This window comes from Caenorhabditis remanei, chromosome I (genome assembly GCF_010183535.1).
Source record: "Caenorhabditis remanei strain PX506 chromosome I, whole genome shotgun sequence".
NCBI classification, from domain to species: domain Eukaryota; kingdom Metazoa; phylum Nematoda; class Chromadorea; order Rhabditida; family Rhabditidae; genus Caenorhabditis; species Caenorhabditis remanei.
Window position 1 is genome coordinate 15,105,428 of NC_071328.1, and position 71,609 is coordinate 15,177,036.

The 71,609-nt window shown below is 38.6% G+C and overlaps 9 protein-coding genes across 9 annotated transcripts in view; 5 read left to right on the plus strand and 4 right to left on the minus strand.

Moving 5' to 3' along the window:
- GCK72_003241 (uncharacterized protein) overlaps positions 1-1,057 on the minus strand; it is a gene marked incomplete at both ends in the record, with an annotated part of 2,295 nt that extends 1,238 nt beyond the window's left edge. The window contains one exon of the mRNA XM_003091299.2: positions 665-1,057. Within this exon, the coding sequence (XP_003091347.2) occupies positions 665-1,057 (393 nt within the window). The remainder of the gene's footprint in view (positions 1-664) is intronic.
- An 8,439-nt stretch (positions 1,058-9,496) lies between these two features.
- Positions 9,497-21,174, minus strand: GCK72_003242 (uncharacterized protein; the record flags this gene model as incomplete). Its single annotated transcript, XM_053723909.1, has 9 exons — positions 9,497-10,088; positions 10,969-11,164; positions 11,840-11,977; positions 13,561-13,776; positions 17,659-17,819; positions 19,406-19,572; positions 19,757-19,858; positions 20,776-21,042; positions 21,100-21,174. 9 exons carry the CDS (start codon positions 21,172-21,174, stop codon positions 9,497-9,499), a joined length of 1,914 nt encoding a protein of 637 aa, XP_053592554.1.
- Positions 21,175-21,771: 597 nt separating this feature from the next.
- On the plus strand, positions 21,772-30,125 carry GCK72_003243 (uncharacterized protein; the record flags this gene model as incomplete). Its single annotated transcript, XM_053723910.1, has 8 exons — positions 21,772-21,830; positions 22,821-22,934; positions 24,484-24,692; positions 26,919-27,012; positions 27,196-27,285; positions 28,039-28,111; positions 28,305-28,431; positions 30,028-30,125. The coding sequence occupies 8 exons, from the start codon at positions 21,772-21,774 to the stop codon at positions 30,123-30,125; spliced, it is 864 nt and encodes a 287-aa protein (XP_053592555.1).
- Positions 30,126-33,236: 3,111 nt separating this feature from the next.
- GCK72_003244 (uncharacterized protein) lies at positions 33,237-40,093 on the plus strand (the record flags this gene model as incomplete). The annotated part of the gene is made up of 7 exons (XM_053723911.1): positions 33,237-33,297; positions 35,280-35,463; positions 37,212-37,305; positions 38,850-39,092; positions 39,579-39,741; positions 39,794-40,010; positions 40,060-40,093. 7 exons carry the CDS (start codon positions 33,237-33,239, stop codon positions 40,091-40,093), a joined length of 996 nt encoding a protein of 331 aa, XP_053592556.1.
- A 790-nt stretch (positions 40,094-40,883) lies between these two features.
- GCK72_003245 (uncharacterized protein) lies at positions 40,884-41,168 on the plus strand (the record flags this gene model as incomplete). The annotated part of the gene is made up of 1 exon (XM_053723912.1): positions 40,884-41,168. The coding sequence occupies one exon, from the start codon at positions 40,884-40,886 to the stop codon at positions 41,166-41,168; it is 285 nt and encodes a 94-aa protein (XP_053592557.1).
- Positions 41,169-43,719: 2,551 nt separating this feature from the next.
- Positions 43,720-45,404, minus strand: GCK72_003246 (uncharacterized protein; the record flags this gene model as incomplete). Its single annotated transcript, XM_053723913.1, has 3 exons — positions 43,720-43,804; positions 43,848-44,285; positions 45,370-45,404. The coding sequence occupies 3 exons, from the start codon at positions 45,402-45,404 to the stop codon at positions 43,720-43,722; spliced, it is 558 nt and encodes a 185-aa protein (XP_053592558.1).
- Positions 45,405-50,806: 5,402 nt separating this feature from the next.
- GCK72_003247 (uncharacterized protein) lies at positions 50,807-51,520 on the minus strand (the record flags this gene model as incomplete). Its single annotated transcript, XM_053723914.1, has 2 exons — positions 50,807-50,987; positions 51,033-51,520. 2 exons carry the CDS (start codon positions 51,518-51,520, stop codon positions 50,807-50,809), a joined length of 669 nt encoding a protein of 222 aa, XP_053592559.1.
- An 887-nt stretch (positions 51,521-52,407) lies between these two features.
- GCK72_003248 (uncharacterized protein) lies at positions 52,408-53,121 on the plus strand (the record flags this gene model as incomplete). The annotated part of the gene is made up of 2 exons (XM_053723915.1): positions 52,408-52,895; positions 52,941-53,121. The coding sequence occupies 2 exons, from the start codon at positions 52,408-52,410 to the stop codon at positions 53,119-53,121; spliced, it is 669 nt and encodes a 222-aa protein (XP_053592560.1).
- Positions 53,122-58,523: 5,402 nt separating this feature from the next.
- Positions 58,524-60,208, plus strand: GCK72_003249 (uncharacterized protein; the record flags this gene model as incomplete). Its single annotated transcript, XM_053723916.1, has 3 exons — positions 58,524-58,558; positions 59,643-60,080; positions 60,124-60,208. The coding sequence occupies 3 exons, from the start codon at positions 58,524-58,526 to the stop codon at positions 60,206-60,208; spliced, it is 558 nt and encodes a 185-aa protein (XP_053592561.1).
- Positions 60,209-71,609: the final 11,401 nt, after the last annotated feature.

The window sequence follows — 71,609 nt, forward strand, 5'->3', positions numbered from 1 at the left end:
TCATTTTCTTAACAATTTTCTGATAGCACCGCCCACTTTTCAGTTATGCATGTGCCTTTAAGATCGTATCCTTGGTAGCAATAGGCGTCAATCTTTAAAGGCGCATATCGCAATAGTGGGCGGAGCTAGAAAAAAAATTGTCTACTACAAAAATAAAGCTCTAGTCTTGATCTACAAGATAAAATAAACAAAAAACAGAAAAACTAAAAAATTCAGAAAAATTGGCGCCAAGCGGGATCGAACCCTGGTACCCATTCTCATAGTTGTCCACCTTCCCTTCTCGGACAAATTTTTGCTAAAAATGTGGTTTCCTACATAAAAAATTGAGTTTTAAATTGTTTTTAACGTCAGAAATGAGATTTTCCGGTTATTTTGATGTAAAAATCACCTAAATGACTAATTTAAGCAATTTCCAAATTATCTCGCTTCTCTGCGTCTCCCTCTTCTTTCTACTGCAGTGCTGTGAGGTACCTGTCTTTGAGCGCGCATATCTCAATAGTGGGCGGAGTTACCGAAAAAGTGTCCACTACAAAAATGTAGCCCTTGATTTGATCTACAAATTGTGCGTAAATGCAAATAAATCCGGTCAGAACTGAAGTCGTGACGGTATCTCAAAGTTGGTCGATTTTCACAAAACTTTAAAAAAATTTCAAGACGTCCTCACCCTCTTAAAGTTATCAACGACATGCATGACGAATCCGCGATTCGGTCCGCAACACTGTCGTTCACAGCATCCGGACTCCTCGAACGCATAATAGCACTGCTCGCCATTCGCATTCTTCAACACGTACTTATTCTTCGTCTCCCAATCCGTCACTATCTCAATTAGCTCCTTGATCTGGTGTACCATAATCATATCCAGGTAGGTCAAATACTCGAGACCCGTTGGCACACCCTGGATGGCCGGTGGGAGGGGCATCCAGACGGCTCCGGGAGCCGGTTGAACGAACGCGCCCGGTTGCGTGGTGATTGTTGGCTGCATTTGGAATTGCTGCACCGGGTTGGCTTGTTGGGGCGCGTAGCCCGGTTGTAGGTTGATTACGGCCTGGTTTTGCATGTTAAAACCTAGAAATTGTACACATTAATAGAAAAAAATGAGAAAAATTGGAGAAAATCGCGAAAAAACGACAAAAAAAATTTGAAAATTTAGGATCGGGGTACTGTAGTTGGGATCCTGGATCCTGGAAGAGGACTACTGTGGGTTACTGTAGCGACCAGGTTATTGTAGCCTAGGATCCTAAAATAGCTTGGAATACTGTAGTAGGAAATATCGAAAAAATTTGGAAAATTTAGGATCGGGGTACTGTAGTTGGGATCCTAGATCCTGGATCCTGGAAGAGGACTACTGTGGGTTACTGTAGCGACCAGGTTATTGTAGCCTAGGATCCCAAAATAGCTTGGGAAACTGTAGTAGGAAAAATCAAAATTTTTTTGAAAATTTAGGATCGGGGTACTGTAGTTGGATCCTAGATCCTGGATCCTGGAAGAGGTGGGTTACTGTAGCTACTAAAGAATGCTCGGTGGCTTAGGATATCTAGATTGCCTGGGATACTGTAGCTGAGATAAAAAATCAAAAAAACTTGGAAAATTTAGGATCGGAGTAGTTGGGATCCTAGATCCTAGATCTCAGTTCCTGGAAGAGAATTACTGTGGGTTACTGTAGTTGCTAAAGTCACCATTCATGCTTAAAGGGATACGGTATTGTAGATTTGAATCCTGGAATTCTGGTTAAGTTGTAAAAAAAATTTAAAAAAATAGAAAAAATCACGCTTTTTATTTGAAAATTTAGGATCGGGGTACTGTAGTTGGGATCCTAGATCCTGGAAGAGGACTACTGTAGGTTACTGTAGCTATTTAAATCACCATTTAAGGGATACGGTACTAAGTGGTGACTTTAGTAGCTATAGTAACCCACAGTAGTCCTCTTCCAGGATCCAGGATCCAGGATCCCAACTACAGTACCCCGATCCTAAAATTTTCAATTTTTTCTAAGGATGGATACTGTAGTAGGGAGGGTACAGCAATCCAGGATTTAGGATCCGGAGCTACAGTATCGCACGCGGTCCGGTTCCTAGTGGCTACCGTAACAGAAGGATTACTGTAGTTGTGTGGGGATCCTGGATCCAGGATCTCGGACCCCAACTACAGTACCCCGATCCTAAAATTCTGATTTTTTTGCTAGGAATGCTGTAGTAGTGAGGCTACAGTATCCCAAGCAATCTGACTATGGGGGCCTAGTGGCTACTGTAACAGAAGGATTACTGTAGTTGTGTGTGGGGGGGGGGGATCCTGGATCCTGGATCTCGGACCCCAGCTACAGTAACCCAGGTAACTGGGATGTCACTTACAGTATCCCAAGCGACATGGGGACCCCAAACCACCGGGTAGTGACTTTAATAACTACAGTAACCCACAGTAGTGATCTTCCAGGATCCAGGATCTAGGATCCCAACTACAGTACCCCCGATCCTAGAATTTTCAAAAAAAGTCTTTTTTGACCTGAAATGAGTCGACTGAACACGAAAATCTAAATATTTTAAATATTTTATACGCATGACTTGGGTAAAAACGGCTACACAAGCCAGAATACGAAAATTTTCTGGGCTCTAACATATTTTCAGCTGTCTCTCTGCCTATAATCAATGTATGGCCAGCGCGTTGTCGTGGGCAACCGCCTAATATCACAAAACGTGAGTGATATCAGAGAAAAAGAAAAAAAAATCGGAAGCCAACTTTCAAGAGAAAATTGGGGAGAAAGGTGAATCATGCGAGTGGAGGGGAGAGAGTGAGAGACGCAGACAACGAGAGAGAGAGAGAGAAAGAGAGAGGGAGACAGTTAGAGATATAAACAATAACAACATTTTCACGGTCTTTTGTCTGTCTACACATTCTACTTATTTTGAAAACTGAGTTTGGCGCGCCGACGGCGCGCCAAACCAGTGAAAATCGATCAACTTTGAGATCCCGTCACGACTTCAGTTCCTACCAGATTTATTTGAATTTATATTTAATCTGTAGATCAAAACCAGGGCTATATTTTTGTAATTGACAACTTTTTGATAGCTCCGCCCACTTTTCAGATATGCGCCTTTAAAGACAGCAGAGCGCGCGCCTTTTCTTCTAAGACAACTATCTTTAAAGGCGCGTATCTCAAAAGTGGGCGGAGCTATCAAAAAACCGTCAACTACAAAAATGGAGATCTAGTTTTGATCTACAAATTGGATTTAACAAATTATAGAAAAACAATTAAATTGACGTCATGAATGAATCTCAAAAAGTAGAATTTTTCGAAATTTTTTTTTAGAAAATCAAGAAAGCCAGTCAGACAGAACATAAATGAAAAATAACAAGAAAAAGAAAAAGAAAAATCTAATCAACGCATTATTTTGCCCCCACACCCGTTCTATTCCATATGAAAAAGGCTCCAACAAATTCTGGCGTACCTTTGGCGCGTGAGAGCCCCTTGTTTCGGAAGAATTTCAGAGCTTTTAGTCCATCTGGCGTGCCTTTGACGCGTTTCCCTCAATTTTGTCATTTTTGAATCACGCTGGCGTGCCTCAGACGCGCTCCAGGAATCTCCCATTTTTAAAAAATTTCAAAACTCTGGCGCTCCTTTGACGCTTTATTTTCATCTTCTAGGTAAAAAAGTATTTGTTAACACAAAAAAGGGGGGTGACGACGACGACATCGACGTGGAAAGGAAACAAAAAAACAAAACAAAAAGAGGAAAAAATTGCTGATTTCAGTGTGACAGAGACGGAGAGAAAAAAGTAATTTTTGACCGTTTTTTTCGAATGCGTTGTCTAGGTACGTACACACTCATGTATGTGTACATCTGGTGGTTAAACCATTAAAACAAACCAGATTGAAGGAGGGGGGGGGGGGAGGATACCCCGTTAGAAAACGACAAAAAAAATGATTATAGGAGGAAGTTGTCTAGAAGGGAGATCAGACTACATACATGTTTAAGAGAATGAAATCTTGCAACAGACATATGTATAACGTTGTCATTTTGTGTAGAACAAAACGAGGGCTCCATTTCTGTCGTTGACAATTTTTTGATAACTCCGCCCACTTTTGAGATATGCGCCTTTGAAGATAGGCGATGTTGAGGGCGCGCTCTCCTCACCCCACTATTTGAAGGTGCATATCTCAAAAGTGGGCGGAGCTATCAAAAAATTGTCAACTACAAAAATGTAGCCCTGGTTTTGTTCTACAAAGTGTATTTAACTTATTATAGACAAAACATAAAAATGAAGTCATAAAAAGTCTCAAAAGAGAGATTTTTCGAAAAAAAAGTTCCTTTTTAATTTTTTGGTATTCAAATTAAATTTTATTTTACGTGAATATCCCTGTAACTATTCCACGTGTCTGACATTTGACACGTTGACCCTTTCCTTAGCCCCGCCCCCTTTTCCCATCCCATCCCTATTCATTACCCCCCTTCCAACGACGATCACCACCATCGACTCTACTATTCCCCTGGAATTGGTCAAAAATTATTTCAAAATGAGTAAGTTTCTAGAAGCAGTTTTGATCTACCAGAAAATCAATATTTCAAACAAGAACCTGAAACTTCTGAGATTCTGAATCCTCTACCCGTTGTCATGGAATTGCCTTCTCGTCGTTGTCTCGTTGCATTGTTGGATTCGATAAAATGACAAAATATTGGTTACAATGAAACATAAACTACAAATTTTCTTTTAATTGAATGAAGTTTTTGAACTATTAAAGTTATTTGTTATGAATTTTAAATTACACTGACCAAAAAGTTTGATAGCTCCGCCCACTTTTGGGATATGCGCCTTTAAACATACCTGCGGCGCTGGAATCCAAAATCTGGCGCGCCTTCGGCGCAAAAGTGTCGTGGCATGTCTGCGACGCTAGAATGCTATATTTATAACTGTCTAGGATGCCTGCGGCGCTAGAACGGTTTTTTTCATTGGCTGGGGCTCCTTCGGCGCAAAAATGGTTGCATTAGGTGGGGATCTTGTTGAAGCAGCTATCTTTAAAGGCGCATATCTCAAAAGTGGGCGGAGCTATCGGAAAACTGTCAACTAGGAAAATGGAGCTCTGGTTTTGATCTACAAGATAAAATAAATTAAAAACAGAAAAAATAAAAAATTTACAAAAATAGACTCCAAGCGGGATCGAACCCAGGTACCCATTCTCATAGTTGAGCACCTTGACCAACAACTACTCGGCTAAACTTAATTTTTGTTAAAAATGTGGTTTCCAACATGAAAAATTGGGTTTTGAGTAGTTTTTGACGTCAGAAATCGAATTTTCCGGTTATTTTGAGGTAAAAATCACATTTTCGCATTGAAAAAGACTAATTTAGGCAAATTCCAACTTTGAAGGCACATATCTCAAAAGTGGGTGGAACTAGCGGAAAATTGTTAACTACAAAAATATTGTCCTAGATTTGATCTACAATTTTGCAATTGCATGTTTTTTGTTTGCTCCGCCCATTTTTGAGATATGGGTCTTTAAATATAGCTCTTTCAACAAGATCCTCTCCTGCCACCCCACTAACAACCATCTTTGCGCCGGAGGCGCCCCAGCCGATTTTATAAAACGATTCTAGCGCCGCAGGCACCCCAACCTGTTATAGACAGCCATTCTAGCGTCGCAGACATGTCTGCGCCAACGGCGCGCCAGCTCTTGGATTCTAGAGCCTCAGGCATCTTTAAAGGCGCATATCTCAAAAGTGGGCGGAGCTATCAAAAAGTTGTCAACTACAAAAATGGAGCCCTGGTCTTGATCTACAAGATAAAATCAACTAAAAACAGAAAAACATTTGAAAAATTCGAAAAATTGACCCCAAGCGGGATCGAACCCCGGTACCCGTTCTCATAGTGGTGCACCTTGAGCAATGCCAAATTTTTGCTAAAAATGTGGTTTCCGACATGGAAAATTAGGTCTTCGATGGTTTTCAACGTCAGAAATCGAATTTTCCGGTTATTTTGAGGTAAAAATCACTAATTTTGGCAGTTTTTCTCAAATTTTTGTGAATTTTCAACATTAAAGGGGAATGGGTGGAAAGAGATAGAGATAAAATGTGGGTGCAATTGTTGTGAGGGGGAGGGGACAAAAAGAAAAAAAGGAGGAGGAGGGTGGCAAAATGAGAAACATTCTTCTTCTTCTCCACCAGTTGAAATGGCAAAGGATGTGAGGAAAGAGAGAGAGAAAGTACGGGGAGATGAGAGACGCAGACAACAGAGAGACGCAGAGAGATAGAGAAAAGGGGGGATAGCAGGGTGTATAAACAACACTGGATTGACATGAGAGACGACCGCAAGCGGTCAAAACGCGTCTAAGGCGCGCCAGATGGATCAAAACTGGTAGCGCTTCAGAGGCGCGTCAAAGGCGCGCCAGCCACACACACTCGAAAGTAGCAAAAATTGAAGAAAAGAGAGCTTCATAATCGCACCAAAGACGCACCAGACAATCTGAAATTCGAAAAAAAAAGCGTCAAAAGGCACCCCAGCTACCTACTTTTGGATTTACAACTACAGTCTCGCGCACCTTAGACGCGTTTTCTTCAGTTTTGTTGGCTTCTCAAACGCGCCAAAGGTGCGCCAGCCAATGAAAAATTTGGAAAAACGCGTCAAAGGCAGTCCAGATGAATCAAAATCGTCTAAAAAGCGTCTAAAAAGCGTCTGACCGGTGATCTCGAATCGCTTCAGAGGCGCGTCAAAGGAGCGCCAGAGTGTTCAAATTTTGGAAAATGGGCAGTTCCTGGGAACGCGTCAAAGGCACGCCAGAATGATTCAAAATCGTCAAAAACGCGTCTGAGGCGCGCCAGACACAATCCCCCAATTCTGAATATTTCACCTTTCGGAACGCGTCAAAGGCACGCCAGATGGATCAAAATCGTCTAAAACGCGCCGAAGGTGCGCCAGACTGTCTCTGATTTGGGAAGAAAGGCACGCTTGACAATCAGAAGTTCGAAAAACGCGTCAAAGGCGCGCCAGCCAATCTTCGATAATTTTGGATGTTTGGCGCGCCTCCGACGCCAGACAATGAAAAATTTGGAAAAACGCGCCAAAGGCGCGCCAGATCGCCTAGAAAATCATCGAAAAATGGCTGGCGTGCCTTTTGACGCGTTCTTGGAATCCAAACCCGAATTTCGACATTTTCAAGTTGTCTGGTGTGCCTTTCGACGCTTTTTCAGATCAATTTTCACCCATTTTCATACCAGCTCTAAGCGTACTCTTTTCAAAACTACAGTAACCCAAAATGTTACAGTACCCCATTTCAAAAAAGTCATCCAATTAATTAACTTCAATTAACTACTAATTAGAAGTGAAACTAACCAAAAAATCAACAAAAAATCGCAAAAAAGTGAAAGAAAAAGTGTAATAATAACACAACGAAACAGAACACAAAAACGCGTCAAAGGCGCGCCAGTTGGATCAAAAAATAACAAAAAACGCGTCTAAGGTGCGCCAGACTGACCAAAAGTAGGTAGCTGGCGCGCCTTTTGACGCTTTTTTTTCAAATTTCTGATTGTCTGGCGTACCTTTGACGCTTTAAAGACAATTTTGATCCATCTGGCGCGCCCATGACGCGTTTTCCTCAGTTTTAGATAAAAACCGTCTAAAACGCGCCAAAGGCACGCCAGTCGCACACTCGAAAGTGGCAAAAACGAAAGAAACGACGGCTTCATAAACGCGTCAAAGGCGCACCAGACAATCAGAAATTCGAAAAAACGCGTCAGACGCGCGCCAGCTTGATCCTAAAAGGCGACTAAAGACTATTTGAAAACAAAAAAAAGGAAAAAGGGGTTATGAAAAATTTAAGCGGGAAAATGGCTCATTTTTGAGTCGTCGTTTTGTGTTGCATTGTCTAGAAAAATGAAGTGGGCGGGGTTTAGAGGAGCAAACTACACACAAGACTACGCACATAAACATCAGGAGCAAGCTGAGATTTAGTCTAGGGGGCGAAAAATTTCGAAATCGAACTGAAAAGGGGCGGAGCTTAGTCAATTTGGGCTGAAAAAGGGCGGGGCTTATGCTAAAAAGTGGGCAGGGCTTAGGCTTAAAAGTGGGCGGGACCTTTTTTCCAATTTTTAGAACAAGAAAATGCTGAAAATCGTAAATTTATAATAAAAAATCCGTTAAAAATTAGAGTTTTCCCGAATAAAAGGCAAATGGAAGATCAAGTATAAGGGGGCGTGGTCTCTGAAAGTGGGCGGGGCCTAATGAAAATAATGATATTAATCTGAAAATGGAATATAAATGCTGAAAAAGAGGGATAATATAAATACAATATAATCGTTAAACGATTAGAAATAATAATAGACATTTGAAAATCGAAAAAAAATATATATAGAAAGGTGGGCGGGGCTTAGGAGAAGGCTGAAATTTGGCTGAAAATGGAGAAAAATCTGAAATTTACCGTTTTTTGCACTTTTTTCACCATAAAACACTCGAAAATCACAAAAATCGGCTCCGGGATGTATTGGCACCCATGGCCTAGAAAAACCTCGGCCATTGATCGTGAAAAAAACCAATTTTGAGCAAAAAAAACTCAATTTTCATATCATTTCTCATTGAAAATGCTCAAAAACTCACTTTTTTGAACCGGAAAATTAGAATATTTTCATCCATGGCCTAGAAAAACCTCGGCCACCGATCATCACGTCATTTCAACATCAATTTCAAGGTGAAAATCAGATTTTTGAATGATTTCCAGTCGAAAATGTTCAAATATCCCGAATTTAGTGATTTTTGAGCATTTTCGAGTGAAAATCATTCACAAAATTGATTTTCATCTCGAAATTGGGGTTGAAATGGCATGATGATCGGTGGCCGAGGTTTCTCTAGGCCATGGATGAAAATATTCCAATTTTCCGGTTCGAAAACGTCCCAAAGTGAGTGTTTGAGCATTTTCGAATGAAAATCATGCGAAAAATCTCTAAATTGCTGTTATGATCGGTGGCCGAGGTTTTTCTAGGCCATAATGGTCGAAAATCCTCGTTTTTATCGATAAAAACCAGTTTTTTCGCAATTTTTCAACCAAAAACTGTTGATTTCGGTTTCAAAACGTCCCCGGGCCATTTCAGAGGGGTTTTGAACATTTTTATCGAAAAAAACGATCTGATGATCGGTGGCCGAGGTTTTTCTAGGCCATGGATGAAAAATTCCAATTTTCCGGTTCTAAAACGTCCCAATGTGAGTTTTCGAGCATTTTCAATAAGAAATAAGGCAAAAAAAATGAAAATTTTAGCTCAAAATTGGTTTTTTGACGATCAATGGTCGAGGTTTTTCAAAACCGTTTTTCTAGGTCATCATTACGGGTTTCTGCTCGAAAATTTTCATTTTTTTTTCGCAATTTACAGTAAATTTTTCGTGATTTCAGCGTTTCCTAGCGGAATCAAGTGCTCAAAACAGCCGGAAAATGAGATTTTTAGCCCAAAAATCTTCGTTTTTATAGGCAAATTTCAGTTTTTCAGCGATTTTCAGCCAATTTCAGCCCATATTCAGCCAAATTAAGTGCTCAAAAGAGCCGAATGAATCATTTTAATCTGTTGAATTCTCGAAACATGTCCCCCTCCATTAGCCAACGTTTCCAGCCTCTCCAAAATCCTCGAAACACTTGAAATCTTCGCCAAAAAGTGTTGCTCATCAAACGGCGTCTCATTACGATTCTTCTTGAATTTCTCCTCTAACGCCGTCTTCTCCACGTGAAGTACACCACGGAATTCTCCGATGACGTCATCTGTGACGTCATCGTCATTCAGAATCCGTCGAATCGTCGGAAGCCAATCGGGATGAAGTGATTTGACAGTACCCAACAATTGTTGGGTTACTGTAGCGATCGAGTAGGCGGTGCCATCGGATGACGTGGCGCTACAGTAGGGTGGTGGCAACTGGCGGGAATTTGAATTTTTAGTGAAATTTTTCGAAATTTTCGAATTTGGCGCCAAATTCGACTGAAATCCAACTTTTTTGGCGGCAGAAGACGTCGTCGGTCTCGATGCTCCAGATGAAGACTTCTGAGGGATTGTCGTGATGCGTGGAGACGGACGTTCGCCGTGGATTTGAACTGACGCCGATTTTCCGCCAAAGTTTCGTTGAGTACTGGAAAAATTTCGAGGTTTTTTGGGGATTTTTGATCAAAAACTGCGAAAAATACCATTTTCAGCAACTATGAAGCTCGAAAACTCAAAATTTTAGCTTAAAAACGCGTCAAAATCACGCCAGCGATTCAGAAATGACATAACGGAGGAAAACGCGTCATAGGTGCGCCAGATGGATTCAAATCGTATAAAACGCGTCAAAGGCGCGCCAGACACAGTCCCCCATTTTGGAAGAATTTCGCGCTTTTAGAAAGCGTCAAAGACGCACCAGACAATCAGGAGTTCGAAAAACGCGTCAAAGGCACGCCAGCCATTTTTCGAAGATTTGGAATGTCTGGCGCGCCTTTGACGCGTTGAGAAACCACCGTTTCTTCCATTTTTGCTACTTTCGAGTGTGTGGCTGGCGTGCCTTTGGCGCGTTCTAAAAGCTGAAATTCTTCCAAAATAGGGGCGGTGTCTGGCGCACCCTAGTCGCGTTTATGACGATTTTGATTTACCTGGCGCGCCATTGACGCGTTTAACCTCATTTTTTGCCATTTTTGATCATCTGGCGCGCCTTTGACGCGTTTAATCTCATTTTTTGCCATTTTTGAACATCTGGCGCGCCATTGACGCGTTTAACCTCATTTTTTGCCATTTTTGAACATCTGGCGCACCTTTGACGCGTTTAACCTCATTTTTTGCCATTTTTCAGTCAAAACTAGTGATTTTCAGAGGTTTTTGAGCATTTTCAGCCAAATTTTCGCCAATTTCAGCCGATTTTGAACATTCTAAGTATTTTCAGACCATTTTTCGATGCTTTTTCGTAGTTTTTTCGCTCAAAATCAGTGATTTTTAAAGATTTTTGAGCATTTTCAGCCAAATTTTCGCCAATTTTGTACCTTTTCTCATCTCGTCTCAGACCCTTTCCACTAATCGCATCGATATCAAGAGGAAGTGGAAAAATGTCTCTCGTCGATGGGCGAATGACGAATCGAGCCAAACTTTGAATCGGATAATTGTGCTCTTTTTGGAGCTCACGGAGTTTCTCACGGCTCACTTGGACTGTTGACATCGAGTGACGGAGGGCGCCCGGCGCTGGAATTGGTGAATTTTGGACCTTTTTTCGTATAAAAATCAGATTTTTAGGCGAAAAATGACATTTTTCAGCTCAAAATTCGATGAAAATGGCATTTTTCCTTCTAAAAAATTGATTTTTAAGCGAAAAAAAACCGATAAAATTGGAATTTTTCGTATAAAAATCAGATTTTTAGACAAAAAATGTCATTTTTCATCAATTTTCCGATTTAAAAATCAATTTTTAGGCGAAAAATGCCATTTTCACCGGATTTTTCTTTCCAAAAAATACTTTTTTAATGCGAAAAATGTCACTTTTAAAGGATTTTCCGATTCAAAAATCAGTTTTTTAGTTGAAAACATGCCATTTTCACCAATTTTTCAATTCAAAAATCAATTTTTCGTGCGAAAAACCCCATTTTCAGCTCATAAATCAGTTTTTAGGCGGAAAAATGAAATTTTTATCAAATTTTCAGCTTTAAAAATCAGTTTTTAGTCTAAAAAAATGCCATCTTCATCAATGTTTTATTAAAAAAAACTTTTAAATGCGAAAAATGTCACTTTCATAAGATTTTTCGCTTAAAAATTATTTTTTACTCGAAAAAACCCCTATTTTCACCAGTTTTTTGCTCAAAATTCAGTTTTTAGGCTAAAAAAAACCCGATTTTCATCGAATTTTTATCCCAAAAAACTCACCAATTCCATCAAAACGCTCCTCCTGATTCGTCGCCATTCTTCGATTGGCCGTGGCCGTCGTCGCCGACATAATATTATTCAAAGAGGCGGATCGGTGAGCAGCCGAGGCGTCACGCGCTCGTTCGATTCGTTGAGATCCTATAATTAGGGGGGCAATTAGGGGGTAATTAACATGGGGGATTAATAGGGGAGGGGCGCAATTAGTGATGTTTTAATTGGGTAGGAGAAGGTAATTAAGGGAATATGTGAACATCGGGATCAATGTTTTGAAATTGTTTCAATAATAGCTGAAAATAACGAAAAAACAACGATTTTTGAGCAAAAACCCGTAATTTTGACCATCATGGCCTAGAAAAACCTCGGCCACCGATCTTCTCGAGCGGCTTTTGAGCTTTTTTGAGCATTTTGAACTGGTTTCGAAACGTCCTAGACGTGCTGATTTTGAAATATTCAACCGCGGCCTAGAAAAACCTCGGCCGCCGATCGTCAGACAGGTTTAGCACCAATTCTCAGTGAAAATGCTCAAAAACTCACTTTTCGGACGTTTTAGAACCGGAATTTTAAATATATTCAGCTATGGCCTAGAAAAACCTCGGCCATCGATCATCAGGTCATTTCAAGACCAATTTCGAGATGAAAATTAGATTTTTCGAATGATTTCATTCGAAAATGCTAAAAAATCTCTAAATTCGGGATCTGGGACGTTTCGAGACCGTGACGTTTGGTAAACGAAACTTGATTTTAAGATTTTATGTCATTTTCAGCAGATTTTCCGAATCTTTTTGCTTAAAATGACATAAATTCTTAAAATAAATTTTCGGTTACTAAACGTCACGGTTTCGAAACGTCCCAGATCCCGAATTTAGAGATTTTTGAACATTTTCGAAGAAAAAAAGCAATAAAAACTGATGTTCATCTCAAAATTGATGTTAAAATGACCTGATGATCAGTGGCCGAGGTTTTTCTAGACCATGATGGTCGAAAATCTTCGTTTTTATCGCTAAAATCAGTTTTTTTCGCAATTTTTCAGCCAAAAACTGAAGATTTCGGCTTCAAAACGTCCTGACAAAGGGTTCAGGACCTTTTTGTCGAAAAATGATGCGAAAAACGATCTGATGATCGGAGGCCGAGGTTTTTCTAGGCCATGAATGATGAAAATATTCAAATTTTCCGGTTCTAACGCCCCAAAGTGAGTTTTTGAGCATTTTCAATGGCAAATTAGGCCAAAAATCAAATGGTTAGCTCAAAATTGGTCTGTTGACGATCAGTGGCCGAGGTTTTTCTAGGCCACCGCTGTAAATATCAAAATCAACACATTTAGGACGTTTCAAAACAAGTTTTTGGCGATTTCAAAACGTCCTCCGAGCATTTTCATCAAAAAAGCTCAAAAATGGCGCGAGACGAGCGGTGGCCGAGGTTTTTCTAGGCCATGATGGTCGAAATTACGGGTTTTTGCTCAAAAATCTTTGGTTTTTCACAATTTTCAGCCAAAAACTGATGACTTCGGTTTGAAAACGTCCCCGGGCCATTTCAGAGGGGTTTTGAACATTTTTATCGGAAAATTGTGCAAAAACCTCAAAAACGGCTCAAAAATGTCGATGGCCGCGGTTTGAAAACGTCCCACATTCCAATTAAGAGCTTTTTGAGCATTTTTAATGGGAAATGAGCGAAAAAAACGAGATTTTCAGCTCAAAATTTCCACTTTTTCGGAATTTCCTTACCCAAACTCAAGTTGGACGTATCCCTTCCGGCACTCCTCAAAATCGGCGTCTCTTTATCTGAGAGTCTGTTCAGTCGATGATGGAAATCTTCGAAAACCTCGTCGACAATCGTTTTGTCATGATCATTGTCGATTGGTGAATGCTCAGTGAGTGTCACCTCGTCTTGCGAACAACGTTTTTCGTATATTTCGTAGAGTTGCGAATCGGAGAGACACACTGAAAAAAACACAGAGATTTTATAGATTCATGAGTGAAAAATTATGTTTGTAGTTTTAAAAACGCGTCAAAGGCGCGCCAGACATTTTTCGATGTTTCTGAATGTCTGGCTCGCCTTTGACGCGTTTTTTCATATTCCAAACTTTCATTTTCCATTATTTTCTAGACGAACTGGCGCGCCTTCGACGCGGTTACCAGATTTCAGATTGTCGGGTGCGCCTTTGACGCGTTTAAAAAGCCGTTGTTTCCTTCAATTTTCGCTGCTTTCGAGTGAGTGTCTGGCGCACCTTAGACGCTTTTTAGACGATTTTGATCCATCTGGCGCGCCTTTGACGCCAGGAACTAAATTAAGAGTTTTGACTCCTGAAAACGCGTCGAGATGCGCGCCAATTTGAATAAAAAATTCTCTCTGGCGCGCATATGACGCGTTTTCAGGAGTCAAAATTTCTATTTTTAGTGTTCCTGGCGCGCCTTTGACGCGTTTTTCGAACCGTTTTTCGAACCGTAAACATTACTGTAACTATTCTACGTGTGGATTTCTGACATTTGATCCTTTCCTAGCCCCGCCCCCTTTTTCCATCCCATCCCTATTCATTACCCCCCTTCCAACGACCACTACCATCGATTCTACTATTCCCCTGGAATTCATTCATTCAAAAATATTTCAAAATGAGTAAGTTTCTAGAAGCAGTTTCGATCAGATACCAAAAAATCAATATTTCAGACAAGAACCTGAAATTCTGAATCCACTTTCTCCGTTACAATGTCTTGAATGCGTCTTCTTGTCAAGAATGAATAAAATGACAAAATATTGGTTACAAAGAAACATAAACTACAAATTTTCTTCTAATTGAATAAAGTTTTTTAACTTTTTATTTGAATTTTAAGTTACAATGACCAAAAAGATCTCTGGCGCGCCTATAGCGCGTTTCTTTCATACTGACTTCCAACGCGTTTTAGGTCCTCTTTCACCTTTTTCAAGCCAATAATCTTCAAAATCCGTCGGTTTTCTCTCATTTTAGCAAATTTTACAACGTTTTCAGAGTGTCCGGCGCGCTTTTGACGCGTTTTACTCAGTTTTTGCCACCTTTGAACTTGACGCGTTTCGTTTTTTCGCGTTTTTTGGTGTTCTCTTCAAAACTACAGTATCCTGCTTACAGTACCCGCTCAAAGTTTTCTGGCGTGCCGTTCGGCGCGTTTTTTGGTGCTCTTTCACCTTTTTTAACCCACGAATCTTCAAAATCCGTCAATTTTCTCCATTTTTCTGCCTTTTTTCGCTAATTTTCTTCCCAAACCACCCCCAAACACCTGTCACCCTCTAATTCCACGATAACACCATCTCCTGCCTCCCCTCCTCCTTACTAAATATACATCAAGGTCTCCCCCCCTCCAATTGACCCCCCACACCGTAGTCTACTCGGTAACACAAACGAACGATACGCGGACACAGTGGGGGGGTTCGATTCCCCTTCTCCTCTCTAATAGACGAATTGGCTAGTGATGTTCTTCTTGCGATTACTACTACACACACAATTTACTACAAAACTGATCTTATTTGAATCAGGGGCTTAGGTCCCCCGTGTGAACTATATATAATTCTGAAGCTATAATTAGGGAGAAGGCAATCGATTTTTGCTGGAAATTGACTTAAATTCTATTAAAACCTAACTGAAATGGCGAAAAATCGACTGAAAAATGGCGGCTCACGGTACATCTAGATCAGAGTTGCATGGAAGTGAAATTTTCGTATCCGGAAGTCGGAAGTCGGAAGTGAATTTCCTTATCCGGAAGTCGGAAGTCGGAAGTGAATTTTCTTATCCGGAAGTCGGAAGTCGGAAGTGAATTTCCTTATCCGGAAGTCGGAAGTCGGAAGCGATTTTCCTTATCCGGAAGTCGGAACTCGGAAGTCGGAAGTGAAAAAACGCCCGGAAGTCGGAAGTTGGAAGTCGGAATTAGATTTTTTCTCAAACTTTCAAAAACTCCAAGAGAAAAATCATAAAATTCGCGAAAATCAGTGAAAAATTAGTTTTTGGCTGAAGAACAGCCTATTTTCTGTCCTTTTAGACCATTTTTCCATGCATTTTTGCGAAATGCACTATTCGAAAATTCCACAGTTATGGAATGACGGAAGTCGGAATTAAAATTCCTTATCCGGAAGTCGGAAGTCGGAAGTATGAATGGAAAAAATGCCCGGAAGTCGGAAGTCGGAATTCCATGCAACTCTGATCTAGATAGGCTGAAAATTCAGATTTTTGTGGGAAATTGATTGAATTATCCGATTCTTGCTGAAAATCGACTGAAATAAACTGGAATACCTCACAACTTGACAGAAATGGCTCAAACTAGAGTAAATATAACTGAAACGTTCGAAGACTGTCTGAGAATATAGATTTTACAGTATCACACCCGGAATCCTCATAAATCAATTCAATCTTACTGAAAATTTATCAAAAATGTCTAAAAATGACTCAATATCCATTCAGATATAATGGTGCACCTCAAAACACCGTAGCATAGGCTAAAAATGTCTGAAAATGACTCAAACTGCAGATTTTGCAGATTCTTGCTGAAAATCGACTTAAAGGCGTATTGTGGTCTGTTGTGATGTTTTCATATTTTAATGTATGAGTTTCGACGAGTTCATTTTCATAGTTCAAGAATTTTTTAATTCGGTCCACAACCCGCTGAGAGCGAGCGCCGAAAAGTTTGGTCATTGAAAGGGTCGCGAAAAAATGGGGGCCGTGGCCTAGAAATTCGACTTCGAAAAAGTTGATTTTTTGAATTTTGACGGTATTTTCGATTATTTTTGTTGTATTTATTCAATAATTTCGATAGAAAACGGCAAATATTGATAGAAAAACACTAAAAACTATCGAAAATAACGCCAGAAATAGCAGAATACTGAAAAAACCAACGGAAAGTTTGGCCAGCGAGAATTTTCTAGAAATTTTACTTCTGTAAAGTTGTTTTTTTCAGTATTCTGCTATTTCTGGCGTTATTTTCGATAGTTTTTAGTGTTTTTCTATCAATATTTGCCGTTTTCTATTGAAATTATTGAATAAATACAACAAAAATAATCGAAAATACTGTCAAAATTCAAAAAATCAACTTTTTCGAAGTCGAATTTCTAGGCCACGGCCCCCATTTTTTCGCGACCCTTTCAATGACCAAACTTTTCGGCGCTCGCTCTCAGCGGGTTGTGGACCGAATTAAAAAATTCTTGAACTATGAAAATGAACTCGCCGAAACTCATACATTAAAATATGAAAACATCACAACAGACCACAATACGCCTTTAAAACCAACCTAAATTAAACTGAAATCGTTTGACAACACTATGGTAGAACTACTGTAACTACAGTAACTCGGAAATAACAAAAAATCGAGTCAAAGGCACGCCAGACAATCAAAACGTAGAAAACGCTTTTAAGACACATCAGGTAAGTGAAAATCAAAAATTTTTGTATTTTACGCGTCAAAGGCACGCCAGACAGCCAAAAATGTCGAAATTTTGAGCTTGGTCTGAAAAATAGCGTCAAAAACACGCCAGACAGCTAAAATTTGCAGAAACCGGAGAAAAACGCGCGTCCAAGACGCGCCAGATGAATCACAATTTGCAAAACTCGCAGAAAAAACGCGTCAAAGACACGCCAGCGTGCCGATTTTGTTCTAAAAACGCGCCGACGACGCACCAGACGCTCATATTCTCGAACTTTTTTGACTGTCGGGCGTACCTTTGACGCGTTTTTCTCCAATTGTAATTTAACTGGGGCGCCTTTGACGCTCTATTTCGAGTGTTGACCTTAAAACGCGTCAAAGACACGCCAGGCAGTCGATTTTTCTCCCCAAAAAACGCGCCGACGACACCCCAGTGCTCCTTACCAGTATCACTAGCAGTTCCCGTATTTCTCTTCTTCTTCGCCGTCTCTTTCAGTCGAGTCTTTTGTCTATTATTCTCCACTGACGATATGAAATTTTTGGAATTACAGCCACGACGAGCGTGTTCAACGGGTTCGAATGCAAGCGATGGCTGACTGGATGGTCTGAAAATAGGGGATACTGTCATTTTAACTGAAAATTGAGGAAAAATTGGAAAAAAATGACTAAAAATGAGCAAAAATCATCAAAATACCGCTTAAAATCACCCAAATTGGGGGAAAAAAACTTTCCGACGGTTTTCCGACGGTTTTAGATGCATCTGGCGCGTCTTCGGCGCGTTTTCTATCTCTTGACGGTCTGGCGCGCCTTTGACGCATTCTTATGATGTCATACTCCAATTTTCGTAATTTCCAACTGTCAGGCGTACCTTTGACGCGTTTTTCTCCGTTTTCTGTCGATTTTTGGTTAATCTGGCGCGCCTTTGACGCTTTTTCATTACAAATAGCTGTTTTTACTTTATTTTTCAGCCAAAACACCTTCTTGACGGTCTGGCGCGGGTTTGACTTCGATTTAGGCGATTTGAAGCCTGGAAACGCGTCAAAGGCGCGCCAGATTGTCAAAAAACGTCGAAGCATCGAGTTTATGCTCGAATTTAAGCGATTTTAGCCGTTTTTAGCGGTATTTCAACGAGTTTTGTTTATTTTTCCTCAATTTTCAGCTAATTTTTTTTGTTTTTTTTTTTCAGCTGTCCACTCGCCTTACAACGTTTGAATCTTGTTATTTGAAATGACATGAAGATTTTCAGATTTCTCAGACTCATTTTCATCTAATCTCGTCTCTAAGGGAATATCATGAGTTAGCTAATTGCACTTTTCCCTTCTAAAGTACATCCAATCTCTCGGAACTCAAAAATTTTCAGAAGAAACACGTGATATTCTCAAGCTCCGCCCCTTTTTCAGCTCATTTTCTCAGGATTTTAGGACCTAAACTTCAAAACTTCGGCTCTATTCTTCTTTTATCAAGCTCCGCCCTTTTTCCACCATAATTTTAAGCTCTAAAATCGATTTTATTTGCTCAAATTATCAACTAGCTCCGCCTCTTTGCTTTAAGCTTCGAAGCGATCTCGAAATTTTTTAAATGTTGTTTACAGAGGAAAATTTTCAATTTTTAGGCTTAAAATCCGAGAAGGCTCCGCCCATTTCGGACTTTTCTTGTCCATTTAGGCTATTAAGCCGTTTTCTGGAAAACGCGTCAAAAGACGCGCCAGATAGTCTAAAAACCATAGAAAAATAGAGTTTTCGGTCATGAGAGCGTTAAAGGCGCGCCAGATGAATCGCAATAGTAGAAATACGCGTCAAAGGCACGCCTGACAGTCAAGAAGGTGTTTTGGCTGAAAAATAGAATAAAAAGCAGCTATTTGTAATTAAAAAAAAGCGTCAACGGCGCGCCAGTTAAACCAAAAATCGGCAGAAATCAAAGAAAACGCGCCAAAGACGCGCCAGATTGTCTAAAAACGTCGAAAAATACAGTTTTCGCTCATGAAAGCGTCAAAGGCGCGCCAGACTGTCAAGAAATAAAAAACGCGCTAAAGACGCGCCAGATGATCCAAAAACGTCGAAAATTAAAATTTCTTCTCTAATTTAGGTGATTTTGAGCCGTTTTCTAGCCTTTTTGTGTCATTTTTTCTCAATTTTCAGTAATTTTTTCCCATTTTTCCTCGATTTTCAGTCATTTTCAGCCTTCAACTCACGGTCTAGTCTCATCCTCTTCTGTTTCCTCTTGATAATACCGTCCATCGTCATCAATATGAAAATCACTATCCGATAGAACCAACACATCATTCTTCTGCGTCTCTCCAATTATCTGTCTCTCTCCTACTCTGCGTCTCTCATCGATCAGCTTCCTTGCTCGACTGACCTGAAAAATTCACTTTTTCGCGCCATTTTTGGGACGCGTTGCGGTCGCGTCGCGTGCGAGAATGTAGTAAACGCGCTCTACCGGACATTTGCTATTTTGATGTTCAGTAGAGCGCGTTTACTACAAAATTTGACTGAAAATATGTTTCTACATGAAAAAATCCCAATTTTCTTCTGATTCTTACCTCCACCAATATAGATTTCTGTCCGAGAGACTGTCCAGAAGAGGTGCTCGTAACGGAAGAAGCACGATCGCTGGTCACACTTGAACTCGAGTTTTTACGCGGCTGAAAATGAGGGAAAATTTGAATTTTTATGAAAAAAATTGAGTTTTATAGAAAAAAAACACTTTTTAAAGAAAAAACTCGAAAAAAATGAATTTCCAGACGAAAATTCCGGATTTTCTGTTGAATTCGTGGGTTTTTACTGTAGAAATGGTGAATTCTTACTAAAAATTAAAGAAAAATCTCTTTTTTTTCAATTTTTATATGAAAAAATCTTTTTTTCGCCGTTTTTATCGAAATTTTGACTTTTCAGTTTAATTTCCACTGAATTTTCCGATTTTTCTGCTTATTTTCATCGATTTTTCGCTTTTTCCACTCTATTTGATGATTTTTTCGATGGAAATTGTGAATTTTCACCCAAAAAACGAGGGAAAAATCACTTTTTTCGAAGAAAATTCAATTTTCAGAGTAAAAAAATTAAATTATATTACAAATCAGTCGAAAAATCGATTTTTAGACGGAAAATTCAACTTTTTCGACGGTTTTTTGGAGGAAAATCGATTTATTTACGCAGAAAAAAAATTTTGGCCCATTTTTATCGAAAATTCCACTTTTTGGATCAATTTTCACTGAAATTTCCGATTTTTCTGCTTGTTTTCATCGATTTTTCGCTCTTTCCACTCTATTTCATGCTTTATACGGTGGAAATTGTGAATTTTCAGTCAAAATGAGAGAAAAATCACTTATTTAGAAGAAAATTCAATTTTCAGAGTAAAAATTAAATTATATCACAAATCGGGTCAACTTTTTCGACGTTTTTTTTGGAGGAAAATCGATTTATTTTTCGCAAAAATAAAATTTTTCACCGATTTTCACCAAAATTTCCAATTTCTTGCTCAATTTTTACAGAATTTTCCGATTTTTCTGCTTATTTTCATCGATTTTTCGCTTTTCCCCCTGAATTTCATAATTTTATTGACCTCGGTGAACGTTTTGGCCATCTGATCAAAACTCTCTCTCATCGCGTCCAAATCGATCGTATGATTCCGTTTTTCGACGGAATTTTGGCCGATTTCCGTCCAATTAAACGATTTTTGGACTCGCGAGTCACTATTCGCCTTTATTGGACTAATTTTCTTTTTATTTTGTCCATTTTTCGCTGTTTTTGGAGTCAGCGAACTCAAATCGAGTCGCTGCGGGAAAATCATCGATTTTTGTGTGTCATTTTGAATGCGATATGTTGATTCCTGTAATTTAATCATTTTTTAAAAAGAAAAATCTATTAAAAATTTTTTAAATATTACATCTGGCACAAAACTCGGAAAATCTCTGTGTACGGAGCTGTTTAAATCGATTCCTTCGTCTCTTTCCATGAACATGGCCTGAAAACTATTGTTTTTGATGGTTTTTCGAGTCAAAAACGTAGAAATTCAATAATTTTCACTGAAAAACACTTTTTTTTTCGCGAAAAACCGACAAAAATCGCTAAAAATCGACAAAATCGAATAATAAAAATCAAATAACCGCGCTTTCGCGGCACTTGGCAGCATGCCAAATCGATCGTTGCGAGACCCAACACCCCGCTAATTCCGTGCGCCTTTAATCGCCGCATTTATTTTTCGCAAAAAATTTGCATTTTTATCGATTTTCGATCGTTTGCAAAGCGGAAAAGTGCAGAAATAGGTGAAAATTGATGGAAAATAACAGAAAATAAGATTTTTTGAATGAAAATCTTGTATTTTGCAAGTTTTATCGCTTAAAATCGTGAAAAATCGTGAAAAACCATGAAAAGACCGATTTATTTACAGGAAACCACCACAAATGCACATTTAATCGAATCGGGGGAAACCGCTGATCTGAAAAATCGCAAAAAATCTGAAAAATAGCATCAAAATAGCCAAAAAACAGAAAAAAAAGAGAAAATGTTCAAATGGGACCCGTGCGGACTGGTGTGCGTGTGCATGATTTATTTTCTCATGGCATACGCCGACTACGTGATTCTCATATGGATGTTGCTACCCACTTTTGGACATTCGTACGTTTTTTGCTCCTTTTAGTGTGGGAAAAATAGAAAAAAAATTGTAGAGACACCGTGGGAAAATGTAGATTTTTAGCTCTAAAAAAGCAAAAATGAAGTTGAAAAACACGAAAAATGCGCTGGAATTGCTGAAAAAGTCTGAAAAATTTGGAATTTTCATCAAATTTCAACTAAAAAAGTTTTTTACTCGAAAAATTCGGATTTTTTTCCGCATATTTTTGGTGGAAAATCAATTTCAACACAATTTTTGCTGAATATGACTGAAAATACGTTTTTTCTCGTCGAAAACTCTGATTTTCACAAAAAGTTTGGTTTTTTTTCTCAAAATCAGTTCAAAAATAGATACTTGTGGCTGAAAATAGCTTTTCTAGACTGAAAATACTGTATTTTCAGCTAAAATTTTACATTTTTTGGTCAAAAAATGATTTTTTAGCTAAAAATCTGAAAAATTCAATGAAATTCTCTTTTTTTTTCACAAAATATTAAGTTTTTTACTTTTATTCCCGAAAAACCGTGATTTCTATGTTCGAAATGTCAACATAACTTTTTTGGTATTTAGTTTCCAACACGATTTTCAGCACATATTCGTGATTTTTCCAATCAAAAACCACCATTTTTACAGTTTTTATCTATTTTTGCCATTTTAAATAAAAATTTACAAAAACGCTGTTAAATAGATCTCGGCGCAAGAAAAAAACTCTGCGTCTCTCGATGAAAAACTCTCTCGTTTGCGATGGGGCGCAGTTACTGGGTGTCGTGCAGAGTTGTCCGGAATCCGGATTCCGGAATTCCGGGTTTTTTTGACATCCCGGTTCCGGATTCCGGATTTCAAAAATTTGATTCCGATTCCGGATTCCGTATTCCGGAAAATCTAAAATCTCATTCCGGTTCCGGATTCCGGATTCCGGAAGCTTAAAAATGGCATTCTGTACAACTCTGGTGTCGTGCTAATAAATTAATAATAAACTATATATTTTTCTGTTTCAGAATATGGACAGTAATCCATGGTGTTGTGTTCAATGCTCTCCTACTCACAACACTAGTGGCACACACGAAAGCGATGACGTCAGATCCGGGAGTTGTACCCATTTCACAGTCAAAGTACGCCCCTTTTTCAACAATTTTTCACAGAAATCGGAGAAAAAACGCGTCAAAAGCGCGCCAGTAATCTCAAAACCTATCAAAAATAGAGATTTTAGCACTGGAAACGCGTCAAAGGCACGCCAGACGATCTAAAAACGTCGAAAAATGGAATTGTTTGTTATAAGAGCGTCAAAGGCACGCCAGATAGTCAAAAATGACAGGTATCTTGAGAAAATCGCGTCAGAGGCACGCCAGACAGAAAATATTCCAAATTTTTGCGATTTTTTGTCGATTTTTTACGGGTTTTGGAGTGGAAAATTCACAAAAAACTTGAAAAACTTGTAAAAACGGTTTTCTAGCTCAAATTTTCGCACAAATCGATCTTTTTACATCATCTGGCGCGTCGTTGGCGCGTTTTCTATCTTGTTTACAGTCTGGCGCGCTTTTGACGCTCTCAAGACCGAAAATTGTATTTTTCGACGTTTTTAGACTATCTGGCGCGTCTCTGACGCGTTTTTCTCCGATTTTTACTTCTAAAAACGCGTCAAAGGCGCGCCAGACACAAAAAATATACAAAATTCTCAAATTTGCGTGATTTTTCGTCAATTTTTCACAAAAACGCGCCAAAAGCGCGCCAGACAAAAAGTTTACCAACAAAAGTCAATAAAAACCCCTTTTTTAATCAAATTTCGCGATTTTTCATCAATTTCCACTAAAATTATAAATGAGCGTCAAAGGCGCGCCAGACAGTCAATTCGGCTCTAAAAACGCGTCTACGACACCCCAAGTACTCTTTTTTTTAGTAAAGTAATGAAAAATCGATATTTTAGCCAATTTTCTCGCTGAAAATTAGCTAAATTTTCATCCAAAATATTGTCTGGGGCGTCGTTGACGCGTTTTCATCATTTGACGGTCTGGCGCACCTTTGATGCTTTTTTAAAATGGCTCAGTGGCGGAAAACAGAGAAAAACGCGTCAAAGGTGCGCCAGAAACATAAAAACCACTTTTTATCTCAAATTTTCGCGATTTTTCATCAATTTTCCACTAAAAATTCCAATTCTTTCCATATATTTCTAGATCTCAAAAACCGTCGTCTCCAAACGGATTTTCAGCCAAAAATCGATATTTAAAGTCGAAATTTAAGATTTTAAGCCAGATTTCGAAATTTCCACCCAAAATTTCATAATCTTAAGCCGAAAAACAAGATTTTCAAACATAATTCCAGATTTCCAGCTAAAAAACGACGTTTTGAGCCAAAATTTTGAAATTTTCAGATAAAATTACAGATTTTGAGCAAATTTTTTGAAGTTTTGAGCAAAATTCCATCATTTTCAGCCAAATATTGAACTTTTCTGGCGCGCCTTTGACGCGTTTCCAGAAGTCAATGGCTTTTCACATTCTGGCGCATCTTTGGCGCGTTTTCTACCTTTTGACGGTCTGGCGTGCTTTTGACGCGTTTTTCTGCAATTTTTGCTTCTAAAACGCGTCGAAGGTGCGCCACAAAGAAAAAAATCCCAAAATTTCGCGATTTTCTCGTCAATTTTTCCCAAAATTTTCCCATTTCTAGATCTCAAAAACCGTCTCCAAACGGTCAAGAATATTCATCAGATGAGGAGGATGAATCCGATGAGGAAGCGGCCTTCCACAGTGATCATCGATTCAATCGACCATCGGCAACCGAATGGACAATGTGTACACGATGTGACTCGCTGCGACCACCGAGAGCACATCATTGTCGTGTCTGTAAACGGTGTATACGAAAAATGGATCATCATTGTTAGTAATTAATATCGACTGAAAATGACTGAAAATTCGAAAGAAAACCGCCCAAAAATTGAGCTAAAACCGTTGAAAACAGTCCAAAATTGCCAAAAATTTGGGCAAATACTCATTTACTACCTACTCATTTACTACCAATTCCTCATTTACTACCTTACTCATTTACTACTTCAACTCATTTACTACCATTTACTCATTTACTACCGTTTGCTCATTTACTACTTTTACTCATTTACTACCGTACTGCTCATTTACTACTTCACTTTTCACCATTCTCTTAGGCTTAGGTTTCTTAGAAATTCGGAAAACAATTGACAAATACGATTAATAACCGTTTTCGTCAACTTTTTCCAAATTTCTAAGAAACCTAAGCCTAAGAGAATGGTTAGAAGTGAATCCCAGCATATCGCTCTAAAGTAGTAAATGAGTAAAAAGTAGTAAATGAGTAATAGTAGTAAATGAGCAAACGGTAGTAAATGAGTAAATGGTAGTAAAAGAGTAATGGTAGTAAATGAGTAAGGTAGTAAATGAGCAATTGGTAGTAAATGAGCAGGTAGTAAATGAGTATTTGCCAAAAATTTGGGAAAATTTAGCTGAAAACGATCTAAATGCGTCAAAGGCGCGCCAGAGAGTCGAAAATGACAAAAATCGAAGAAAACGCGTCAAAGATACGCCTGACAGTCAAAAAATTTCGAAAAATTGATTTTGGCGTCAGAGGCGCGCCAGACAGTCAATTTTGCTCTAAAACGCGTCAGAGGCGCGCCAGATATATCACAATCGGCAGACATCTGTGAAAAACGCGTCAAATTTACGCCTGACAGTCAAAAAATCGAAATTTTGAGTTTGGTTACAAAAAATAGCGCCAAAGGCGCGCCAGAAAGTCAAATTTGCGCTATAAAACGCGTCAACGACACCCCAGATTATCTTTTTTCACTAAAATTATGAAAATTCGATATTTTATCCAATTTTTTCACTGAAAACTGGAAAAATACAGTTTTTAACGAAAAATAGCTGAAAACCGCGTCAACGATACGCCTGACAGTCAAAAATTGAGTTTGGACTATAGAAAAACGTCAAGGCGCGCCAGGCAGTCAATTTTGCTCTAAAAAACGCGTCAACTACACGCCAACTACCTCTTTTTATATTTTTTCGATATTTTATCCAATTATTTTTACTAAAAACTGAAAAGAACCAGTTTTTAATCGAAAAAATTCTGAAAAACGCGTCAACGACACGCCAGATTTCCAGTAAAAAACGCGTCATAGCTTAAAATAACTAAAAGCACGTCATAGGTACGCCTGACAGTCAAAAAATTTTCAGAAATTTGAGTCTCGGTCACAAAAGAGCGTCAAAGGTCAACGACACGCCAGATTTCCACAGTCAAAAAAGTTGAATTTGAACTATAAAAGAGCGTCTACGGCGCGCCAGATAGTCATAATTGGCAGAAATCGGAGTAAAACGCGTCAACGACACGCCAGATGAATCAAAATCATCAAAAATTGAAGAAAAACGCGCCGACGGCGCGCCAGATAGTCAATTTTGCTCTTAAAAATGCGTCAAAGGTACACCTGACAGTAAATTTTTTTTGAAAAATTTAGTTTGAGCCATAAAAGAGCGCTGAAAGCGCGCCAGATTGTCAACTTTTCTCTAAAAAAAAACGCGTCAATCGATATTTTATCCAATTGTTTTTACTAAAAACTGGAAAGAACCAGTTTTTAATCGAAAAATTCTGAAAAACGCGTCAACGACACGCCAGATTTCCAGTAAAACGCGTCAAAGGTACGCCTCACAATCAAAAATTTGAGTTTGGCCACAAAATAGCGTCAAAGGCGCGCCAGTCAATTTTGCACTGAAAAAACGCGTCAAAAGTACGCCTGACAGCCAAGTATAGTGTCAAAGTCGCGCCAGACAGTCAATTTGCTCTGAGAAACGCGTAAAAGGCGCGTCAGAAAGTCAAAATATCTAAAAATTGAGCATGAGCTATAAAAGAGCGTCAAAGGCGCGCCAGATAATTCACAATTCAGCAGAAATCAAAGAAAAATGCGTCAAAGGCGCGCCAGATGGTCTGAAAACGTCGGAAAATAGAGTTTTCGGTCAAAAAAATGCGTCAAAGGCGCGCCAGATAGTCATAATTGGCAGAAATCGGAGTAAAACGCGTCAACGACACGCCAGACAGTCGATTTTCCTCTAAAAACGCGTCAACGACACGCCAGTTTCTTGCAGGTCCATGGGTGAACAATTGTGTGGGTGAATACAATCAAAAGTGGTTTCTCCAGTTCATTTTCTACGTTGGCGCCGCAAGTCTCTACTCGTTATTGTGAGTGAAAAAATAGTTGAAATTTATGGGTTTTTAGATGGAAAAAATGCTGAAAATGGTGGTTTTTCGACCTAAAAACTGGATTTTTGGGTCAGAAATACAGTTTCTAGATTGAAAAAGCACTATTTTTAGCATTTTTTATGTCTGAAAATCGTATTTTTCACTCAAAAATCACATTTTCAGCATCCTCTGCATATGCTGGGTGCATCACGACGCCTACGGCTCGACGGGTATCAAAAGTGTCCATGGAGAGACCGCCTATCATGCGAAAGTGTACGTTTTCCCTTTTAAAACGCGTCAAAAGCGCGCCAGACAGTGAAGGAGTAGAAAACGCGTCAAAGACGCCCCAGATGTTCTACAAACTCCGAAATGTTGAGTTTGGTTCAAAAAATAGCGTCAAAAGCGCCCCAGACAGTTAAAAATGGCAGAAATTGGAGAAAAAACGCGCCACAGGCACGCCAATTTATCTCAAAATTCATCAAAAATAGAGGTTTCAGTGCTAGAAACGCGTCAAAGGCGCCCCAGACAATCAAAAGGTAGAAAACGCGCCAAAGATGCGCCAGCATGTTAAAAGCCATTGACTTCTGGAAACGCGTCACAGGCGCGCCAGAAAAAGTTCAATATTTGGCTGAAAATCTCGAATTTTTGCTCAAAACTTCAAAAATTTGACTGAAAATCTCGAATTTTAGCTGAAAATTTGAAATTTTAACGGGAATTTCGAGATTTGGCTTAAAATCTCGAATTTTTATCTAAAAATCTGAAAATTCGGCTGAAAATCTCGAATTTTTACTATAAAGTTCAATTTTCTGCTCCAAACTTTCAATTTTGGCTGAAAATCTGAAATTTTGTCTGAAAATCTCAAAAATTGCGGTAAAATACTGAGAATTTAGCTGAAAATCTGTGTTTTAACTGGAAATTTCAAATTTTGCCTAAAATTTTCATTCTTGTATGAATTTCTGCTGAAAATGATGAAATTTGGCTCAAAATGCTGAAATTTTGTCTGAAAATTTCCAAAAAATTTTTCAGCGTTCACTCGGTGATGCTCGCTATGGAAAGTGCACTATTCGGCCTGTTTGTTCTCGCCGTTTCGTGTGATCAGGTAAGTGTTTTATGCGGCAAAATTGCAAAAAATAATTTTAATTTTGAAAAAAAAATTCAATTTTTTTTTTGATTTTTCAGAATTTTTTCTAATTTTGAATCATATTAAATCTCAAATTTTAGCTGAAAATCTCAAAATTTCGCTGAAAATTTCCGAAAGTTTTGAATTTTGGCGCCAATTTTCCAATTTTCAGCTCGGAGCAATCTTCACCGACGAGACGGCCGTGGAGGCGTGTCAACGACGGGGTCGCAATTATTTGGCCTCGTCGAGAAGGCCTCGGAATAGTAAAGTGGCAATGTTGAAACAAGTTTGTGGGCCCGGTAAGAGAATTTTTCCCTTTTTTTTTGCTGAAAACAGTCAAAAAACAAAAAATTACGCTTTAAAATGATAAAAAATGAGTTTAAAACCCTTCAAAACCTATATTTAGCTCTTAAAACCACCAAAAATCGTCCAACTGGCGCAGTGGGAATTCAGCCTGTCAATCTGACAACCAGGGTTCGAACCCCGCTTGCAACTTTTCTTTTTTGCATAGTTTTTTCTTAAAGTTAAGACATTTTATAGTGACGATAACTGCTTCAATCCCTATTTTTCGGGTTTTCAGGTGCCAAAACCCACTTTTCCGTGAAAAATTAGCAGAAAATGCCGAAAAACTGAAAATAACGCGCTGAAATTGAGAAAAATGAATTTAAAAACCTTGAATACCTATGTTTTGCTCTTAAAACCACCAAAATCATGTTTTTCAAAAAATCGTCCGAATGGCGCAGTGGGAATTCAGCCTGTCAATCTGACAACCAGGGTTCGAGCCCCGCCTGCAACTTTTCTTTTTTGCATTGTTTTTTCTTAAAGTTAAGACATTTTATAGTGACGATAACTGCTTCAAACCCTATTTTTCGGGTTTTCAGGTGCCAAAACCCACTATTCCGTGAAAAATGAGCGGAAAATGCCGAAAAACTGAAAATAACGCGCTGAAATTGAGAAAAATGAGTTTAAAACCCTTGAAAACCTATGTTTTGCTCTTAAAACCACCAAAAATCATGTTTTTCAAAAAATCGTCCGAATGGCGCAGTGGGAATTCAGCCTGTCAATCTGACAACCAGGGTTCGAGCCCCGCCTGCAACTTTTCTTTTTTGCATTGTTTTTTCTTAAAGTTAAGACATTTTATAGTGACGATAACTGCTTCAAACCCTATTTTTCGGGTTTTCAGGTGCCAAAACCCACTATTCCGTGAAAAATGAGCGGAAAATGCCGAAAAACTGAAAATAACGCGCTGAAATTGAGAAAAATGAGTTTAAAACCCTCGAAAACCTATATTTTGCTATTAAAATCGCCAAAAATCGTGTTTTCCAAAAATCGTTCAAATGGCGCAGTGGGAATTCAGCCTGTCAATCTGACAACCAGGGTTCGAGCCCCGCCTACAACTTTTCTTTTTTGCATAGTTTTTTCTTCAAATTAACCGTGTTTTACAGTGATGTTAGTTGCTTGAAACCACATTTTTCGAGTTTTTGAGTACTAAAATTCAACTTTTTTGCTGAAAACAGTCGAAAAACAAAAAATTACGCGTTGAAATTATGAAAAATGAATTTAAAACCCTTGAAAACCTATGTTTTGCTATTAAAACCACCAAAAATCGTGTTTTTCAAAAAATCGTCCGAATGGCGCAGTGGGATTTCTGCTGAAAATCGGGCTAGGAATCTGACAACCAGGGTTCGAACCCCGCCTGCAACTTTTCTTTTTTTCATTGTTTTTTCTTCAAATTAACCGTGTTTTACAGTGATGTTAGTTGCTTGAAACCACATTTTTCGAGTTTTTGAGTACTAAAATCCCGTTTTTTGGAATTTTAAAGGAGATTTTGAGTATTTTTGAAGCATTTTTTAAAATTTCCAGCAATTTCTAAACCTATATTTCCCTACTTCCAGGTCCAAAAATCCTATGGTTGGTTCCATGTGTAAATCCTCAAAAAGCGACGCCACGCTACCTTCGAACCCATCAACAACTCGCTCATTTCGATGTCTGATTGGCTCCGCCCCCTTTTTTTCTGTTTTTTTTTCACAAAAATCTCTCTGAAATCCATACGGCTGCTTAATATTATTGAAATCTGTAAAAAAGGAGTCGTGGCCTAGGATCCGACATCTCGGTCATCGCTCGACACAGCTGGAAACGAGTGTTACCGTAATACATATTTTGGCGGGAAATTTGAAAATTTATCGATTTTCATCACATTTTATTAAAAAACATGAAAAAACTCGAAAATGTCGTCAAAATTGACTCAGAAAGTCAATTTTTAGATTTTAAATGAAAAATCAGCAAAATCGGTCAGAAATTTGGGTTATTTCGATCTAAAAACCCAATTTTCATACCGATTTTGCTGATTTTTTATTCAAAATCTAAAAAATCTGACTTTTTGAGTCAATTTTGACAAAATTTTCGAGTTTTTTCATTTTTTTTTAAATAAAACCAGCCTGTCTCCCCCGCCTTCGGCGGTTGAGCCGGCTGGTCTCTCTTCATTCACGTGGTCATAGACTTTCGAATGTGCCCGCATGGCCGAGTGGTCTAAAGCGGCGGTCGTGTCTATAGCGCGCCAGTTCGGTTTTGCCCGCTGGCTCAGTTTCTCTTCTCTTTCCAAAACCGCTGCGGACAGTGCCTCAGACAGACAGACAAACACCACTTGTCTTTTATATATATTATAAATTCACAACACTACGCCGCATGGCTTTAAAGGCGCATCCCATTTATTAGAAATTTCGCGGAATGGTCTCGTAGTTGAAAAAGATCAAATACCCTATTTTCGAGCTTTGCAGGTCTAAAAATAAATGCAAATAATGTTTTTCGCTTCGAGACCATTTTGACCAAATTAGAGGCGCCAAAAGCCATGCGGCGCAGTGTCGTGAATTTATAATAAGAATGATGTGATGAAAATCGATAAATTTTCAAATTTCCCGCCAAAATATGGATTACGGTAACACTCGTTTCCAGCTGTGTCGAGTGGTGGCCGAGTTGTCGGATCCTAGGCCACGACTCTTTTTTCCCGTTTTTTCACTTTTTTTACATTTGTAAATCAAAATCATATAATTTATTCATGTCGTCTCCTCTTGTATAGTTTTACCCCGTCCCGTTTCTTGTATCAATTCCAGAATTTCAGATTTTTTTTCCATTTTTTTTGCTCCGCCTTCTTACCTCTCTCTCTCTCAACCCAATGTGATATATCAGAACAATCGATGGTGCCCATGAATTATTTTACTTTTTGTTTATTGATTCTTGTAGATCAAATCCAGTTCTACATTTTTGTAATTGACAGTTTTTTGATAGCTCCGCCCACTTTTGAGATATGCGCCTTTAAAGTAGGATTACTGTCGTTTTTAACGCAAAAACGTAATTTTTACATCAAAATAACCCGAAAATCCCGTTTTTGACGTTAAAAACTACTCAAAACCTAATTTTTTATATCGGAAATCATATTTTTAGCAAAAATTAATTTTGGCCGAGTAGTTGTTGATCAAGGTAGACAACTATGACTATGAGAATGGGTACCAGGGTTCGATCCCTCTTGGGGTCAATTTTTTTGAATTTTTTATTGTTTCTGTTTTTGACTTATTTTATCTTGTAAATCAAAACTCGGGCTACAGTTTTGTAGTTGACAATTTTTTGATAGTCCCGCCCACTTTTGAGATATGCTTGTGTCGATTTACGGGATTCTCGATTTTCGAAATTTTTTTTTATTTTTAAAGGCGCATTTAAAAATCAAAAAAAATTTCGAAAATCGAGAATCCCGTAAATCGACACAAGATCCCCGTAAATCTATAAAAAGGTTAATTTTTACTTTTTCCCAACGTTTTTTATTGTTCTTATGCTCAAAAAAAGCAATTTTTAAGAATCTCGTAAATCCACCCCCCGTAAATCTATACTGAAATTTAAAACTTCTCAAATCGGCCTATTTTTGTCATTTTTGGCCATTTTAAGTATAAAAACGCAGAAAACCACCTTTTTTGGACAAAATTTTAAAAAATCGAAAAATTTGATTTTTACAGTTGTCAAGGCCCGGGCCGGCCCGGCAAGGCCCGAAGGCCCGGCTTCCACTGCCTTTTTCTGGTTTAATTGGCAAAAATTATATTTTTCTTGTAGATCAAAACCAGGGCTACATTTTTCTAGTTGACAACTTTTTGATAGCTCCGCCCACTTTTGAGATATGCGCCTTTAAAGATTGCTTCACCCGATTTTTTGGTCAGTATAATATTAATTTCAAACAAAAAGTTCAAAAACTTCATTCAATTACAAGAAAATATGGAATTTATGTTTCTTTGTAGCCAACATTTTGTCATTTTATCGAATCCAAAATGCAACGAAACAACGACGAGAAGACAATTCCATGACAACGGGTAGAGAATTCAGAATCTCAGAAATTTCAGGTTCTTGTCTGAAATATTGATTTTCTGGTATCTGATCAAAACTGCTTCTAGAAACTTACTCATTTTGAAATATTTTTGAATGAATCCCCGGGGAACAGTAGAATCGATGGTGGTGATCGTCGTTGGAAGGGGGGTAATGAATAGGGATGGGATTGGAAAAGGGGGCGGGGCTAAGGAAAGGGTCAACGGGTCGAATGTCAGACACGTGGAATAGTTACAGGGATATTCACGTAAAATAAAATTTAATTTGAATACCAAAAAGTTAAAAAGAAAAATTTTTTTTCCAAAAATTTCTCTTTTGAGACATTTTTATGACTTCATTTTTATGTTTTGTCTATAATTAATTAAATTAATTTTGTAGATCAAAACTAAACCATCATTTTTGTAGTTGACAATTTTTTGATAACTCCGCCCACTTTTGAGATATGCACCTTCAAATAATGGGGTGTGGAGAGCGCGCCCTCAACATCACCTATCTTTAAAGGCGCATATCTCAAAAGTGGACGGAGTTATCAAAAAATTGTCAACGACAGAAATGGAGCCCTGGTTTTGATCTACACAACCAACATGTCAAATGTCAGTATGACTAACACGTAGAATAATTACAAAAATTAAATAAAAATACTTTCTACGTGTTAGTGTTTCTGACATTTTGACCCGTTGACCCTTTCCTAGCCCCGCCCCCTTTTCCCATCCCATCCCTATTCATTACCCCCCTTTCGATGACAACCAACCATCGATTCTACTATTCCCCTGGAATTGGTCAAAATGATTTCAAAATGAGTAAGTTTCTGAAGCAGTTTTGATCTACCCGATTAAAAATCAATATTTTAGACAAGAACCTGAAATTTCTGAGATTCTGAATTCTCTATCCGTTGTCATGGAATTGCCTTCTCGTCGTTGTCTCGTTGCATTGTTGGATTCGATAAAATGGCAAAATATTGGTTACAAAGAAACATAAATTCCATATTTTCTTGCATTTAATAAAGTTTTTGAACTTTTTGTTTGAAATTAATATTATACTGACCAAAAAATCGGGTGAAGCAATCTTTAAAGGCGCATATCTCAAAAGTGGGCGGAGCTATCTGAAAGTTGTCAACTACAAAAATGAAGGTCAGGGTTTGATCTACAGAACCAATTAAGAAAATTCGGATTTTGACACATCTGGACTCAATTACACCCCTTCAAAGTCCACCATTTTTCAGCATTTTATCCAATTTCCTCCCAAAAAAAATCATATTTTTCGATAGAATTTTGGAGTGTTGACATCAAAATTGAGTTTTTCAGCTGTTTTAACATCTGTTCTGTGTAAAAAAAACAGTGAAAATTGATTTTTGAGTTTTCAGTGTAGATTTACTTTGACGCGTTTATAGTTGCTGGCTTTTAAAAGCGCATACCTCAAAAGTGGGCGGAGCTATCAAAAAGTTGTCAACTACAAATATATAGCTCTATATTTGATCTACAAGAAAAATATTGTTTTAGACTATTAAACCAGAACAGGACAGTGCAACGGAATCTCGAAAACCATAAAAATCAAAATTTTCATTTTCCAATTTTGTCCAAAAAGGTGGTTTTCGGCGTTTTTGTACTTAAAATGGCCAAAAATGACAAAAATAGGCCGATTTGAAAAATTTCGAATTTCAGCGTAGATTTACGGGGGGTGGATTTACGAGATTCTTAAAAATTGCCTTTTTTTGGACTGAAAATCACGATTTTGAGCATAAGAACAATAGAAAACGTTGGGAAAAAGTCGAAATTGTCATTGTTATAGATTTACGGGGATCTTGTGTCGATTTACGGGATTCTCGATTTTCGAAATTTTTTTTTGATTTTTAAAGGCGCATATCTCAAAAGTGGGCGGGACTATCCAAAAGTTGTCAACTATAAAAATGTAGCCCTGGTTTTGCTCTACAAAAGTATTCTAATTTCGAAATTTTTCGAATTAGACTGGGTACCAGGGACGAGCGGCAACGCAAAATTTCGGCAACCCGGCAATCCGGCAATTGCCGATTTCAAAAACCGGCAAATTTTCGGCAACTTTCGGCAACTTTCGGAAACATGTAATAATAAGGGATTTTCCTAAGTCGGGAGAAAAAAATGCGAGCAAAGTACACATTATTTTGCCAGGGACAGTTGTTTTGACTAAATGAGAGCATTTTCCCTTTTTTTTGAAAAATATTCAAAAAATTCTATTAGAAACGCAATAAATATCGATTTTTGTATCAATTTTGTCGAATTCAGCCTGAAAATTAAACAGATTTAGAATAAAAAAACTACAAAAAACATTGCCGAAAAAAAGTCGGCAACCCGGCAACGGCAATGCATTTTAAAAAAGTCGGCAATTCCGGCAATTCGGCAACGCGGCAACGGCATTGCCGCTCGTCCCTGCTGGGTACTGTGACGGGCTCTTAAAGTTGACCGAAAAAAATCCTGGTGACTATTTTTAAACAACTATTTGAACCTTGCAAACCAAACTAAAATCAACCTCCTCCCGACTACATTTTACTCCCTATGACATACACAATAATCATGTTTTCATGACAATTCCTTTTCCGCCGATTATTTGTGTATTTAAATGTCGACATTTCACTGATAACGACCAAGTCATACCTATTGTTCTATTCGCCTACTACCCCATACTAATATTCTAAAATATAAGGACCAATATCAGAAGCTCCCGGGGGCCAAATAATTAACATAATTAATGACATTTCAGATTCTTTTCAAATTTTTTAAATTAAAAATCCTAAAATTAAATAACTCAGGTCCTCCATGTGGTCCCCATCAAAACACCACTATTCTGTATGCTTACTCCACTGACATCGACTATGTGACATACTCATATGCTGCTTTGAATTTCAATAATTATGCATATTTGTATGCGACTATGGCAAACGTTCGTTTCGATACGAAGGTGGAAGAGGAGATTGAGTTTCATAAGAATTATAAGTGAGTCTTGGATTACTGTAGGCCAGAGTTGCGCGGAATTCCGATTTCCGACTTCCGGGCTGTTTTTCACTTCCGACTTCCGACTTCCGTTTTGAAAATTTTATCTCCGACTTCCGTTTTCGGATGTTTACTTCCGACTTCCGTCATTCCATAATTGTAGAATTTCCGAAAAGTATATTTTGCAGAAATACAAGGAAAAATGGTTTAAAAGGACAGAAAATAGGCTTTTCTTCAGCCAAAAACTAATTTTTTACTGATTTTCGCGAATTTTATGAACTTTTTCTAGCAGTTTTTGAATCTTTGCGAAAAAATCTAATACCGACTTCCGATTTCCAACTTCCGACTTCCGGGCGTTTTTCACTTCCGACTTCCGGCTTCCGGCTTCCGACTTCCGACTTCCGACTTCCGTTTTAGAGAAAACCACTTCCGCGCAACTCTGCTGTAGGCTTAGGGGTTACTGTAGTCCTACTATAAAAAGTATAAAATTGAACATACTTGTCAAGGCCCGGCCCGGTTCGGCTTCAAAAAATGACCTTGTTTTTCCTAATTTTTTTTATCGAAAATGTGACCTTTTTTTTTTTTTACTATTTTTCAGATTTCCTTCTAATTCTGAATCATAGTCGAAAATTTAACTTTTTCGCAAAAAAATTCAAAAAATTCGAAAAAATTTGACTTTCGCGCCAATTTGCCCGGGCCTTCGGGCCGGGCCCTGATTTCGCCGACAAGGCCGGCCGGGGCTTGACAACTATGAAATTGAAGAATTTATCCACTAGATAAAATAAACCAAAATCAAAAACATAAAAATCAAAAATTCCAAAAATTGACCCTAAAGGAAAGCGCTCTGCTGTTTTGAAAGGCGCATATCTCAAAAGTGGGCGGAGCTATCGAAAAACTATCAACTGGAAAAATGTAGTCCTGGTTTAGATCTACAAGATAAAATAAATTCTTAGCAGAAAAAATCAAAAATTCACAAAAATTGACCCCAAGCGGGATCGAACCCTGGTATCCATTCTCATAGTGGTGCACCTTGACCTTTTCGGCCAATTTAGCTAGAAATGTGGTTTCCGACATGGAAAATTGAGTTTTGAATAGTTTTTGACTTCAAAAATGGAATTTTTTGGTTATTTTGATGTAAAAATCACATTTTTTCGTGAAAAATGACTATTTTAGGAAATTTTCAACTTTAAAGGCGCATATCTCAAAAGTGGGCGGAGCTATCAAGAAGTCATTAACTACAAAAATGATATTAATTTTATGATCTACAAGATAGAATAAACCAAAAACAGTTTCCTACATGGAAAATCAAGTTTTGAGTAGTGTTTGACGTCAAAAATGGAATTTTTCGGTTTTTTTGATGTAAAAATCATGTTTTGGCGATATAAATGAAAAATTTACGCATTTTTTCTTCAATTTCTGCGAATTTCCAACATACTTGTCTTACGGTAGGCTTACTGTAAGGTTGGGCGGTATAAAAAAAAGTCGACTGGTCCTGGATCCGTCAACTCGGATATCGCTGTCCTGACAAATCGGAAAACGAGTGTTACCGTAATATTTTGAGAAGGGAAATTAGAATTTTAGTTTTTTTTTAAATTTTCATATCTAGCTCCGCCCACTTTTGAGGTATGCACCTTTAAAGATGCCTGTGGTGGTGAAACCCATGATCTGGTATTAATAATACAGTTTCGAATTTTCTACAGTAATGCTACAGTAAGTAGTAATACTACAATAAAAATTGAAAATAATTACAGCAGCCTGAACGCATCACTACTCGCCCATCAACCTGATCCAAAACTGGGATACGGAGACACAACTACCGGAAGTGATGTTTACAATGTTTTGAAGGTTTGTAAAATGGCCTAGAGTTTCAAAATTTCAAAGTCAGGCCAACAGAAAATATGTTTCAAACCTATAGCTACATTTTTGTAGTTGACAACTTTTTGATAGCTCCGCTCACTTTTGAGATATGCGTCTTTAAAAATCAAAAAAATTTCGAAAATCGAGAATTCCGTAAATCGACACAAGATCCCCGTAAATCTATAAAAATGACAATTTTGGCCTTTTCCCAACGTTTTCTATTGTTCTTATGCTCAAAATCGTGGTTTTCAGCCCAAAAAAGCAATTTTTAAGAATCTCGTAAATCCACCCCCCGTAAATCTACACTGAAATTTGAAATTTCTCAAATCGGCCTATTTTTGTCATTTTTGGCCATTTTAAGTATAAAAACGCCCACCTTTTTTGGACAAAATTGAAAAAATCGAAAAATTTGATTTTTATGGTTTTCGAGATTCCGTTACACTGCCATTTTCTGGTCTAAAACTATATTTTTCTTGTAGATCAAATATAGAACTACATTTTTGTAGTTGACAACTTTTTGATAGCTCCTCCCACTTTTGAGATATGCGCCTTTAAAAGTCAGCAACTATAAACACCACCGCTACTCTCGTAAATCTACACTGAAAACTCAAAAAATCAATTTTTACTGTTTTTTTACACAGAAAAGATGTAAAAACAGCTGAAAAATTCAATTTTGATGTCAACACCTCAAAATTCTATCGAAAAATATGATTTTTTGGGAGAAAATTGGATAAAATGATGAAAAATGATAGACTTTGAAGGGGTGCAATTGAGTACAGACGTGCCGAAATCCGAATTTTCTTAATTGGTTCTGTAGATCAAAACCAGAGCTACATTTTTGTAGTTGACAACTTTCTGATAGCTCCGCCCATTTCTTGCAATATGCGCCTTTAAAGATTGCGTCTGTCCGATTTTTTGGTCAGTGTAATATTAATTTCAAACAAAAAACTTTAAAAGCTCATATATATTTTTCTTGTAGATCAAAACCAGGGCTACATTTTCGTAGTTGACAACTTTTTGATAGCTCCGCCTACTTTTGGGATATGCGTCTTTAAATGTAACAGCAGAGGAGCTCGTGCACCATCTTCAAAAGCGCATATCTCAAAAGTGGGCGGAGCTATCAAAAAGTTGTCAACTACAAAAATGAAGCACTATTTTTGATTTGCAAGATAAAGTATATTAAAAACAACAAAAAAAATCGAAAACTAAAAAAAATTGACCCCAAGCGGGATCGAACGCTGGTACCCATTCGTATAGTGGTGCACCTGGACCAAGACCATCTCGGCCAAATTTGGATTTTGTTTAAAATGAGATTTCCAACATGGAAAATTAGGTTTCTAATAGCTTTTAACGTCAGAAATGGGAATTTCTGCTTATTTTGGTGTAAAAATCACATTTTGGAGTTAAAAATGACTAATTTAGGCAATTTCCAACTTTAAAAGTGCATATCTCAAAAGTGGGCGGAGCTATCCAAAAACTGTCAATTGCAAAAATGAAGGTCCGGGTCGGATCTACAATCTACTGTATTCCAGAAATTCCTCAACAACAAGCAAGCTTCGATATGTGGAGCCGAGATTTATATCGCAGTGAAACGTTATCCGACTGACTTGGATGTATCTGACATTGTAGCTCAACTACGTGCTAATCATATCATTGTGTATATTGCTGTGGACACTGTCTCATCAGGTGGCGGTACCAGCGCCGCGATTCTGTATGATACGGCAACTAAGACCAATGGATTGTGTCTTTTTGCGACCGATTATGATCTTTCGGAAGTGAGTGTGGGGGTTACTGTAGTATTATTGCAGAGATCAACTACAAACTACAAATTTTTGGAAATGTTGGTCAGTGTAACTTTTTGGCCACTGTAAAACCACTAGCTCTGTTGTCTTACTGTAGTCCTGTCATCTAGAACTTTTGATTGCAGTAATACTGCAGTAAGGTTATAGTAAGAACACAGCACTGCCAAAAAAATCAATAAAATCGGTTTTTGCGGAGTTGAGCGAATTTGTTATTTCTGGTTTAACCTCTGACAGCCAAGTTACTTACAATGACAAAGTTACACTGACAAAGTTACACTGACAAACATTTCAAAAATGTGAAACTACTACAGTAATACTACAGTAATACTACAGTAAAAGATCTTAGTTAGGCTACAATAACCTTACAGTAAGCCTACAGTAAGTCTTCCGTAAGACCTTAGTAAGGACTTAGTAAAATCACAGTAAAACTACAGTAACCCTATCCCTCACCCATTCCAGGGTTTCTACTACATGACGTGGATGCTCGAGGAGCCCTACCAATTCATCGCTCACAACTATCTCGTCTCTGGCACCGGCCGAATCGAACTACCGCTCTTCAAGTCCCCAACTCCAGCGGGACATTTAGAAAGGGGGCGTGTCGCTATTACGGTTCAAAATCATTGTGAGTTACAGTACGCTAGAGATACAGTATGACTTAAATACATTTTTTCCAGCCCTTGACGCTGATTTCATATCTGTAAACTATACAATCGCTAGCACAGATGGCGATATTGCCTACCAGTACCCGGGCTTCCAGGATAAGAAACTTTATGGAACCCAACAAACTGATTATGTGATTTTCAACTCGTCTCTAACCTATCGATGGACTATTGACTATAAATATAATGGTGGTGCACAACAAGTGATTCAGTGCAGGATGTATAGTAATTAGTGAGTTAATTGGGGGTGCTTGATAAAATGGATAATTGTAACTTTTCAGCTATCACGACTTTGTTACACTGCCGAATTACTAATTATGATAAACGGTTAACTACTTTATAAAAATTCTTACCGTAAGCTTGTCTCTGAGATTAACTACCGTAATCCTCTTATAGGATTCCCCACCTACAGTAGTCTTTCCCTGTCTGAATATAGACTTCTTTCTTTCTGCTCTTTGATGTCTATTACTCACTCCTAGGCTCCGAAAAATTGGAAGATGATAATTAGTACATCACGCAAATGGCTAAAGAAGATTGTGCTCAATAACAAGAATTGCGAAGGGTGTCTAAACTTTTTGGACTTTTAATCAAGCACTTTTATATTGCTTTCGTCACACGACACCTCGAAACCGAATAATGCTCTGAAAAAATTTGAGACACCCTTTTCACAGTACCGTAACTCTCGAAAGTGAGCAAACAAAAAACGATGTCGGAGCAATATATGGAGGTCCGACAGGTTCCCTCTTTGAAAATTGCAAAATTTCACCCCAATCTGGACCATCAATCATATAATCAGTTGTATCGGCTAGTGACGTCATTTTAGGTCTGAGTCCAAATGTCTCACGTGTTATAACTCAGTATGAAAACATGTCGTAACTTATTATGACTTGTCTTTTGGGAATTCAGGATTCAATCACAAGCTTTATAGAAATTAGGCACCGCCCTACTTTTCCAAGGTTCCTAGTCTCACTCTGTCTCCATTTTTTCTTTGAAAACAACACTCGTATTCTATTCCTCTTTGACGTAAGGAATATTCGAAGGAATTAAGGTATGTTCACTGTGAGATCAAATTTTCAGAATTTTTCATCAAAAAATCAATTTCCAGATGCAACCCACAGCCAATCGCCGCATACCAGACGAATTGTGGTTCTCTGTCTCCTTTTCACTCGTCTTTATTGGCAGCATCCTCGCAATCGGTTACATCTTCTGTCGCATCATCTGCAGTGAATCAATGGGTAACTGTCAAATCATTAAGTGTATGTCCTACTGGCTCTTGCCGTACGGTCTATTGATTGTCATCTTCGTTGTCTTCGCCGTCTCTGTGACGAGATACGGGAGACCAAGAAAGCTCGTGGCCTACTTGGAGGGTGGCGGATGGATTGAGGAATAAATTATTGTTTGTCTTGATATTGGAACACTTGGAATGCTACTATGAATAAACCAAATTTTTGTTTGAAAATCTTTTTTTTGGTAGATGTTGGGGCAACCACAAGAGTTTACACTGACCAAGAGTTTACAAAGACTAAGGTGATTGTAACTAGACTACCGTAATCCTCTGAGAAGATTCCTCCCGTACAGTAGTATCTTCCAGTGTATACATAGGTTCCTCCATTTTTGCTATTTGATGCCTATTACTCACTCCTAGACTGAGAAAAACTCAGAAGCTGATAATTAGTACATCACTCACCTGACTAGATGAGTGCTTCCTCAATAACAAGAATCACGACGGGTGACTAAACTTTTTGGACTTTTAATCAAATAATTTGTACTTTTATCTTTTGCAATAATAAGGAAGATAAAAAACACGTAGAAAATTAAGTAGACGCCCGGAAAGGGAGATTGAACAAGTCTCACTGACAGAATTGAAATCGCTACCTGAGATTGATCTGAATCTCTAGGTATTAAAGGTTATAAATACGGACGACTTCATGGAAAAGGCAGATGGGCGCGGGGCAGGAGGTGGGAGTTAAGAAGATTAGGAGAGACTGTGCTCGATTGTACTTTGTACATCTCCCACTTTCTTTTCCCCGCTTCCATCGGATATGATTCATAGGCTTTTAGTCTTGAATCATTCTTTCTATCTGTTTTAATTGAATTCTTTCACCCACACATTTCCTGTCTGGCTCCGCCTCTGACCAGTATAAAAGCACTGGCGAGAGCTTATCCTTTATCTTTTAATAAAGGTTTAATTACCCAAGTTTGAGGTGTTTCCTGTAATTGAAAGAGCACGTCCCTACCACTAACCAACGACTCAGCGCAGAGACCACTTGCCTGAATTCGGGCGGTATGGATGAGCGTGGTGGCAATAGGTGGTGCCGGTCCGACAGGTGCTCTACTTTCCTTCTGTTTACCTCTCATTTAATCCGGGTAAGTCATCAGTCATCCTGGTCATACGAATTTACAGCTAGAGAATGGCAACCGAAGTAAGGGAACTTTTTAAAACATTTAAAAAATATGGTCATTGTAAGTTACAGTGACCACGTGTAACACTTCCAATTGTCAAAAAAAGATACTTGCAAATTTACGGCGGGGCCGAAGGCCCGGCTTCAAAAAAAGTACCTATTTTTTACCAAATTTTTAGAATTTTTTTGAAATTTTATATTAAAAATTTCAATTTTTTGATGCATAACTATCGTTTGAATGAATTCTGAAGCATAGTCAAAAGTTCGACATTTTTGGCAAAAAATTCAAAAAATTTTTTAAAAAAATGCAAAAATGTTATTCAAGACGCAATCTGTACGGAGATGTTTTCAGTGGAAGACACTGCTTTTGAATGTCAAGAGACCTCAAGCTTGAGAAGTTGTGTCATTTTATTAATATAAGTAGTATGGTAGGTGAAATTTACCATGATGTCGTGAAATTTACCATGAGATTTTGTGAATGACGGCATTCGCGCTTGGCTTGAGACCGAAGGCTAGCCTGAGACTTGGCCAGAGTGAGAGCAAAACAGAGCCGAAAAATACGCTGAAGGTGCGCCAGATGATTGGACCTGTAGGGTCACATGGTAAAGTTCACGGTATCTAGCCTTCACTAAGCTATGAATTTCGCCATGAGATGCAAGGTGGCCATCCATAGGCACCCATATCAAAGGTTAGCCAGACCCGAGGTCAGAGGGAGAGCAAAAAGAAGCCAAAAATGTGCCGAAGGCGTGCAAGCAGGCCTGACCTATAGGGTCATATGGGCAAATTGACGACATTCAGCCTAACATCGGGTGAAGGTAATTTTGCCATGAGGTGCTGAAAGACTAGCCACTGACAACCAGCTTTAAGGCACCATCAGGTTCTCAGGGGTTCAAAAACTAACCAGAGCGAAGTCACTCACAGAGCTAAAAAACGCGTCGAAGGCGAGCCATATGGGTAAATTACCGACATCTGAATCACCGGTTTTGTGGTGATAATTCTACCATGAGATTGAAACATGACAAGAGCTCCAGGATCGAAACCTGACCAGAGCACGTCTTATGGCCGAATTTCACCACAAGATATAGCGTCTTATGAGCGCCAGCAGGTAAGTTAAGAACCGTCTTTCAGTAGTGGTAGTTTCAGATTTGACCAAGACCTAAAGCCCATCAAGGTGAGTTCGCCTGTTTTTCTGGTGATAGTTTTCATACATAGCGGGTCTATGGGGTGATAATTGCACAATCAAAAACCAAATTCAAAATTTTTCTTTTCTATTGTCTCTCTGAGCTGTTAAGAATTGGAGAGACCCACGCCTCACACAACCAGGCAAGGGTTGTGCGAGTTGAGGGCAAAGGTAATGGTGGTCATTGTCTTAGGCAGTTTTCGTCATTTTTATGGCGCATATGTTGTGTAGAGAGCCACAAGCACATGCGATTTCAATAAAATTTCATTTGTTTTTCATTAATTATCAACATTTTTGCTGTTTTATTCTTTAAAAAAACCAAATTATAGGCAGAGGAAACGAACAGACAATAGCAATATTTAGGCTTGAAGGGCTGCATCATTCGGTTGAGGAGAGATTGGCGATGGCGACTGTGGCAGGTTTTTACATGAAGAGCACGATGAGCTGAAAGATTTGAACAAATATTAACAAAGATAATGATAGTTACCTCGGAACTCTGGCAATAAACAGTTCAGAAATTGGATAGAAGCGGCCATACTTATCCTTCACAACAAATTGTTCATCAGTAATTTTACCCCTGCTCTGGGCGTTGGTATAGTTAAGCAAATTAACACTGTCTTGAACAGAGGGAACTTCGCTTGGGCACTTGGGAATCACATCAGGCCATTCAATAATTCGACCGTCTTCTTTATAGAAAATGGCTTCATCTCTTGCCATTAGATCCATTGTGAATCGTACATGAGCAGTATGCTGCATGAGATTTGAGGGCACACACAAAGGACGATATCTTATTTCTCTGTAAGCACGAGCTAGTAGACGACGACTTGTATACTGTTTGTCTCGAATGTCCTGAAGAGGGTCCATGCAATTGCAGTTGTTACCATGGTTACCGGGTTGTTTCAAATCTTGAGGCATTGTTGAAAATCTGTAAAAACAATTATAGAAAAGGAAGAGCCCAGAATAAGGTCACATACCACTATGCCGTAATAAATCACGAATGGCACGATTGTTTCACGTGACGGTTGAAAATATTGAAATATAGAACGAGAGAGTACATAGAGAAGAGACGAAGAGAACAAAGAGTGGTTAGAGAAATGATGACGTCATCATCCAAAAAGTAACAGCTGACTTTCGTTGAGGGGGATTCGAGAAATTCATAATTTGGGGCTCATTTTCACATTTTTACCGGATGGTAAGTGGTGACCTATTTCTGAGCTCTCTTGTTTTTTCTCTTTCATTTCTTTTCTTCATTTTGTTCTATTCTTCAGCTTTTTTTTCAGTTATGAAACGCAAAGCGCTCAACACTCACAATTCCCTAGGAGGACCACATCCACCAAGCAGACTTGAACCGAAGGCGAAAATGACAAAGAAAAAACCAAAAAGTCGATTAGTTGGAAAAGAAGAAGAAGAAATCAAAGATCACCCAAGTATGGAAAGAATCGACCAGAGAAAAGATCAAAATCAACCATCAACCAGTTCACCTCAGAATCAAGGAGAATTTTCAGAAGAAAAGGAAAGACCTTCAAATGCTAAACAAGCCAGAATAGTTTCGAAGCAGAGACTGAAGCGTAAGTCATAATGTGGATATAAATAATTTTAATTATTCATTTCAGATGGCAGGGGATCACGACGAAAAACACGATTCCGAGAATATGAAAGAAGCGAGACGTTTCCAACAGCCGAGGAAGAAGAGTTCTTCACAGAAAATGTGATAACTTCTAATGAACCACACTTTCGCAGACACAATAACCAGTTTCTTATTTCGGATACGGTTAGGATGAAATTCACCAATCTTGATGAAGTTAAAGACAACAAGATGCTTCATGTTCATGTGGCTAAACTTTTAGACATTTTTATCCGCAGAATGCTCAAAAAAGCTGGAGGAAATTTGAAAACAACCAAATATTGGCTTCAGTAAGTTTTTATAAGTTCCAATTTTTGCTGATGAGTAATTTTACAGATTGAACCATGATGGCTACACCGATAACGATGGCTTCTTCGTAACTCACAAAACATATGCCGTGGCGGATGGAGGGGCTATCATGAATACAATAGCAAAACAAATGCAATCAAATAAAGAGCTACGTTTAGATGAAAGCTTTACTGTTGCTATGAACGTTTTCAAGGATAAACAAGCACGACTACGAGGCCGGGGAACACATAATACTCGAAAAACTGATAAAATCGAAAAAATCAGAAAAGAAATATTGGTAAGGCATATTATCTTTTGTCAAATTATAATACTTTTCATAACAGAAACAACATTTTGGCGTTAGCCTCTGCAGGATTACGGGAATGAGTCATTGTCTACCAAAGGCACTTGCACTAGGAAAACTGGAAAGTGATATACAAACCACGACCAACGGAGACCAAAAACAGAAAATGGAAAAGTTTTATCGAAGTCTCGTAAGACCAGAGGTACTCTTGACATTTGATTGCTTGTAATATGTGTTTTTACAGATAACGTTTACATTCAAAAGCGAAGTTCAAGGAAAACTTGCCAGACAGCTTTTGGCCGATGCAGGGATGGATGTGAACAAAGAGGAGCATGACCGAAAAGATCTTCAAGAGCTTGCAAAATATCTTTCAAACTATCAAATAATATTGTGGACAGCGAACAATCAACATGCCGTCCCAACTGAAGAAAAGCGATACAACCAGGATGGAGACGGGTTCATTGGATTATTTTATTATGAAGGTCATTATGAACACGTCACCCACACCAAAGGAAAACATGCATCAAGGTAAGCTACCATCTTATCCCAAAGAAGATGTTTTTCAGATTTTGTTTCCAATGCTCTACTTTCGACGACGACCAGCACTACCGAAAATGTAAAGCCAAATGCAAGAGATGTGGCAGCACAGGATGCAAACACGAAGATGAGAACATTTATTGCAAAATTTGTAAAATTTACTTTCGAAGTAAAAATTGTTTTGATGCCCATCTCACTGCACAATCAAAGAAGGGAATACCGCATTGCAAGAAATATAGCAGGTGACTAATCAATTTGACCAACATTACTAAAGGCTTACAGATGCGAAAATTGTAATATAATTGATAGAGCAGAGAGGATCCGTGGAGAAACACACGTCTGTAAAGCAAAGGACTTCTGTTCTATATGCAGGGAGAAAGCATTGAAAGGACATACTTGTGCCCACCACGTCCCTGACGAGAAGGAAAAGTTGAAGAAGCGAGAAAACCAAACGCAATGGGCCATTATCGTCTATGATATGGAATGTATTGTGTCGGAGTCAGGAGAATTCAATGGTAAGGGACATCAACATTCAACGTTTAAATTCTTCTTTCAGGACATGTTGAAAGAGGGCCTAAGCACAAACCCAACTTTATTTGCGTAAGAATGATTTGCAGTGATTGTCGAGGAGAGGCAGGATGTCAATTATGTTTTCAACCATGGACCTACAGCTACAAGGATTTTCCGCCTTTCAAAAATAACAAACACGATTCTCCATTAGCTAGTTTTGCAGATTTCCTGCTACATAATCCGCGGGCAGCGGGTGCTTACATTATAGCACACAATGGTGGAAGGTATGTTTCAGTAATAAACTTTTTTCAATTTTCAGGAAATTTCCAGATATGACCATGTTATGTTGCTAGCAGAGCTCGATAGACAAGGAGGCACAAAGGCAAAAGAACCAAAAATTTTACTGAATGGAATGACAATCATTACGGCAGAGTTTGAATATGAAAAAAGAAAGCTGCATTTTCGTGATTCGTTTCAATACTTGCAAATGGGACTAGCCAAAATGCCTGGAGCTTTTGGCCTGGAGGGCGAGGCAAAGGGCTTTTTTCCTCATCTATACAACCATCCAGACAATTACAATAAGGAATTGAAGACTTTACCATCGAAAGAATACTATAGTCCACAATTCATGACACCATCCACAAGAAAGGAATTTGATGAGTGGTATGCCAAGTGCTATCATGATGGGTTCAAGCTACATGATGAGCTGCTAAAGTATTGCCAATCTGATGTACGTATTCTCACTTTAACGTTGATGGCTTTCATACAGGTAAGTAGACAAGGTTTTTATGAAACACTTTCTTGTTTTACAGATGTGTGAATCAACTTTCAATGGCTGGAACCCAATTGTGAATGGATGTACGATAGCGTCCTATGTCATGTTCGTATTGAAGCACGAATACATAAAAAAGGGAGATGTCGGATATATTCCCGAGAACGGTTATGGGGGAGGAAACAATTCAATGTTAGCGTTAAAGTATCTCCAATGGCTGGAGAAAATTGATCCAGCACTACATTTGAAGTACAAATTACGTGGAGGAGAAGTCAAAATTGAAGCAGATGGGCACTCTTACTATGCAGACGCTTTCAATGAGGCCACAAATGAAGTTTTTGAGGTATTTTTTTGTATACGAACCACTACCCACACACACACACACACATTGACCCCAAGGAAAACTGAACCTCACAACAAGTGAGGCGAAGGAAGCCTTTTTTCTCTATATTGCTCCGAATAATAACAATTTTCATGTAATTTTTCAGATTTATGGATGTGTATGGCACGGGTGCCCGAAGTGTTATCCGGATCGTGACAAGAAATGTCCAATGAAACCCAACAAGACAATGGAAGATTTGTATAAGGAAACCATAATGAGAGAAGAAGCTATTCAGAATGAGGGATTCAATATCAGTGCTGTTTGGGAATGTGAAATATACGAACAGATGGAGAAAGATAGAGAGATGCAAAAATTCTTTGAACTGGTAAGTTGAAATCAATAATTAAAATGACTGAGTCGTTTTTAGAATAAGTACGACCAAAGGCTTAAGCCTCGTGAAGCATTATATGGAGGAAGAACACAAGCATTTCGTTCAATGGCAGCAGCATTCGACGATATGCTTCTGAGTTATTTTGATTTCAATAGCTTATACCCATATCTTAATGCGGGAGGCACAGCTTACCCGCGAGGAAACCCTACTGTGGAGTTTGAAAACTTTCCCAGACTAGATGAACCGTTGAAACTGAAAGGTATGTCAACTTTTTTACCTTTTTATTAATAATTTCATTTTTTAGGAATTGTGTTTTGTGATGTTCTGCCCCCACAAGATGCAGCCATGGGATATTTACCTCAGAAAATAATGAAGAAGCTCATGTTTGTTCTATGTAGAACGTGTGCGAATGATCAGAATATTGAAGGAAAGTGTACACACACCAAGGTCTCTGAGCGATTTTTGACCGGAGTATGGTGCACAGATGAACTGAATAAGGCCATTTCCAAAGGGTACAAGGTACTCAAGTACCACGAAATCTGGCATTGGCCAGAAGAGGCATGGGTCAAAGGAGGATTCTTTGCTGATTACATCAAGCCATTATTGAAATTGAAGCATGAAAGCAGTGGATGGCCAAAGGAAAACATGACAGATATGGAAAAGAAAGCATACATCTCAAGAATATGGGAGATGGATGGAGTCAAACTGGATCCCTCAAAAATTAAAAAGAACAAAGCATTGCGAAGCCTTTGCAAAATATTCCTAAACTCTGCCTGGGGTAAGTAGATATTTGTTATTTTCTAATGTTTTACTTTTCTTTTTTCAGGAAAGTTCGCACAAAATCCAATGAAGACCGAGACAAGACTCGTCTACAACACTGATGGCCTTACAATGGCCAATTTTTTCAATGACCCCAATTTTGAACCGACAGGAATGCTTCCTTATGGAGAGCACAAGTATTTCATATCAAGAAGGCCCAAGAAAGATTTTCTCAAGGCATCACCATTTACAAATCTTGCTATCGCGGCAATCACAACATGTGCGGCCAGATTAAGACTTACTGAAGCTATAGAGAGAGTTGGAATAGAGAATATGATTTATTGTGGTAAGTGAATAAATGCTAGAAAGAATATAATTATCACGTTTTCAGATACCGACTCTGTGATTTTCAAACAGAAGAAAGACAGCGACCCTCTGGGGGACCTCAAAGGAGACAATTTGGGCTACTTAACTAATGAAATTCCACAAGGGAATGAACTGGTTGAAGCCGTAGCGATGGCTCCAAAAGTTTATGCGTTGAAGATAAGACACAAGGATGGCAGCTACAACTATACAGTCAAAGCAAAAGGAATGTGTTTGAACAGTGGAAACACAGGAAGTATCAACTTTGACACTATGAAAGAGAGTGTGAGTATCAGATGCGTATTATTTTGGCAAACTTATTCTTTTCAGATGAATACATTTATTCGAGATGGTATAGTAGCACCCATGGAGGGTGAGATGCTGACGTTCAAGAGAGGTGATAACGCGCTGGATGGTCTTTGGACATGCGCAATGAAGAAGCAACTCAACCCAAGGATGGATAAGGGACACTATGTGGATGGCGTTGTAGCACCATTTGGGCAACTCCCAGGAAACATACAATTGATCAATGATTATCCTTTCTGACATTGTAAATAAATATTGAATATAATTTTTCGTGAATATAGGAATATTTGACAGCAATTTGTGCACAATTCAAACACAATTCAAACACAATTTGCACAATCTTTGCACAATCTTTGCACAATCTTTGCACAATCTTTGCACAATTCAAACACAATTCAAACACAATCTTTACATGAAAAATTATACAGAAATCATTAACTTTTCAGTTAAAACGTGAAAAAATATTGAAATTTTACCTGTAAACACACTAATATTCAAGTTTCCGAGGCCTGCATTTCAGAGGATCTGCAATATTTTATAGGTATGGATAGATATTTCTGAACCGGGCACACATTTTCATCGATAGATGCAGATTTCTGGAGGCAAGAGGTGGCATTTTTGAAGGCCTAGTATACTTTTTAAGCACTGGGACACAGGTTATTGAGTCAGAAAGCTTACTTTTCATGTGCATTTACACTTTTTGAGAGCATATATGGTCACTTTGGAAGGGTTACTATACATTTTAAGCGCTGGCATGCACATTTTAGCTAATGATTATGTACATTTTAGCCAATGATTATGTACATTTTCAAAGTTCGCGCCTATGTAAAACCTAATTTTCAATGGTAGACAATGCCTTGTTGTGATGGGGCCTCACGAAAAAACGCTGCTTTCTAGTAGAAAAATAGAAAAAATTACTGACATGAGCACTGTTTTCGAATTAATACTATTAATGTGATGGCGAAGCATAGGTATTGATGAGACTTTGATATGTGAAATTCACTATGCTGAGAAGAATCAGGCATATGTTTGAAGAATGAGCACATATATTCCAAAGCAGAGGCCTGTCAACCCGTGTACATGCACATAAATCGCGCACAGACACATGTTCTGGGGGCGCGTAAGAACATTATTTATGATGACTAGTCACATTTTGAGAAAAAATGGAGAAATTTTCGGCATTATTGCGTAAAGAATAGAACAATAACACAATTTTATTGACGAATTAAATAAAATCAGAAAAATAAGGAAAAAATATGTCACAACACAATTATTCATTCATTGATCTGACAATTGGTAGCATATTGTTCATCTCGTTCCGGAGCAACATGTCACGAGGGCGGTGAGCGCTACGAGGAATTGAAGCATCAGACGAAGGCGTAGACCATCTCATGCAGCTGTCTCGTTTCTTCTGAGCACGAACTTCTCTATCGCTTTGCATAGCCGCTGGTCTGTAACATGTTATGTATTGGAGGTGAAGAGAATGTTGGGGTTACCTTGGAACTCTGACAATGAACAACTCCGAAACAGGGTAAGCAGCACCACATCCATTGATCACGACATATTGATTGTCATCAATCTTATAGCACCATTTAGCCACAAAGTATTGGAAAAGGTTGAGGTTTCCCTGTCCACATTGAACTTCTGTTGGCCGAAGTGGAGTTACATAACAACCAACCAAGACCTCCCCAGCTCGGCTGTAAAACACGGCTTGATCAGAAGTCAGTTGGTCCAAACAACCACGAATGTATTCCAAATCTGTTCGGCGATTAACATCAGGACAAAGAGGAAGGTATCCAATTTTCTTTAAAGCGCAATACATCTTGTGAATTTCCTTGTAAGTGGATTGTTTGAATTCACGAAAACGATTCTCGCATACTTGATGGTTCAGCGTCTTTAAGTCGGAAGCATTGCTGTCTAGTTTGGGTGTCACATCTCTCAAATCTTCGCATTTATCGAAACCTTCGCACGAATCCGAATCCATAAAGTCACAATAAATTCCCACGAGAGCCACGAATATAGGTAACCTCTCTTGATGGCGTCAAAATATAAGAATGAACAAAGTCAAAAAATGAAGAACTATAGGAGAGAGAGTGAGAGACGCAGAGAAAGAGACGCTGGGATACATACCTACATCATAGCAAAATGTAAATCCTATAAGGCAATTCTTGATTTAGAAAATTTAAATTATATCTCCAAATTACTATTTTTCACATTATCCATTCTTTCATGTACTTTTAAAGAATTAAAATTTTTTTTTTTTATAATATTATTTCTATTTTTATTTTGAAAATTTCCCGGAAAATATCATACTTTCCCCATTTTCTTCAACACATTGAAATTGTTCACCAACTGACACATAACTGCGAGTAGATTGGAAAGAAGAATTCAGGGACGGGGACACGTCAGCTGTCATACGCAAATTTCCGGGTGTGTCATTTTCTCCGAGGGCGTACGATAAATTCGGGTCTCTCATCCCAATCTACTCGCAGTTATGTGTCAGTTGGTGAACAATTTCAATGTGTTGAAGAAAATGGGGAAAGTATGATATTTTCCGGGAAATTTTCAAAATAAAAATAGAAATAATATTATAAAAAAAAAAAATTTTAATTCTTTAAAAGTACATGAAAGAATGGATAATGTGAAAAATAGTAATTTGGAGATATAATTTAAATTTTCTAAATCAAGAATTGCCTTATAGGATTTACATTTTGCTATGATGTAGGTATGTATCCCAGCGTCTCTTTCTCTGCGTCTCTCACTCTCTCTCCTATAGTTCTTCATTTTTTGACTTTGTTCATTCTTATATTTTGACGCCATCAAGAGAGGTTACCTATATTCGTGGCTCTCGTGGGAATTTATTGTGACTTTATGGATTCGGATTCGTGCGAAGGTTTCGATAAATGCGAAGATTTGAGAGATGTGACACCCAAACTAGACAGCAATGCTTCCGACTTAAAGACGCTGAACCATCAAGTATGCGAGAATCGTTTTCGTGAATTCAAACAATCCACTTACAAGGAAATTCACAAGATGTATTGCGCTTTAAAGAAAATTGGATACCTTCCTCTTTGTCCTGATGTTAATCGCCGAACAGATTTGGAATACATTCGTGGTTGTTTGGACCAACTGACTTCTGATCAAGCCGTGTTTTACAGCCGAGCTGGGGAGGTCTTGGTTGGTTGTTATGTAACTCCACTTCGGCCAACAGAAGTTCAATGTGGACAGGGAAACCTCAACCTTTTCCAATACTTTGTGGCTAAATGGTGCTATAAGATTGATGACAATCAATATGTCGTGATCAATGGATGTGGTGCTGCTTACCCTGTTTCGGAGTTGTTCATTGTCAGAGTTCCAAGGTAACCCCAACATTCTCTTCACCTCCAATACATAACATGTTACAGACCAGCGGCTATGCAAAGCGATAGAGAAGTTCGTGCTCAGAAGAAACGAGACAGCTGCATGAGATGGTCTACGCCTTCGTCTGATGCTTCAATTCCTCGTAGCGCTCACCGCCCTCGTGACATGTTGCTCCGGAACGAGATGAACAATATGCTACCAATTGTCAGATCAATGAATGAATAATTGTGTTGTGACATATTTTTTCCTTATTTTTCTGATTTTATTTAATTCGTCAATAAAATTGTGTTATTGTTCTATTCTTTACGCAATAATGCCGAAAATTTCTCCATTTTTTCTCAAAATGTGACTAGTCATCATAAATAATGTTCTTACGCGCCCCCAGAACATGTGTCTGTGCGCGATTTATGTGCATGTACACGGGTTGACAGGCCTCTGCTTTGGAATATATGTGCTCATTCTTCAAACATATGCCTGATTCTTCTCAGCATAGTGAATTTCACATATCAAAGTCTCATCAATACCTATGCTTCGCCATCACATTAATAGTATTAATTCGAAAACAGTGCTCATGTCAGTAATTTTTTCTATTTTTCTACTAGAAAGCAGCGTTTTTTCGTGAGGCCCCATCACAACAAGGCATTGTCTACCATTGAAAATTAGGTTTTACATAGGCGCGAACTTTGAAAATGTACATAATCATTGGCTAAAATGTACATAATCATTAGCTAAAATGTGCATGCCAGCGCTTAAAATGTATAGTAACCCTTCCAAAGTGACCATATATGCTCTCAAAAAGTGTAAATGCACATGAAAAGTAAGCTTTCTGACTCAATAACCTGTGTCCCAGTGCTTAAAAAGTATACTAGGCCTTCAAAAATGCCACCTCTTGCCTCCAGAAATCTGCATCTATCGATGAAAATGTGTGCCCGGTTCAGAAATATCTATCCATACCTATAAAATATTGCAGATCCTCTGAAATGCAGGCCTCGGAAACTTGAATATTAGTGTGTTTACAGGTAAAATTTCAATATTTTTTCACGTTTTAACTGAAAAGTTAATGATTTCTGTATAATTTTTCATGTAAAGATTGTGTTTGAATTGTGTTTGAATTGTGCAAAGATTGTGCAAAGATTGTGCAAAGATTGTGCAAAGATTGTGCAAATTGTGTTTGAATTGTGTTTGAATTGTGCACAAATTGCTGTCAAATATTCCTATATTCACGAAAAATTATATTCAATATTTATTTACAATGTCAGAAAGGATAATCATTGATCAATTGTATGTTTCCTGGGAGTTGCCCAAATGGTGCTACAACGCCATCCACATAGTGTCCCTTATCCATCCTTGGGTTGAGTTGCTTCTTCATTGCGCATGTCCAAAGACCATCCAGCGCGTTATCACCTCTCTTGAACGTCAGCATCTCACCCTCCATGGGTGCTACTATACCATCTCGAATAAATGTATTCATCTGAAAAGAATAAGTTTGCCAAAATAATACGCATCTGATACTCACACTCTCATTCATAGTGTCAAAGTTGATACTTCCTGTGTTTCCACTGTTCAAACACATTCCTTTTGCTTTGACTGTATAGTTGTAGCTGCCATCCTTGTGTCTTATCTTCAACGCATAAACTTTTGGAGCCATCGCTACGGCTTCAACCAGTTCATTCCCTTGTGGAATTTCATTAGTTAAGTAGCCCAAATTGTCTCCTTTGAGGTCCCCCAGAGGGTCGCTGTCTTTCTTCTGTTTGAAAATCACAGAGTCGGTATCTGAAAACGTGATAATTATATTCTTTCTAGCATTTATTCACTTACCACAATAAATCATATTCTCTATTCCAACTCTCTCTATAGCTTCAGTAAGTCTTAATCTGGCCGCACATGTTGTGATTGCCGCGATAGCAAGATTTGTAAATGGTGATGCCTTGAGAAAATCTTTCTTGGGCCTTCTTGATATGAAATACTTGTGCTCTCCATAAGGAAGCATTCCTGTCGGTTCAAAATTGGGGTCATTGAAAAAATTGGCCATTGTAAGGCCATCAGTGTTGTAGACGAGTCTTGTCTCGGTCTTCATTGGATTTTGTGCGAACTTTCCTGAAAAAAGAAAAGTAAAACATTAGAAAATAACAAATATCTACTTACCCCAGGCAGAGTTTAGGAATATTTTGCAAAGGCTTCGCAATGCTTTGTTCTTTTTAATTTTTGAGGGATCCAGTTTGACTCCATCCATCTCCCATATTCTTGAGATGTATGCTTTCTTTTCCATATCTGTCATGTTTTCCTTTGGCCATCCACTGCTTTCATGCTTCAATTTCAATAATGGCTTGATGTAATCAGCAAAGAATCCTCCTTTGACCCATGCCTCTTCTGGCCAATGCCAGATTTCGTGGTACTTGAGTACCTTGTACCCTTTGGAAATGGCCTTATTCAGTTCATCTGTGCACCATACTCCGGTCAAAAATCGCTCAGAGACCTTGGTGTGTGTACACTTTCCTTCAATATTCTGATCATTCGCACACGTTCTACATAGAACAAACATGAGCTTCTTCATTATTTTCTGAGGTAAATATCCCATGGCTGCATCTTGTGGGGGCAGAACATCACAAAACACAATTCCTAAAAAATGAAATTATTAATAAAAAGGTAAAAAAGTTGACATACCTTTCAGTTTCAACGGTTCATCTAGTCTGGGAAAGTTTTCAAACTCCACAGTAGGGTTTCCTCGCGGGTAAGCTGTGCCTCCCGCATTAAGATATGGGTATAAGCTATTGAAATCAAAATAACTCAGAAGCATATCGTCGAATGCTGCTGCCATTGAACGAAATGCTTGTGTTCTTCCTCCATATAATGCTTCACGAGGCTTAAGCCTTTGGTCGTACTTATTCTAAAAACGACTCAGTCATTTTAATTATTGATTTCAACTTACCAGTTCAAAGAATTTTTGCATCTCTCTATCTTTCTCCATCTGTTCGTATATTTCACATTCCCAAACAGCACTGATATTGAATCCCTCATTCTGAATAGCTTCTTCTCTCATTATGGTTTCCTTATACAAATCTTCCATTGTCTTGTTGGGTTTCATTGGACATTTCTTGTCACGATCCGGATAACACTTCGGGCACCCGTGCCATACACATCCATAAATCTGAAAAATTACATGAAAATTGTTATTATTCGGAGCAATATAGAGAAAAAAGGCTTCCTTCGCCTCACTTGTTGTGAGGTTCAGTTTTCCTTGGGGTCAATGTGTGTGTGTGTGTGTGGGTAGTGGTTCGTATACAAAAAAATACCTCAAAAACTTCATTTGTGGCCTCATTGAAAGCGTCTGCATAGTAAGAGTGCCCATCTGCTTCAATTTTGACTTCTCCTCCACGTAATTTGTACTTCAAATGTAGTGCTGGATCAATTTTCTCCAGCCATTGGAGATACTTTAACGCTAACATTGAATTGTTTCCTCCCCCATAACCGTTCTCGGGAATATATCCGACATCTCCCTTTTTTATGTATTCGTGCTTCAATACGAACATGACATAGGACGCTATCGTACATCCATTCACAATTGGGTTCCAGCCATTGAAAGTTGATTCACACATCTGTAAAACAAGAAAGTGTTTCATAAAAACCTTGTCTACTTACCTGTATGAAAGCCATCAACGTTAAAGTGAGAATACGTACATCAGATTGGCAATACTTTAGCAGCTCATCATGTAGCTTGAACCCATCATGATAGCACTTGGCATACCACTCATCAAATTCCTTTCTTGTGGATGGTGTCATGAATTGTGGACTATAGTATTCTTTCGATGGTAAAGTCTTCAATTCCTTATTGTAATTGTCTGGATGGTTGTATAGATGAGGAAAAAAGCCCTTTGCCTCGCCCTCCAGGCCAAAAGCTCCAGGCATTTTGGCTAGTCCCATTTGCAAGTATTGAAACGAATCACGAAAATGCAGCTTTCTTTTTTCATATTCAAACTCTGCCGTAATGATTGTCATTCCATTCAGTAAAATTTTTGGTTCTTTTGCCTTTGTGCCTCCTTGTCTATCGAGCTCTGCTAGCAACATAACATGGTCATATCTGGAAATTTCCTGAAAATTGAAAAAAGTTTATTACTGAAACATACCTTCCACCATTGTGTGCTATAATGTAAGCACCCGCTGCCCGCGGATTATGTAGCAGGAAATCTGCAAAACTAGCTAATGGAGAATCGTGTTTGTTATTTTTGAAAGGCGGAAAATCCTTGTAGCTGTAGGTCCATGGTTGAAAACATAATTGACATCCTGCCTCTCCTCGACAATCACTGCAAATCATTCTTACGCAAATAAAGTTGGGTTTGTGCTTAGGCCCTCTTTCAACATGTCCTGAAAGAAGAATTTAAACGTTGAATGTTGATGTCCCTTACCATTGAATTCTCCTGACTCCGACACAATACATTCCATATCATAGACGATAATGGCCCATTGCGTTTGGTTTTCTCGCTTCTTCAACTTTTCCTTCTCGTCAGGGACGTGGTGGGCACAAGTATGTCCTTTCAATGCTTTCTCCCTGCATATAGAACAGAAGTCCTTTGCTTTACAGACGTGTGTTTCTCCACGGATCCTCTCTGCTCTATCAATTATATTACAATTTTCGCATCTGTAAGCCTTTAGTAATGTTGGTCAAATTGATTAGTCACCTGCTATATTTCTTGCAATGCGGTATTCCCTTCTTTGATTGTGCAGTGAGATGGGCATCAAAACAATTTTTACTTCGAAAGTAAATTTTACAAATTTTGCAATAAATGTTCTCATCTTCGTGTTTGCATCCTGTGCTGCCACATCTCTTGCATTTGGCTTTACATTTTCGGTAGTGCTGGTCGTCGTCGAAAGTAGAGCATTGGAAACAAAATCTGAAAAACATCTTCTTTGGGATAAGATGGTAGCTTACCTTGATGCATGTTTTCCTTTGGTGTGGGTGACGTGTTCATAATGACCTTCATAATAAAATAATCCAATGAACCCGTCTCCATCCTGGTTGTATCGCTTTTCTTCAGTTGGGACGGCATGTTGATTGTTCGCTGTCCACAATATTATTTGATAGTTTGAAAGATATTTTGCAAGCTCTTGAAGATCTTTTCGGTCATGCTCCTCTTTGTTCACATCCATCCCTGCATCGGCCAAAAGCTGTCTGGCAAGTTTTCCTTGAACTTCGCTTTTGAATGTAAACGTTATCTGTAAAAACACATATTACAAGCAATCAAATGTCAAGAGTACCTCTGGTCTTACGAGACTTCGATAAAACTTTTCCATTTTCTGTTTTTGGTCTCCGTTGGTCGTGGTTTGTATATCACTTTCCAGTTTTCCTAGTGCAAGTGCCTTTGGTAGACAATGACTCATTCCCGTAATCCTGCAGAGGCTAACGCCAAAATGTTGTTTCTGTTATGAAAAGTATTATAATTTGACAAAAGATAATATGCCTTACCAATATTTCTTTTCTGATTTTTTCGATTTTATCAGTTTTTCGAGTATTATGTGTTCCCCGGCCTCGTAGTCGTGCTTGTTTATCCTTGAAAACGTTCATAGCAACAGTAAAGCTTTCATCTAAACGTAGCTCTTTATTTGATTGCATTTGTTTTGCTATTGTATTCATGATAGCCCCTCCATCCGCCACGGCATATGTTTTGTGAGTTACGAAGAAGCCATCGTTATCGGTGTAGCCATCATGGTTCAATCTGTAAAATTACTCATCAGCAAAAATTGGAACTTATAAAAACTTACTGAAGCCAATATTTGGTTGTTTTCAAATTTCCTCCAGCTTTTTTGAGCATTCTGCGGATAAAAATGTCTAAAAGTTTAGCCACATGAACATGAAGCATCTTGTTGTCTTTAACTTCATCAAGATTGGTGAATTTCATCCTAACCGTATCCGAAATAAGAAACTGGTTATTGTGTCTGCGAAAGTGTGGTTCATTAGAAGTTATCACATTTTCTGTGAAGAACTCTTCTTCCTCGGCTGTTGGAAACGTCTCGCTTCTTTCATATTCTCGGAATCGTGTTTTTCGTCGTGATCCCCTGCCATCTGAAATGAATAATTAAAATTATTTATATCCACATTATGACTTACGCTTCAGTCTCTGCTTCGAAACTATTCTGGCTTGTTTAGCATTTGAAGGTCTTTCCTTTTCTTCTGAAAATTCTCCTTGATTCTGAGGTGAACTGGTTGATGGTTGATTTTGATCTTTTCTCTGGTCGATTCTTTCCATACTTGGGTGATCTTTGATTTCTTCTTCTTCTTTTCCAACTAATCGACTTTTTGGTTTTTTCTTTGTCATTTTCGCCTTCGGTTCAAGTCTGCTTGGTGGATGTGGTCCTCCTAGGGAATTGTGAGTGTTGAGCGCTTTGCGTTTCATAACTGAAAAAAAAGCTGAAGAATAGAACAAAATGAAGAAAAGAAATGAAAGAGAAAAAACAAGAGAGCTCAGAAATAGGTCACCACTTACCATCCGGTAAAAATGTGAAAATGAGCCCCAAATTATGAATTTCTCGAATCCCCCTCAACGAAAGTCAGCTGTTACTTTTTGGATGATGACGTCATCATTTCTCTAACCACTCTTTGTTCTCTTCGTCTCTTCTCTATGTACTCTCTCGTTCTATATTTCAATATTTTCAACCGTCACGTGAAACAATCGTGCCATTCGTGATTTATTACGGCATAGTGGTATGTGACCTTATTCTGGGCTCTTCCTTTTCTATAATTGTTTTTACAGATTTTCAACAATGCCTCAAGATTTGAAACAACCCGGTAACCATGGTAACAACTGCAATTGCATGGACCCTCTTCAGGACATTCGAGACAAACAGTATACAAGTCGTCGTCTACTAGCTCGTGCTTACAGAGAAATAAGATATCGTCCTTTGTGTGTGCCCTCAAATCTCATGCAGCATACTGCTCATGTACGATTCACAATGGATCTAATGGCAAGAGATGAAGCCATTTTCTATAAAGAAGACGGTCGAATTATTGAATGGCCTGATGTGATTCCCAAGTGCCCAAGCGAAGTTCCCTCTGTTCAAGACAGTGTTAATTTGCTTAACTATACCAACGCCCAGAGCAGGGGTAAAATTACTGATGAACAATTTGTTGTGAAGGATAAGTATGGCCGCTTCTATCCAATTTCTGAACTGTTTATTGCCAGAGTTCCGAGGTAACTATCATTATCTTTGTTAATATTTGTTCAAATCTTTCAGCTCATCGTGCTCTTCATGTAAAAACCTGCCACAGTCGCCATCGCCAATCTCTCCTCAACCGAATGATGCAGCCCTTCAAGCCTAAATATTGCTATTGTCTGTTCGTTTCCTCTGCCTATAATTTGGTTTTTTTAAAGAATAAAACAGCAAAAATGTTGATAATTAATGAAAAACAAATGAAATTTTATTGAAATCGCATGTGCTTGTGGCTCTCTACACAACATATGCGCCATAAAAATGACGAAAACTGCCTAAGACAATGACCACCATTACCTTTGCCCTCAACTCGCACAACCCTTGCCTGGTTGTGTGAGGCGTGGGTCTCTCCAATTCTTAACAGCTCAGAGAGACAATAGAAAAGAAAAATTTTGAATTTGGTTTTTGATTGTGCAATTATCACCCCATAGACCCGCTATGTATGAAAACTATCACCAGAAAAACAGGCGAACTCACCTTGATGGGCTTTAGGTCTTGGTCAAATCTGAAACTACCACTACTGAAAGACGGTTCTTAACTTACCTGCTGGCGCTCATAAGACGCTATATCTTGTGGTGAAATTCGGCCATAAGACGTGCTCTGGTCAGGTTTCGATCCTGGAGCTCTTGTCATGTTTCAATCTCATGGTAGAATTATCACCACAAAACCGGTGATTCAGATGTCGGTAATTTACCCATATGGCTCGCCTTCGACGCGTTTTTTAGCTCTGTGAGTGACTTCGCTCTGGTTAGTTTTTGAACCCCTGAGAACCTGATGGTGCCTTAAAGCTGGTTGTCAGTGGCTAGTCTTTCAGCACCTCATGGCAAAATTACCTTCACCCGATGTTAGGCTGAATGTCGTCAATTTGCCCATATGACCCTATAGGTCAGGCCTGCTTGCACGCCTTCGGCACATTTTTGGCTTCTTTTTGCTCTCCCTCTGACCTCGGGTCTGGCTAACCTTTGATATGGGTGCCTATGGATGGCCACCTTGCATCTCATGGCGAAATTCATAGCTTAGTGAAGGCTAGATACCGTGAACTTTACCATGTGACCCTACAGGTCCAATCATCTGGCGCACCTTCAGCGTATTTTTCGGCTCTGTTTTGCTCTCACTCTGGCCAAGTCTCAGGCTAGCCTTCGGTCTCAAGCCAAGCGCGAATGCCGTCATTCACAAAATCTCATGGTAAATTTCACGACATCATGGTAAATTTCACCTACCATACTACTAATATAAAAAGAATGATAACATAAGACCATAATAACCACAATCAAAGAAATCATAAAAGTGAAAAGATAGTAAAATTTCAAGAAACTTCCTTTAATACTGAGCTTCGAGCAAATGCGGCGGGGGCGCTAAAGAGATGTGCATGTAAAGGAATTTTAATATTAAATATTGTCGCGACAAAAAAGTTCCGACATTTTTTACCTACGCGTGTTTGCGGACTTAGTGCTAAATTATTAAATTTTGCACTGACTAGGGAATGACTTACACATAGGTTGGAGATACACAACATGACCTATATCGCTGGAAAGCTGACGTTTCCCTGATTCCGAATCTATATTCAGTTTTTGCAGTGGCCCTCCCAGTTTTGAGAAATTTGGCTCCAAAGTTAGGGTAAATTTTAGCGCTCAAACTCGAGTTTCCAACCCGCTTGTTGCCCCAACACGTGAACCCATTCGGAGGACAGTTAAATCAGCGGTTGAATGGTCGAGGGGATTACAGGTGTGGTAGTAGGTGGACACTCTATGGTTCGATTCTTTGCATTTTTTCCTTCTTTTTTACTTTTTTGTAATCCTCGTTTTTGGGTCCCATGGTCATCACAATGTGTCAGAATTCGGTTTTTGAAGCTTTTCGAGTCTATATTGACTTTCTGCGACGATTTAAGAACAATTATTTTTTTCAAGAAATTCAACTTTTCTGTGACCAAGTCCATGTTGGGCAGTCGGAATTTGTTTTTGAAAAAGTGTCGTTAAAAGTTAGAAAAACAATAGAAAATGCTATAGCAAGGTATAAAAAGTATTTTTCCAAAGTTTACTTGTCTTGTTACTCTGGTATATACTTTTTTGAAGAAATTACTCTGCTTCTTATGCGCCCCCCGGTGATTCGAAGTTAAAGTCGTAGTGAAGATCTCTATCATGTAAACATGGTGGAATCTAATATCAAAACGCATTTTCTATTGTTTTTCTAACTTTTAACGACACTTTTTCAAAAAAAATTCCGACTGCCCAACATGGACTTGGTCACAGAAAAGTTGAATTTCTTGAAAATAATAATTGTTCTTAAATCGTCGCAGAAAGTCAATATAGACTCGAAAAGCTTCAAAAACCGAATTCTGACACATTGTGATGACCATGGGACCCAAAAACGAGGATTACAAAAAAGTAAAAAAGAAGGAAAAAATGCAAAGAATCGAACCATAGAGTTTCCACCTACTACCACACCTGTAATCCCCTCGACCATTCAACCGCTGATTTAACTGTCCTCCGAATGGGTTCACGTGTTGGGGCAACAAGCGGGTTGGAAACTCGAGTTTGAGCGCTAAAATTTACCCTAACTTTGGAGCCGAATTTCTCAAAACTGGGAGGGCCACTGCAAAAACTGAATATAGATTCGGAATCAGGGAAACGTCAGCTTTCCAGCGATATAGGTCATGTTGTGTATCTCCAACCTATGTGTAAGTCATTCCCTAGTGAGTCCGCAAACACGCGTCGGTAAAAAATGTCGGAACTTTTTTATTTCGATAATACAAGTCTTTTGCGAGATTCTGCACACAATCAATCAATAACTTTAAACTCAAAAGATATTTCGCCGCATTTTACGGTCGCCTTCCTTCCATCGCTTCTTTTCGTAATTTCAATAGTTTCAGATTGTTCGTTCAATTCAACCGTGCTGAAAAAACACATTTCGAAATTGAAAAAAAATGCATGATATACTAACCTGTACTCAACTCCTACCAAGACCTCACTCAAGTTGATCGGAGCTAAATACGAGCAAACTTCAAGCTGCTCCAGTCTCCAATCCGCCGAATCAATCCATTTTTCGATAAAAGTTTTTAGCATTACTGATATATTCGGGTACATATGCTTTTCTATGTTGACGGTAACCATTTTGCAGTTGGTGAAGTCTTCCAAATGCATCCAGTGACCATCGTCCACAATAAAATCCTCTACCTTGAAAAGATGCCGCTCGGTTCGGTACCGGAAATCCGAGGCGACTTTGCAATTCAGAGCGAGTCTAGGAATCTCTCTAAACTCATCTAGAATATATTTATAGTTTTCCGGTGAAATAGATATTTCTCCTATTTCTATTGCGGCGACTCGATTCACACGTTTCACATGTTTTAAAACAGAAATCAAAAGCTTTTGACTGCAGCCTTCATCAAAAGAGACTTCCTGAATTGTTGGGTTGAAGACAAGTGCGAAATGAGACAACAAGAACTTGACCACCTTCTTCAACTCCTTCTCATCGCCCCGATAGGAAAAACTTCCAGAGTGTTGGGCTAGTTTCAACAAAAAAATACTGTTGATGTTAGGACCTTTGAATACAACTGGGTCCCAGCAATCCTTGTTGCCGAGTGCAATGTATATGTGTGAATACAACGAAAGTTGCATTTCGAATGAAATCGGCGAGAGAAGAGCTTGTATGATGTAGGCAGATTTTTTGGAAGTCAGGGATATGAGAAGTCTGAAAATAAAGAGACATTTTATTGTTACAGAGACAACTATGGTCAGTGTAATTATCAGTGTAAAAACTTACATTTCTCGTAGATGCATGTATCCACTTATCTTTCTTAGTAGGACTGTTGGAAGCCGGAAAAGAGGAAGAGGTTTGGAGACTTCACTCATAGTTCTGAAATGAGGGGACGGTTTGAAAGGAAGGGTAAAAGAACTGAAGTGGAAATGAACGTAATGGGTCTTGTGAGAGCAAGAGAGGAGGGATATATAACTGAATAGGCTGTGGATAGGCCCGCCCTCCTTCTATTTGTGTTTTCCAAGGCTAGTCGTGTAAAGGGGGACTAATCGTCTGTCACTGTCACTGCACCTGTCATTGTAATGATCTTATCTAAAGTACTAATGAGTTGGTGAATAGCGAATGAGAATGAATGTTGGCGATGTTAGAAGACAAGATAAAATCGGATAAGTAGTGTCTGCTTTATAAGTAAAATTATTATCTCTTTAGTTTTTTGATTATCAAAACAAATTCAACATTTAAACTTTATATTTCATTCAATTAATTATCTAAACAAAACTGTGAATATGATGGAGGTGCAACAAGTTATTTAGTGTTTTATACAGTTGATAATTATCATAGTTATCAAGACCCGGGCCGGCCCGGCCCGAAGGCCCGGCTTCAAAAAATGACCTTTTTTTCCAAATTTTTCTGAAATTTTTTCAATTTTTCATCGAAAATTCTTCTAATTCTGAATGGTAGTCGAAAATTTGTACGATTTTTGAGCTGTCTACATATAACTACTATAACTCTCTAGGAAGTGCCCGTACAGAAAAGTTGTCAACTACAAAAATGGAGTTCTACTCTTGGTCTGTCCGATCACATAAAAAGTTATTTTGTAAGATAGTTAGTTTTACTATGACACACTCTCAAAGTTGGGCATTTTCAACTGAAAAAGGCAAAACTTAATACAAAGAAGAAAATAGTGAAAATGTTTTCTACGGTTTTTGGAAAAGACTGCGTCAATGCACGGGCAGCATACGATTAAACTGTTTGTCCACCTGCCTCACTAATTACTGAAGATCTTGTTTTCACTGCACCTGTCCCTGTAATTGTCTGTCTAAATGTGATAATTAGCCGAGTTATTTCTACAGTGACCCACAAAGTACATTGATCGAACGGTTGGCGATGTTAGAAGCCATGGTAAAGAATGTCTGGAATTTGGACTTTGTTCAACTGTAGTGTCTGCTATATAAATAAAATTATTGTCTTTGTAGCTTTTTCATAACCAAAGCATTTCAACTTTATTTAAAGCAATCAATCAATAACTCTTAATTCAAAATACTCTAGTTTACATTTAACTAATGCCTTCTCTCTTCTTCTGGCAATTTCTACAATGTTAGAGTGTCCCATTTGTTTGGTTGTTCTGAAAATAGCTATAAATATTAAAGAAAGGGCGTAAAAACTAACATTTTCTCGATTCCGGTCAATAATAACTCGCTGAAATCGACTCCAACGCTACCTCCATTCACTTTAATGTATTGTAATCGACAATCCGTTTCGACCCATTTTTTCATAAGAGCTCTCAAGATTTCGCGCTTTTTATAATTCGGCTTCTGGTGCTCAACAAAGTGAATTTTGGGTTTTCTACTATCCGAGACAGTAACCTTCTTGCAATTCGAAAAGTCTTCCAAATGCATCCAACGACCGTCACTGACGCTGAAATCATCCACTTTGAAGTCAGGTCCAACACGGTACTCAAAATCCGAAGCCACTTTACAATGTATCAAGAGTTCAGTAGCTTCCTTACACTCCTCCAGGATAAATTTATAGTTTTCCGGTGACAAGTTCACTCGATGTAGTATTATTGATTTTTTCACAAGATTCAGTTGCTTCACTTGATTTAACACAGCTATCACGAATTCTTGACTGTAAAATTTCTCAACGTGAATAGAGATTGTTGGTTTGAAAACGGTTGCAAATTGAGTTAACAGTAATTCAACAGGCTCTTGCAAATGTGGCCCCGCCCATTGATAAGAGACGTCACGGGATGGTTGAGTAACTTGAAGTTGGAAAATATCGTGTTCTTTTTGGATTTTGATTGTCACTGGATCCCATAGTCCATTTGAGTCAAAGAAAATTTCCGATTTTTCAGAAAACCTTATTTGTAAGTAGAAACAATTTAGTGGAAGAAGAGATTTCAAGATGTATGTTGACTTTTTGGAAGTCAGGGATATGAGAAGTCTGAAAATAAAGATAGTTTTTAATGCTACAGTGAAAACTATGGTCAGTGTAATTGTCAGAGTAAAAACTTACATTTCTCGTAGATGCATGTATCGACTTATCTTTGTTAGTGGAACAGCTGGGAGTCGGAAGAGAGCAAAAGGTTTGGAGACTTCACTCATAGTTCTGAAATGAGGGGACAGTTTGAAAGAAACGGTAAAAGAACTGAAGTGAAAACGAATGTAATGCGTCTTGTGAGAGCAAGAGAAGAGCGCGTTGTGACGATGAGTAGGCTGTGTATAACCCCGTCTTCCGACTATTTGTGTTTCCCACAACTATTGTAAAGGGACTAATCGTCTGTCAATGTCCCTGCACCTGTCACTGGAGCCTCTAATGTGATAATGACTCTTCATTAATGAGATTACAATTAGTTTTAATCAGACGGGTTGCAGGTGGTGATGAGGACTAAGAGAAGACATTGTAATGATCTTATCTAAAGTGCTAATGAGTTGGTGAACAGCGAATGAGGTTGGCGCTGTTAGAAGCCATGGTAAATAATGTCTGGAATTTGGACTTTTTTCAACTGTAGTGTCTTCTTTATAAGTAAAATTATTGTCTCTGTAGATTTTTCAAAACCAAAACATTTCAACTTTATTTAAAGCAATCAATCAATAACTCTTAATTCAAAATACTCTAGTTTACATTTAACTAATGCCTTCTTCCCATCGTTTCTTCTGGTAATTTCAACAATGTGAGGTTCGCCTGTTTGTTTGGTTGTTCTGAAAATAGCTATAAACATTGAAGTAAGGGCGTCAAAACTAACATTTGCTCTATTCCGGCCAACAACTCGCTGAAATCGACTCTAACACTGTTTCCATTCACTTTAAGGTATTTTAATCGACAATCCGTTTCTATCCATTTTCGGATAAGAGCTCTCAGCACTTCGGGAGCTCTCAGCACATTAATAGAATTCGGATTCTCGTAAATGTTAATTGTCTTGCAGTTTGTAAAGTCTTCCAAATGCATCCAATGACCGTCACTGACACTGAAATGATCTACTCTGAAGTCAGGTCCTGCACGGTACTCAAAATCAGGCGCCACTTTACAACGTAGCAAGAGTTCAGTAGCTTCCTTACACTCCTCCAAAATGTTTTTATAGTTTTCCGGTGACAAATTCACTCGATGTAGTATTATCGATTTTTTCACAAGATTCAGTTGCTTCACTTGATTTATCACATCAATTACAAACTCTTGACTGTAAATTTTCTCAACGTGAATAGAGATTGTTGGGATGAAGACAGTAGCAAAATGAGTCAATAGTATTTTAACAGGCTCTTGCAATTGAAGCCCCGCCCACTGATAAGAGACGTCACCGGATGGTTGAGTTACTTGAAGTTGGAAAATATCGTGTTCTTTTTGGATTTTGATTGTCACTGGATCCCATAGTCCATTTGAGTCAAAGAAAATTTCCCTTCCAGCCAAAGAAAATCTCATTTGCAAGTAGAAGAAATTCAGTGGTAGAAGAGATTTCATGATGAACGCCGACTTTTTGGAAGCCAGGGATATGAGAAGTCTGAATATAAAGAGAGCTTTTAATGTTACAGTGAAAACTATGATCAGTGTAATCCCGTTAAAACTTACATCTCTCGTAGATGCATGTATTGACTTATCTTTGTTAGTGGGATAGCTGGGAGCCGGAAGAGAGGAATGGGTTTGGAGACTTCACTCATAATACTGAAATTATGAGACTATTCGACAGGGAAGCCAAAAAAGAAACTGAAGTGAAAATGAATGTGTCTCGTCTTGTAAGAGCCAAAGGAGGAATATATGACTGTGAATAGGTTGCAAATAGATCCACTCTATTGGTGTTTCCCCCAGAACTAGTATCGTAAAGATTCTAAAGGAAAAGTGAAAAAACCGAAGTGAAAATGAATGTGTCACGTCTTGGGAAAGCGTGGAGGGGTGTGTGATTGAATAGGTGGCGGATAGGCCCACCCTCCGTCTATTTGTGCTTCCCACAACTAGTATTGTAAACGGACAAATCGTCTGTCAATGTCACTGCACCCGTCACTGCATCTGTCAATGTGCTAATTACCTAGGCTATCGATTGAGATCTCTTCCTACTGGTTGGCAAAAGCTGATGCAACAAATGAAGAACGGCCTGCTGCCTGTACAGTGACACAAACCTTTTTCCTCACTAAGGAAGGTGGATGGAGTCAGTATGGAGATATGGGTCGTGACTAGAACGGGAATTTTGCGCTGATTTCAAATCTGTATTTCTGTATAGAGCCACTCTATTGGTGTTTCCCCCAGAACTAGTATCGTAAAGGTGCTAAAGGAAAAGTGAAAAAACCCAAGTGAAAATCAATGTGTTGCGTCTTGGGAGAGCGTGGAGGGGTGTGTGATTGAATAGGTGGCGGATAGGCCCACCCTCCGTCTATTTGTGTTTCCCCCACAACTACTCTTGTAAAGGGACTAATCGTCTGTCATTGTCACTGTACCTGTCACTGTAATAATCTTATCTAGAGTGCTAATGAGTTTAGATTTAATTAGGCGGAGAGCAGGTGGTAGTCACTGTAAGTGAATAGTGAATGTTGCTGGTGGTGTGAGCCTACGAAAAAGATCGAGGGTGCTTAGCACCCAGAAGCATAGCAAAGCCAATAAGCACGCGGTTTAGAGACAGGACAGTGATTATAATAACAACTTCATTCAAGTGATATCATCCTTAACCCGATATAATTCAAAGCAATCAATCAATAACTTTTAATTCAAAATGATCCCATCCACATTTAACTATTGCCTTCTTACCATCGCATCTTCTTGTGATTTCAACACTTTGAGAGTATTCCGTTTGTTCGGTTGTTCTGAAAAAAACACATAATAATTCGAATAAACGCATGGAAATAAACCTATACTCGAATCCTGACAAAACCTGTCTGAAATCAATTTGAAGCCAACCTCCATACACTTCAAGGTACTCCACTCGACACTCCGACTCTATCCATTTTCTGATTAGAGCTCTCGGCACTTCAGGGTTTGCATACGTTTTTTGTTTGTGGTCATTCCTATGCAACACTGTTACTTTCTTGCAGTTCACGAAATCCTCCAAATGCATCCAATGACCGTCACTGACAAGGAAATCATCCACTTTGAACTCAGGCCCTACACGGTACTTGAAATGTGCTGCGACTTCACAGAACAGAGAAAATTCGGGAACTTCTCTATGCATTTCCAAAATGTACTTATAACCTTCCGGTGAAATATTACCTGATAATATCTTTAGAGATGTTATCATAATACTCAGCTGCTTCACATGTTGCAGCACACGTATCACGAATTCTTGGCTGTAAGCTGTCACAAAATCAATAGATACTGTCGGGTTGAAAACGGTTGCAAAGTGAGTTAGCAGTTGTTTTCTAAAACGGAAGTCGGAAGTCGGAAGTCGGAAGTAAATCTTCTGATCCGGAAGTCGGAAGTCGGAAGTAAAATTTCTAATCCGGAAGTCGGAAGTCGGAAGTAAAATTTCTAATCTGGTAGTCGGAAGTCGGAAGTCGGAAGTGATAAAATGCCCAGAAGTCGGAAGTCGGAATTCCGCGCAACTCTGCTGTACATGTCGCTGTACTCAACACTAATCTCATCGAGTCCTGAGTACCACCTGCTCTTTGTCTCATTCAAACTAAACTGATTAATAATGAGTCATTATCACATCAGATTGGGAGATTACAGTGACAGCTGCAGTGGCAGGTACACAGACGATTAGTCCCTTCACAAGACTAGTTGTGGGAAACACAAATAGACGGAGGGCGGGCATAACAGCCCTCCTCCTGTTGGCCCTCAAGATGGTACACTTCATTTCTTACTATTTAGTCACACAGACCTTCTCCTTTGCTCTCGCAAGACGCGACACATTCATTTTCACTCCCGTTATTTTTGTCTTCCCCTCAAACCGTTTCATCCATCCCCTCATTCCAGAACTATGAGTGAAGACTCCAAAGCTCTTCCTCTTTTCCGGCTCCCAACTATTCTTCTAAGAAAGATAAATCGATACATGGATCTACAAGAAATGTAAGTTTTAACTTTGACAATTACACTGGCCATTCTATTTTCAGACTTCTCATATCCCTGACTTCCAAAAAGTCGGCATACATCATGAAGTCTCTGCTACCACTGAATTGGTTCAACTTGAAACTTTCGTTTCATAGTGAAACAAGAATTGTCCTTGGCGCCAAGGGGACCTGGGATCGGGATCCAGTGACAATCAAAGGACAAAAGGATGGATATTTTTTCAAACTACAAGTAACACAACCATCCGGCGACGTCTCTTATCAGTGGGCGGGGCCTCAATTGCAAGAGGTAGTGAAGATACTGTTGACTCATTTTGCTACTGTCTTCAACCCAACAGTCTCTATTCACATTGATAAAGGTTACAGTCAAGAATTCGTGATGGGTGTGCTGAAACATGTGAAGCAGCTAAATTTAATGATAACATCTCTAAAGATATTCACTCGTATTTCACCGGAAAGCTATAAATACATCCTGAACGAATGTAAAGAAATTTCCATGCTTTGGCTTTGTTGCATTAGCTCGTCGGATATCGAGTACCGTGTTGGACCTGCCTTCATAGTAGATTATTTCCTTGTCAGTGACGGTCACTGGATGCATTTGGAGGATTTTTCGAATTGCAAGAAGGTTGCTGTCTATAATCATAATCAACACAAACAACCAAAGTATGCGAACCCCGAAGTGCCAAGAGCTCTTGTCAGAAAATGGATAGAGTCGGAGTGTCAATTGGAGTATTTAAAACTTTCTTCATTTCCGGTTGAATTTGATTTCAGAGAGGTCTTGTCTGGACTAGAGTATAGGTTCGTCTTGATGCCCTTACTTCAATGTTTACAGTTTTTTTTTCAGAACAACCGAACAAACGGAATACTCTCACATTGTTGAAATCACCAGAAGATGCGATGGGAAGAAGGCAACAGTGAAGTGTGGAGAATTTGATTTTGTACTGAAAGTTATTGATTGATTGCTTGAACTTGTTTTAATAATTAATTGAATGAAATAAACATGAAATGCTGAATTCGTTTTGATTATCAGAAAGCTACAGAGACCATTATTCTACTCATCAAGCCGATTTTTGTGTCATTTTCAACCGGATATTGCCAATTTTGCACCAGAAACGCGTCTGAGGCACGCCAGTTTCTATTTCGACAGATATCAATGGTCAAAGTAATTGCTCGCAATTGTTGCCCTTTTCAGTGCAAACAGGAGAACTTTTTTAGCTGTTTACATAGACTGCCTGTAACTTCTTAGTTTGTGCTCGCACAAAAAAGTTGTCAACTACAAAAATGAAGCTCTACTTGTGATCTGTATAGTCCACTAAGAATAAATATTGAGAGACCACCAGGAAGGCTGTGTCACAGTCACAAAGTTGACCATTTTGTCGTTGGAAGCATGAAAAATAGGATGACTGAAGTTATTCAGAACAATGGAGGAGAGACCAGATATTGAATTGTGCATTGTTTTTTTTTTGTGTTTTTAAATAATCAATAATGTTTTGGAGCTCTTTCATACTAGTCATATGCGTGTTTTTTGGGCGACCAAAAAAGGTTTTTTTG